General features: G+C 36.6%; 3 protein-coding genes across 3 annotated transcripts; 2 read left to right on the plus strand and 1 right to left on the minus strand.

The window, feature by feature from the left end:
* The first annotated feature begins 8,580 nt into the window (after positions 1-8,580).
* Positions 8,581-11,073, plus strand: LOC120088818 (embryo-specific protein ATS3A-like). Its single transcript, XM_039046260.2, has 2 exons — positions 8,581-8,810; positions 10,444-11,073. The coding sequence occupies exons 1-2, from the start codon at positions 8,712-8,714 to the stop codon at positions 10,888-10,890; spliced, it is 546 nt and encodes a 181-aa protein (XP_038902188.1). The 5' UTR covers positions 8,581-8,711; the 3' UTR covers positions 10,891-11,073.
* Positions 11,074-21,602: 10,529 nt separating this feature from the next.
* Positions 21,603-23,218, plus strand: LOC120089363 (uncharacterized). Its single transcript, XM_039046803.2, has 2 exons — positions 21,603-22,108; positions 22,743-23,218. Exons 1-2 carry the CDS (start codon positions 21,758-21,760, stop codon positions 22,947-22,949), a joined length of 558 nt encoding a protein of 185 aa, XP_038902731.1. The 5' UTR covers positions 21,603-21,757; the 3' UTR covers positions 22,950-23,218.
* A 617-nt stretch (positions 23,219-23,835) lies between these two features.
* LOC120088775 (putative respiratory burst oxidase homolog protein H) lies at positions 23,836-32,137 on the minus strand. Its single transcript, XM_039046212.2, has 13 exons — positions 31,738-32,137; positions 31,479-31,644; positions 30,171-30,333; positions 29,115-29,882; positions 28,682-28,777; positions 28,393-28,511; positions 28,210-28,312; positions 27,156-27,229; positions 26,898-27,063; positions 26,641-26,778; positions 26,024-26,149; positions 24,785-24,863; positions 23,836-24,670 (listed from the first exon to the last, which is right to left on the minus strand). Exons 1-13 carry the CDS (start codon positions 31,925-31,927, stop codon positions 24,567-24,569), a joined length of 2,292 nt encoding a protein of 763 aa, XP_038902140.1. The 5' UTR covers positions 31,928-32,137; the 3' UTR covers positions 23,836-24,566.
* Between the last annotated feature and the right edge of the window lie 39,952 nt (positions 32,138-72,089).

Here is a 72,089-nt window from a genome sequence, read left to right on the forward strand (position 1 = left end):
GAAGAAGTTGGTACGGAAAAACCTTCGGTATAAAGTTTGAAATGGTAGCTTGTTGGCTAAGTGGGGCGTCGGTGCTTTCCCCTCGTTGCAGGTTCGATCCATTTCGCTTGAGAGAGAATAGTAATTACAGCAAATAATGTTACGAGTTCAATATATTATAAAATACCTTTTTAAATTGTAATAAATAATATTTTCTAAAAAAACATGTAACAAAAAATAGCAACTTTAAGCAGCATCACGTTTTTCCCCTTTGAGTTACCTACTTCTAAATGGTTCCAAATTTCGAATAACAACCAACAACGATTAAAGTTATTTTGCATATTCGACATTAGATTTGAGTTACCCACTTCTTAATAGTTTCAAATTTCGAACAACCACCAACAAGGATTAAAGTTATTTTGCATGTTTATTTGATTCAAAGTTCCATTGGGCAAGGAAGAGGTTGAGCTTCTAGTTTCTAGAGTTTGTGATTAGAGGTAAGTAATCTTACTACTGGAACTGCCCACGGGCCAGACATTAGATGTATGCTAGCATGATAAATGAATGTTCTGGCAGGATGATAGCATGATAGACTGATAGTATAATATGATCAAAGTATATTTTGGTACGATATATGAATTATTTATTTATGTACATAGATACTTGAATGCTAGCATGAGATGGTATGTGATTCCATATAGTTGTATTTGATCTGTTGACGTTGAGGATTGTAAGACTAGTTACAAGGATAATTTTGACTGTTCTGAGATTTAATAGACTGTTTAGAAAAGATATATGAGCATGTGATAATATGACTGAAGCACGTTAATGAATGAGTATGATTTAGAATTTTATGAGTTAATGTATGAGTATGATTTAGAATTTTATGAAATAAATTAAAAGGACGATTGGGCATGACCCTAAATTATGATTTAAGCGACACCACTATGGAAACGTCTTAAAGTTAGGTAAAAGTTGGAGCATTTTGTTGATGTCCTTATTGATGTGATTTATTATGAAAGTACGTGAGTATATAATGTATTATGAAATTTCAAATGTTTGATTGTTACATGAGTTAGTGCGTGAAAGTGGTGTACTAGAGTGGATCCATTAATACTAGATTAATTACGTATGTTGAGGTTAACTAGCCTGACCTTGATCATGAGATTTTAGAGGATTCATGATTAGGTGAATGTTATATGTAATATGAAATTACATACAATCTCTTTTCCTTTCCAGACTATGTGACTGCATGAAAGTGATGCACGTCCAAAGGCACTAGTACATGAAAGAGATGTACTAGGGCTGGTGTGTATGAAAGTGATACATACCCAGAGGGTACTGGGGTGTACGAAAGAGGTACATACTCACTGGGTTATGTGTATACAAAAGAGGTGTATGCCTAACCATGTGTACGAAAGAGGTACTCATCCCTACCTTTATAGAGAGGATCTGGGGTGTACAAAAAAGGTACATACTCGGTGGGTTATGTGTATACGAAAGAGATGTACATACTCAGTGGGTTATGTGTATACGAAAGAGATGTATACATAACTAGATGTACGAAAGAGGTACATATTAAGTGGATTATGTGTATACAAAATAGGTGTATACGTAACCATGTGTACGAAAGAGGTACACATTAAGTGGGTTATGTATATACGAAAGAGGTGTATGCATAACCATGTGTATGTAAGAGATTGTGTTTCCTTTGGGATTCACTAGAGGTTGTAGGTCCTACGGGACTTAGAGGTAGTGGACATACTTAACTACAGTAGGATAGAAATAAGTTTTTCATGCATGTATGAGTCCCATGAGAACTAGAGCAGTTTATATGTGTTCACCAGAGGTGGGTATCTAGAGGACATAGATGCCCAGCCGGTTACTTACTGAGTATTTTATACTTATTTTTTCTCATGTTGTTATTTCAGGTAAGGGTAGAGATGCACCGGCGATGGACAAGCGGAATTCGTGATCGAGCCACTGGGACTAGTTTTTATGCTTTCGCATCATGAGATTTAGAGTTCTTTTCATGTTTCTCGTAATTTTTAGTTTTGATGTTTAAAACTTACATTTAAGAATCGTTTTTCAGACTTATTTATTATCCATTATGATTTACGGGTACCCTACTATTGATTTAGTATTTGAATTTAATGAAAGACTTTTGAACTTACACCATAACTGAGTGTCGTTTTGAGTTTTATGCATGCATGTATTTAGTAACGACCTAACTTAAATCCTAGGGGGTCGGGTCGTTACAAAAAGTGTAGTGTCTTAAGACTTATTTAGTTATATTTAAAAGTATAGGTATCTATACGAAGTTAAAATTTGAAAAACTAAGGCCTCATTTGGTAATCGCTTTATTTTTGTTTTTAAAAATTAAGCATGTGGACACTACTTCCACTTTCAAATTTTTTCATTTGTCATCTACCTTTTGTCAATAATTTAAAAAATCAAGCCAAAATTTAAGAACAATAAAAGTAGCTTTCAAAGTATTGTTTTTTGTTTTTAGAATTTAGCTAAGAATTCAATCATTATACTTAAGAAAAATGTAAATCATTATAAGAAATGTAGATGAAATAGGCTTAATTTTCAAAAACAAAATTTAAAAGTCAAATGGTTATCAAAGGAGGCCTACAAATTTTAATTCAATAATATCTAAATTAAAAACAAGATACTTTTATAAAATAGAAAATAAGAGCAAAAAATTGTACTAAAAAAATAATTCAAATTTTGGAATAGATTTTGAAGTACCGAAACATTTCGTAGCCTGTTGGCTAAGTGAGGCGTCAGTGCTATCATTCGTCACAGGTTCGATTCGTTTCGGTAGATAGAAGAAAGGGAATTAAGTTACGACCCAATATTTGAGGTATTTTAAAATACCTTTTTCTACAAAAATAATAATTAAAAAAAATGAAAGGTGCCAAATTTCAAACTTAAATTGTAATTAAAAAAATGTTTTTTTCTAGAAAAATGTAAGAAACAATAAATATACACTTCAATTTTAGAGTAAAAAAAAAAATGGAAAGTTAGTATTAAAGGAACATAGTTCAATTGAGTTACTATTTTGTACATACTATTAATTTCGAAATTGGATATTTGATTTTCATAATCTACATATTGTTAAAAAAAAAAAAAATCGAGAAGTCACACTAAATCAAGCCACTCAATTGGTTTCTTTTGATTTTTTAGTATAAAATCTGACATCTTAATTTCTTTTTGGAGATAACAAAAATTATTCGTTAAAATTAATTTTTTTTATAGAAGCAATCTAGTCAAACTCTAATCTCAACTCCCTTTTAATATTTTAACTATTATGGTGCATGCATGTTTGTTATTTAGAAAAAGATAAAATGAAAGAAGCAAAGATGTTTAATTTCAATGTGGACCAAGAACCAAATCGATATATTATTTAAATAATTTGTTAATTGAAATACCTCATAATTTTATAGATTTAGCAATTAGGGTATACCTGTCTGGTATTTTATTTATAAAAAATATGTAATTTTTCGTTTAGGCATTTATCAAAGAAAAACCCATTCGATCCTCTTCAAAAATACTATTTTGTTTTAGTCATTGGTTCAACTGCCTCTGGATTGAAATAAAACGTGTAGGCAATATTGTAAATATAGATGCATGATGGGCAAGTATATAATGTGACCCATTAATCGCGAATATGATTTATGATTCAAATCTCTACCCTCGTGGCTGAGTGTATAATGCTAAAAGAGTTATGAAGAAATCAAATGCTTCAATCCCGTAACGGAAATGATGGAATCTCATGATTTGGTTCTTAATAGAATTAAAAAAAGAAAAAAAGAAAAAGGGATAAGCATATCTAGAAATTGACATTTGTTGAACGGTTACCAACAATTTTTTATTCAATTGATGAGTCTCTTCCACAAGATCTTCCTCCCTATATCTCTGACAATGATCTTTCAGGAGCCTTCTTGAAAGAAAATAAAGAATTATAAAAGAAAAAAATTTAAGAGAACTATTCTCTATGTTTTTTAAGAGAGGTAGAGCAAAATACGTGAAAACACATTTAAGGGTTGGAATTGGATGGGGATCATTTTCAAATTAGTTTAAAGTAACAAAAGTCTGAAGTTTTATCTCAAAACTTAGTAAAATCGAAATACCAAATTATTAAAATAATAAAATAAATAAAATTATAAATTTAATCACATCTCTATTTTTTTAAAAGAAAAACAAATATTCTTCTACATTTTTTTTAGTTTATTTTAAATTTAACTATATTAAAATAATTAAGATAACAAGTTTAAACTAATCTAAAATCTAATCACCGATTAAATACATGAAAATATTTCACAAACTCCATATTTATAAATCTGCACTTCATTCTCAGATTTTCTAAGCTTGCACTTCAAACACGAGCTTCTTAAACTCAGACTTCCAGAACTTGCACTCCAAACACAGTTTTCTTAAACCTAGGCTACCTAAACCTCTTAGTCTAACCCCCAAACTTAATATTCTCAAACTTAAGATTCCAAACTTGTGCACCAAACATTCCTTCAGGGTTTTTCTTGGTCCTATTTATAGGACCTAATAAGGTTACTTTAATTAATCAATTTTAATATCTTATATTAAAATAATTAATTATTTGAATCATATTCAAACGCATTAATGCTCACATATTCTATAGTTTTAATTTGAATCTCATTCATATTAAATGGATAATGTATTTGAATCATGTTCAAATACATTAATTCTCTCATATTATATAATTTTAATTCAAATTTCATTCAAATTAACTATGTAATAATGTACCTAACTTCATTAATACTTATATTAATTGTTTCTAATAAAATTAAATATGTTTCCTTAATTTAATACATAAATTTGAACATTTCAAATTATTCTTTCAATACCTTTGATCCATGTTGGTCCGTTGTAAGTTATCAAGGGGACCTCGTAGACCTATGTATTATAAGCTCCACTAATAAGAATAATTAACTAAATTCTTTAATTTATTAATCTCCATTAATTAATTATAGGGCAAACCACTATAGACCTATAATTGCACTCTTATGCACTGTAAAACAAGTTGCACCCATGGATATAACTATCACAAATAAGTCGATCTTTCATGAGTTGTTCGTAAATACAGCTGGGTCAAAGTTTGTTTTACTCCTGTAATTGCCTATTTTTCCTTTAAGTACTACTGATCCTCTAATAAATATATTGTTTATGATCTAACCATAAACCAAGTCCCTCTCAGGCCAATGAGAGGGTGGGGTCACTCGTTCAAATCCTGAAATCCTCACTTAAGGAAACTATTCATCTATTTTCTCTATATGCAAATAAGTGAATTCTATCTTGTGAAATTACGTTTCCAGCTTCCTATTTGGTCAAGCCCCCGAGATGGTAGGCATATTGAGTCGATGACTCATACCACTCTTACTCATATAAATCAAAGGAAGAACCCTTACAGACAAGATTCTATAACTCCCTCAGGATTAAGATTGAGTCATATATGATCATCTTGTGAAATATTAATCTCTTCAATTAACGGATTTGCAAAGAAAGATTAAATACTTTTTTAGTCCAATCTTGTACAAACTCTTTAGGTAAGATACCCTCACTCACATGTCTCCACATGAAGGATTTGACAAACCATTTGTAACAATTACAAAGTGGGTCATATCTATAGTGTTATCAGAATAAGGTAGCCAACTTTGTCCATATACTATAGACCCTTTAGGTTATTACTTAAACATGATCAACATGTATGTCAATTACATACTATTCAAGATTACATTTAATAACCTTAGATTTTTACTGCAATAGATAATTTAATATTGCATATTTAATAATTAAATTAAATAATCATTAAATAACTACGAGGGTTTAGGGTATAAACCCAACAAACTATACTTATCTGGGCTTGTAGAACTATGTTTAATAGTTAGGCCAATGAATTTTAAAAATCATCTTTAATAAGTTGTGGAACTTCTAATTTTGTTTCCAAAGGTCAAATATAAAAAGTATTTGATATGCCTTTAAATATTCAATCTTGTATTTAATATACTATTGACATATTAAAATAATATCAATATTTACGAATGTATTAAATACATAAAATTAAAAAATTAGAGGCTTATTATACATAAAATTCAATTTAACAAATGAATACATTTTTAAAATTATCAAAACATTAAACACTTATGAGTAATGTTTTAGAATTTAAATACCTAAACCTATCCCAACCTAAAAGTTAAAAATTTACAACTTTATATTTATATTTTTTAGTACGTAAAACCTTTTTATTTAATGAACTATAAATCTTTAAAAAAAATAATAATTACAAAATTTAGATAAAATAATTTCATTGTAGGCTATGAAGCACCAAAACAAGTCGTAGCTTGTTGGCTTGGTGGAAAGCAGAGTTAGGCAGACTCAATGCCTTCCACAGGTCGCGAGTTCGATCTGTTTAGGTATGGAGAAGGGAAATGATGATGATAATAATAATAATAAATGGTGTCTAATCGTTAAGGTATTTCAAAATACCTTTTAGCAAATAAAATAAAATAAAAAATTAGAAAATAGAGCTCTCACATTTCAAATTAAAATGTAAACAAATAATAAATGTTGCAAATTTTACCATATGTCCAATTTTCGAAGAAGTCACCAAGCTCATTAATTTCTACCAATCAAATCAAATCAAGTATAACACAAAATATTGTTGGATTAACCACTTAAAAAGTTTCAATTTCATTAAATATAGGTTGACATAATTTATCAAAAGGTTAGAGGTAGAGGTTGTTACTCAATTCACCTAATTCAATCGGTATGGTAAATAAATTTTTTATATTAACATTTTATTTACTTTTAGAATAAAAATTTAAATAAATGATCTAGATCTCAATCCAAATATTTCATGATTAACTTAGGTTCATTATTTGATAAGGATTATTCATTTTAATTTGAAATATGGAAATTTTTCTTTCTTTTTTTAGCGTAACAAATACTTAGAGTAGGTTAAATTAGACATTAAGAGATTTAATAGTTTCTTAATCAATTCAAATATTCGGATTGATTTATTGAATATTAATAGTTGTTGTGGAAGAAAAATACATTATTGCAATTTCTAGAGAGTTAAGTTCAACTTCAACTTCTTTAAATTATTTAAACTCTTTATACGTTCTAAAAACTATAGTTTGACTCAAGCATGTGCTATATCTTAGATATTGTAAGAGCTGTAACAACACATTGATGTCTAAAATTTTTTAATTTGTCGGTCAATTTTTTCCTACTTCAATATATTTACGGTTGAACTATGTGCAAATCAAATAAATCTCTTCAAAATTGTCAACAATAGTAAGACTCAATTTGATTGTATTTTTATCTCAAGGTTTGAGATCCTTTATCTTTGTTGTAATACCTTTCCAAAAATAATAATTATTATTAAAATACCAAAAAAAAAAAAAAAGAAAAAAAGAAAAAACCTCCATTGCTATGAGGTTTCTATTCAAACGGCTGTCCGATGAATCATGAATTCATGTACTCTTCAATGGCAGAAAATGGGCCTAATATATTGGGCTTTGTTGAGGCCCATTGTCTACAATTAATATTGTTCTTGATAAACTAATTACAACATTATGATAAATAAATTATACACAATTACATTTTGATTTTGTTGAAAGACAATTTTGTGCTCTCAACTCTAAACTACTAAAACTTAAATTTGTAATATGTGATTTACAGCTTGATTGGATTACCGTGAAAAAAATGTTTCTAAAAGATGTGTTTTATCTTTTAAATACTTTTTATAAAATTGGTTGTTTTCTATATTATTTCGAGAAAAATACAATTACATTTTTTTCAAAAATATTTTTATATATAAATTTGTTCTGATTTGCTCTAAGAATGTAGCCAGTTCTTCGAGTTAGATTGTTTTGAGAGTCAAACCAAATATGAATCACTAAATGCATAAAGAAAAATTAAAAAAAAAAAAAAAAAAAAACTTAATCAAATCATCACATTTACATAACTGAACTTCTCAAAATGAAAACCAACAGTTCGGTTGAAAAGTTAGTCGCTTGATTAATGGGTCACTAGGTTGTATTGAACCGTTGGAGAGAACCACAATTATTACAATCTATATTAATTCAGAACTCATGATATAAAACATATATTTTAATATGAATATATACTAATGGTTGGTTCAGGTTTATTCAGCTTAGTATTTCTATATATATTCGATTTTTAGATACTTTAACTTGAGCCAGAAAGCCAATTTGATTTCAACTTGAGCCAACAAAAGTTTAAGTTGATTTAGTTGGATTTCTTTTTCATTTTCTTTTCTTGCACCCTAGAACTTTTCTCTATGTACATAAAATACTTCTACAAATATCAAACTATTATAAAAGACTACTAATAACTTCAAATTTGTATTTTCTTTTTTAATAAGGTAGTTGAAGAATTACATGTAGAATAGTAAGTGATTAAAAATAGTATTAATACATCCACCAATCTATTAAATAAGAATAAATCAGTAATTTAAGGTAATGAAAAGATGCTTTGCTGTAATAAAGAGAAATTTGGGATTGAAAAAGCATAAAATGGGGAATATCTCCACTTTTCTATGTTCCCAAGAAAAGAATGGCACCAATCTAGCTACTTCTCTCTTCTTTATCTAACAATATTACACAATTTAACCATAATCTATTTGCTTCTGCCTTCTCCCATTCCTAACATCAGAGAGCCTTCCCATGGCTGATTCCGGCGGAACATCGTCGACGTTTTACGTTCTTCTTCTTCTTCTATTTTCTTTATTGTCCACCACTCATTGTTTCGTTCCCGATGATAAGGTAATCGATTTTTTTAACAACTAAAATCAACTATTAAAATTGATACATGAATAACAATTTATTTCGTTTACGGAAGATTTTATAAATTTTATTAATATATACTATTGTTTAAAATGATATAATTAGTTTAATATTTTAATTATTAAAAATTTAAAATATGAATTGATGTTTTCTTTTTAAATTCTCATTTAGTTGGTTGCGTCATATTATAGATTTGGCTCCTATAATTTGAACATTCGTTTTTAACTTGATAGCTATAGTTTATAAGTTTTAATTTAGTCCAATTTCAATTTGGTTTTTCGAGTTTGGGCTTTAGTTTTAATTTGTTTTGACGTTTGGTTAAATGTTTCAAATTCTCTTCATTGTGTTGGATTGTCTTTGGACAAATTCGTTTCTTCCTTTAGCTCTCAATTCTAGTATTATCCATTAATGTAGTCAGTTAAAAATATTCATCTCATTTTTTTCTTTTGCTAAATTATTAAAAACATTGTTATGTTCAATTTGGTATACGAGTATGTTAGTAACCACAAATTATGTAGTCCAAATCTCCCTATTTCCAATTTTTTTTTTTCAAAAAATATATGTACGTAGATCAGTAGGCGCACCAAAATATCTGTTGACACATCCTAATACCCTCATCATATCTCATCCTATTCATTAAAATAATCAATAGATACAAGGGCAAAAGAAGCCAATATTAAGGGCAAAACAGACATGGTAGAAAGTTAGAGGAAAGCCCAAAGAGAAGAAACAAAAGCTGATAAATTGAGGGAAAAAGCGGAAAGGCTGTAGTCTTTGAAAAGCTTCGACTGTACTAAAGAAAATTATTAAAAATTGTTATTGATATATAATTAAATATATCTTTTACCCACAAGTTTAAGCATTTGTGTTAATTGATGATTTAAGATGATATTAGAGCAAGTTGGTTAAAGATGTCCTGATTTTTATTTGCTGGGCCTTCTTCATATTTCAAGTCCACAAGTGAAGGGAAATAATTGGTGATATATAATTAAATTTTTCTTTATCTACAAGTTTAAGCATTTGAGTCCGATGGTGAATTTAAGGAAAACATTCTTGATTAACTTTGAACTTGGTTTAAAAAAGTACTCTTATTCTTTCAAAATTTTTAAATTTTACTTTTGACATTTTATAAACATTTCAGCACTTTTTTTATAAGGATGGAAATCATTTTGAATTTTGGACCAAAAAAATTTGAGACCTAAGATTTTGTGATACTAACCTAGAATGAAAATATAAGTCGTTACGTTGTTTTAAGTCTCAATTTTTGTTTTAAATTTGGAATGATTTTTATTCTAAATGTAAAGTGAAAATTAATATCAAAACTTTTAGAGTTATCTCATTTTTTATATTTATTAATAATATAACTCTTTCATTTTTTTTTATTTTTGTCTATATACATGCGCACAACAAAGATGATGTGTGTAATTCAACTAAACTATAGGTATCTTAGACTATAGAGATGAAATTGAAACAAGATTAAAATCATAAAAATCAAATTAAAACTCTGACCTAAATTAATACTTCCAAAATTATGAAACTCCTTTTTTTAGCTCTAATTTTGGAACCATAATTGTAATTTGACCTTCTTTTCTTATAATAATTGAAAATACAGAAAAATTGTATGTACGCCGTCACCGTGGAAACAACTTGCACGAAAGGTGCCGACACATCGAACCACGTCAGCCTGAGATTCGGCGACACGAATTCGAACGATATTGTCGTAAGACGTTTGAATTCGAAGCAAGTGAGAAGGGTGGATCCTTTACAACCTCAAGTTCTGGACGACATGTCGAGAAAGCCGTTTCAAGCTTGTATGGTGGACCAGTTCCAAGTGACCGGAAAATGCGTGACGTCACCAATTTGTTATCTCTACCTTAAACTTGTCGGCGCCGACGACTGGCGGCCGGGATTCGTCCAAGTCCGGTCGCTGGAGGGCCCACATCTTAGCTCAAATTATTTCTATTTCCGACGGGTATTGCCTCGGCACGTTTGGCATGGATTTGACACGTGCCCGGGTGAAGTCACTCCTTTTGGCATCAAACGCAATAGAAAAGTTTAATTTACCATTGTTGAATAGATTTACCAATTTCTTACAATCTCCATATCCAACAATTTTATTTTAAATAAATAATGTACCTATTGGTTTTTTTTTTTTTTTAATCGACCCTCTAACTTCGAGATCACAAATACATTCTATTGATAAAGACAACTGAGTAAACCTTATGACTTTGTTTTGGAACAACTCCAAAATGGTATCATATAATTGCCATATAATTGCCATATATTTTTTTCATCTAACAATTCTCCTCTCAAACAAAATATAACATCGAATAATGAGTCTCCTCCCATCCATCCGCTCCTAACCCTCTTGAGAATTTGCTCTTATCAATGTCTAGAGCAAAGCTAGATATAGCACAACTATGAAATATTTTTGTGGAATATATTTGATGGTGTTGACCAACTTGTCGCACACTTAATCTCCTTCTATCAATCTACCCAACTCAATAGATCTACTATTCATCCAAATCCATCTGAATTGATAGAACTCTCTACTCAATTGTTGTATGGCCAATCACTTTTTGTCGATCTAGAGTTTTATCTACATGACTCATTACTTTTGTTATCAATATTGAGGATCTCAACCATACATCTATGTTTAGACCATAATTTTGATATCATTATCAATAGATAAAAATAACAAAACATTCTCTATCTTCCGTGATATAATATTATTCACTTTAAACGATTTGAGCTAGTACTAATCATGATTTCAGTTCCCTAATCTTTCATGTCTTCATCAATAAAACTTAATAAAATCAATAAATTTAAATGGGAAGTTGGGAACTTTTGAAAATAGCATCACAATAAATAGAAAACAGATGAGGGGGGAAATAATGGAAGTGGATGGGTATTTATTATCAACTTCAATTCAATGTAAGAAAACAAGGAAATGGTTTTTGTCAAAAACGAGAACAGAGAAAAACAGACAGACGATTACAGAGATTTGGTGAAACGATGATGGAAAGTTGCATTCAGAATATTTACTACTTTTGTTGTATTGGTACCTAGATGTGACTGATCATTAATTCCCTTTGTCTCCCTTATTTTCTGTCCATTTTAAAATAAAATTATACATATTTAAACCATATCAACTTTTAATTAAAATCAAACTTGTATTTGTTGGACGAGATTTTGGGAGAAATTTGATTGGTTGAACTTTAACTTTGTATTTATATTAATTTGTTGTATAAAAAAGTATCATCTATAGTATATTCTTTTGATATAATCTCGAATATTACAAGAATTTTAAGTCTTCTAAATTTTTTTGTAGCTTCAGTTTCGAAGTCTTTGGTGGGCAAAGTCTTAGTCTCCTAAATCTTCGATCTTCAGATCTTGAGAGCTTCAGAGTTTAGTTCTTTAGATTTTGAGTGTCTCTCGATCTTCAGTTCTTAGATATCGAAAGCTTCGACCTTCAAAATTTCAAAACTTAAGAGCTTCAGACTTTAGAACTTCAGAGTGAAAGAAAAAACTGCATACTGATGTGGTGCTTATGACATAGACTCTGGTACATAAGTCAATGAGTGAGATTGTGGAAGCTAGAGAGTTTGAAAGTATGACTCAAGTTATCTTATATGAAGTTATAATGATGTATTTATAGAGAAAGTTATAATGATGTTGGCCGAGGACAAGCATCTTACTTACATTATATTATGAGCCTAGAGTGATCTCTTGGACCGGGACATGTGAAAAGCATGTCCTATTGGGCATTTGGCAAGGTTTGGTCTCGGCCATGGTCGAGGTCCAGCACATTGGTTTGGACCTTCTTAAGCCTATTTTGGTCTTTAGTTGCCACTTTTAGTCCGTATTTTGTTTCTTCTTGATTTTTTTCGTTACTATTTATACCAAATGTCAATTACACTCTTCAATCCAAAATCGCCTTCAACACTCTAATTTAGCGCTTGGTATTAACACTATTGTAGTGTACTTTTGTAACTTTAATTTCATAATATCTTAATGGTCTATTTAGAGTCACTCAAGCTATTTAGTTCATATCATGCAATGTGAAATTAGTACAAGCTTTGAAATTTATGAGTGGATATGTTGAATTAATGTATGAAATTACAATGGATAAACTGATGCAATTAAATTAGGACATATTTAGATGGACTAGAGAAAAAAAATGTTTTTCAAAACGTTAATTTATATTTAAATATTTTTTATAAAAATTATTTAAAATGCACTTTAAAATCTATTTTAAATGGTTGTCAAATACTCAATTTTTTTTATCTAAAATAACTTATTTTTTAAATTAAATACTTAAAAATGTATTATAAACACACCCTCAAACCGCATGAGAAAAATTTAACCTTTTGTAAGATGTGTGTTTTTACAAGGTATTAATTATTGGATGAATTTCTTCTTGTTCTTTGGACATGTGCATGAGAGAGAAAAAACGCTGCGTCAGAAAAATTTAATCTCTCCTCTCCCAAACCCCTAACATTATTGATTAATATTTTAAATATTAAATAATTATTAATATTATTTCAAAAGTTTATATTTAATCATCTAATTTTAGTTTTTATGTACAAAATTAATCAACAAAAACAAACACGAACCTTTAACTTCCAGACATTAGTTATACTACACATTCAAATACAGACATTTATTATTTCAGATATTTAATATCCTTATTCATTGAACAATATCCGTGATCCAATCAATCCTAAGAATAATTGCAATGGAATATTTTAGAGTTATTAATTAAGTGTAGAGAACTATTTTTAAGGAATTTCAAATATAATAAAATCTATAATAATACATTCTATTGTTGATACACTCCTATTAGTGATAGATTTTATCATTCATGGACTCCTATTAGCAATATGGTTTATTATCGATAAGACTATGAGAGTTGGATCTAAATTTTGCTATATTTGTAAATTTTTTTTATGGTGTACTATATTTACTAATACTTTGAGTTTAATTGTTGTATTTACAACTTCTCCTATATTATTCTTAAAAATTGATTAATTGACCTGGAATATCGAGGACTTCTAATCTACCCAACTAATTTAATCTGCTTTACTTAAGATAAATTGTAATTCATTTCTTGACATTAAACTTGAACTTATAAAATGGGGGAAAAAAGTTAGCTTCTATTATACGAAAATTTTATAGTATTTTTGTGCTACCTACTCGTTATGTTCACCCAAAAGGAAAAAGAAAAAAGAAAACTTTCACAACCTCATTCTTCTTCACTAAATGCAAATGAAAGCAAGCCCTTTCATCCTAATCTCATCCACGGAAAAGAGGCCATGCGTAGTGCGTCCTTTTTTGGACCTATGTGTAGACTATTATATAGATGTATCATTAAACACGTTGCGAAGCGTGGAACTCCATCGACTTTGCAAGTAGATGACTTTCATAAAATTTCAACAATTTCTTGCCCTCCTCAAAGGCCCATAGGAATGGAGTTGATGCTCCCACATCCATAGCATGAGTAGTTAAAGCAAGTGAATGATTTGAAATTCGAGTTATTTCACGGAATAACAGTCATATATATTAAGCTCATAATGGTATCTTGCAATTCAAAAGTCTCTCTATAGCTGAAGAATGAGCGTGTTCTTGGACCGTCGTAGCAACATAGATAGGGTAAAACTATTCAATATTGTTAGATCTCACATAATATGACAATCAATTAAATGAAGAAATACCTAGTAGATAAAAATGGATTCCATCTCAAAATCATTGGCAATGAAACAATGAATAACTCATGTTGGAATGCATTGAATTTGTTATATGATGCTCCATACAACCTAAGTTGTATTCGTATATATGTTATTTACGTTACTTATGATTTTGGCCCTATAAATCATAGAAGTGCGCTATATAAGTTGTCTAAATCTAATGACGCATATGAATATGTAATCTGATATTTTCTCTCTAACATAAACTGCACTTCCTTCTATGCATGGATGTAATTAACACATTATTAGTGAACCACGTAAATCTGCATGTCGATTACTTTACTCTTTATGTTTTTTGTTTTCTTTGTTTATCGATTTCAATAACAACTCATATATCATACAAAGATTCTAAGAGAATCCCATAGTACATGACTTTATAGGAATTCGAGTTCTAAATCTCTTGCTTTAATATCATACTTATCTAATATAATATTAGAGTCTGTAAAACTCAAATGGAGATTTGACTAAAAGAAAAAATAAAAATAATAAACCCAAAGACACACATCTTAAAGAGATATGTTGAGAATTTAACATCTAAAAAGATGAAATCTCATGTATTCTTACAATCTTTAGAACAAGAGATCTTGAAAAGTATGAAGACTCCACAAACTTTAAGGGCCTGTTTGGTATAGAATTTGGATTTTGTTTTACATTTTCAAATGCACCGACTTCAACTAATATGTGTTTGACAGATAACCCAGATTCTGTTTCTAAAAACTACTTCAATCCAAATAATATCAATTCTGAAAACAACATTCTATCCAAATTTTTAATTTAAAATTTAAAATTATATTAGATACAGATAAAAATATTTAGAAATATAGTATGTCAGGTAATAAACGCAACTCATTTTTTTTTTAAAAAAATATAATATATAATATGCAATATTTTATAAATTATATAATATTATAAAATAATAATTATACGATTTTTTTTAAATATAAATAACATTCATAAATAAACTAATAACAGTTTACTGTCAACTAAATATTAATGAGTAACTTCAACTAATTTCATCGTTTATAAATATATAGTATTGTATTTACAATAATTATTTAAATGATAATTTAATTTCTAAATCTATTATCAACCACATATTTAAAAACATGAAATTCAACCATATCTATTTTTAAGATCTCTATCAAATAGGGTATAAATAATTTTTTTTTAAAGAGAATAAAGAAGTAATTGAATAAAAGTTGAATTTTATATAAGATATATATAAAAAACATAATTAGTTTATGTATCCTAAAGTAGGTGTGATTGAAGGTTTAGAGAGGTAGAGGCTAATGGTATAGGGAGCGGTAAGCATGGGTTTGGCATGACCGAAGTACGGCTCTGTTTGATTGATCTGACCCGCTTGTTTTTCCGTCCTGCCCAATCAATCACTCCTTGCATGCCCACCTCAACTTTATTGCTTTTTCATACTTTTTATTTCTTAATCCCATTTCTTTCTTCTTATTATTTTTCATTTTCAATTAATCAATTCCACACGTAGTATTCAATTTTCTTCGACACATCCATATATTAGGTGGATCGATATTTTTATTATATCGCATAAAAATCTACGAAATACGAAGAATAAGCATTATATATTATTATTATAAATATAATATCAACAATAAACATGTTAACTTGTTTGAAAACCATAAAATGATTATTTATTAATTTAATTTTTTATAGCTTTTTCAAAAATATCTATTGAAACCGACAATTTATTGATATTTTCATTGAATTTACTGTAAAATTAAGAACTTGATATTTTCATCGACGTTCACACATTAAACCTTGATTCTAGGGTATGAATATAAAGTCACATTGACTTTTTAAATAATAATGGATGTCTTATCAACTTAGTTATATTCCGATAGATTTTATATGTTAACTTTTTTACTATGCGTAATCTTGTTATTAAGTCTTCATTTGATAATTATTTAGTTTTTGAAATCTATGCTTGTTTTTTCTAAATTTCTTTCTCGCTGGTTTTATATTTTCTACGTAAATATTTGAATAATTAGATAATTTCCAAAGAAAAAATTAAAAGTTTCAAAAATATTTTTTTTTGTAGTTTTTAAATATTGGCTTTGATTTTTAAAACACTCCTAAAATATAGACAATAAAACGTCTAAACCCATGGATGCACCATTCAGACGTAAAAGCATTGAATTCTTGACCATTCAAACTTTTTAAAACATTGGTAAAAAAAAAAAAAAATACTAATCCAATGAATCTGGATGTGGAAGGGATGTTTATATGCTTAATTTTCAAAAAAAAAAAAAAAAAAAAAAAAACCAAAAATCAAATGGTGACCAACCGCAAAAAACCACTTAAGGTGATTGTGAACTTCTGAGAACAAATTAATTACCTACATCGTTATTGGTAATATCATATTAAGGATAAAATTTAAGGTGATCGTGTAAATTTTGAAATTTAGGGACCAAGATGAAACAAAATTCAAATATTAAGGATAAAATTATAACATTTTGAAACTTAAAAACGAAATTTAAACTAAACTCAAATCTTAATGACTTAATGTGTAACATTTTAAAAACTAAATAGAAATTAGACCCAAAATCTAGGAATTAAAAATAAAATATTCCCTATATTTTTTAATTTAGACATTGTGGTGAAGATAATATAAGCTACAAATTAGGTCACACATATTATTAACAAAATGTTGATCAGGTCTCTCTCTCTCTTGTTCTTCTCAATCTAACATGACATGACATGTTACGTAAATACTTTGTACGATATGTTGGTTTTAATTTCCCTCTTTGGATTTTTATTAATTTTATTCACCACACTGGAGAATTTATCAACGTGCACATTTTCAAACTTCATAACATATATTAATTTAATAAAAAAATATTTAATATTGGTAGTTTCTCAATTGGGTCAAATATATTATTATTTTCGATAAATATTAATTTATACTCTAAATTTTGGGATGTGTCGATTAAAACATTAAACTGATAATCATATTAATTTAAATTATGAATTTTTATAATTGTATCAATTTACAACCTCCTTTATATTAATATATGTGAAACTTATGATTCAAGTTAGCTAAACTCCTAAATTTTCATAAGCAATTCAATTAAGACGTTTTATTATAATTATCTTTGAAATTCATCAATGCTTGGATCTTAAAACGTGTGTAGACTTATTCAATTATCGATTTTACAAAATAGATGATCAGAGGAAATGTATTAACGATTATCAAATAAAGTTATGACTAAAAGTTTAAATTAATACATTTCTAAAAGTTTATGGGTTTAATGAATTCACTTATAATAAGTTTCACGAGGTTTCTCTCAAATGAGACAAAATGTAGGGTGTATATTAATACACTAAAACCATTTTTACACTAGTTAAAAAGTAATTCATTAATAGTAATATAAAAAGAGGGCCCTAGTTGATTACGTTCATTGTTGTTTACCCGCTTTCCATAATCGTAATGAGATGTGGGACTCTCCTTGGTATTTGTAATAAAATCGTGTAATATGATTAAGGAACAAAAAGTGTTAAATCAGATCGTGGTTGAAAATTTCCATGAGATCCAATATCTTTACCATTACAGTTATCGTTATCATCACAGATATTGTTACTGTAACAATATGAAAATTATCAATTTGTCACATTTATTGTTGTGACAAATTCATGATTTTAGATAAACGTGATAAAAATTAATCTAATTGTGTTTGTGATTCAAGCCTATTAAGATTCATTTATTAATGAAATCTCATTTCAACTATACTAATTTTTATTACCGTTTGATAAATATGGCATAGCAAAAGTACAAAGTTTAAATTGCTACATTCATTCGCTCAATTTTTTTTATTGGAATAATATAATTATAAATAAAAAAAGAATAGAAGACTATATAATTATGAAATGATGACGGTGTAGGGGGATTGGTAGTGGTCAGAAAGAGATGACCACAGCCTGATTGACATAAGGAACCGTCCAATCACGCAATTCAGTTCCATGCAAAACACACGACCCCCGCTTCATTTTGATTAGACCATACGTCGTCGTATTTTAATTCTTCATCTCTCTCTTAATCTTTTTTTTTCTTCATTAAATTAATTCTCATTTAGGAATCTATTTTTAAAATCCCTTTTAAACTGATGGTTAAATTCACTTATAATTGGGAGATTGGTGATTTTTTAGTAACTATAATCTTTGATTTATCATTAGAATTTTTTTTAATACTATGTTTATCATTGGAATTTAATTTCTACGATTCGATAAAATTCTCTTAAATAGTAGGAGCTATTATGAAAAAGTTTATCGAATGGTAAGGACCGCTAAATTTTAACTTTTAAACTTATAGGAATTAAATTTAACTTCTCTTTATTATAGGGACTAAAATTATAATTTAGGCCTATTTTATTAATACAAATGTCTGATTACTACTTTGGTTCTTATACCATAAATTTTATTCATTTTGGTTTCCACACTTTCAAAATGTTCATTTTAGTTATTGTACTTTTAACTCGTTGGGTTTTTTTTTTTATTAGAAATTCAGTTGTATCCTATCGAAAAATTTTAAAAAAAACAATATGCTCTAAGCATTATAAAAAAAGTCTATGTTTTTTATTTCAAATTTTACCAACTTAAGTATGTTAACTCTAGTTTTTTTTTTTTTTTTTTTTTTTTTTTGTATTCTTTAGTTGATAGTGGAAAAAAAATTTGTGAGTAGTCAAAAGTTTTCAAAGAGTAATTATGTAATTAGGGTTGATGAGAGATTTCTGTGTGATTGTAATTAATTTTTACATAGTGAAAAATTTTTGGTCTATGGTTTTTTTTCCCAAAAGTTTGGAGTTTCAATTTTTATGTTATTTTCATATTTATTTTTTAAAAGTACACAAAATTTTAAAATAAGATGGAAAAAATGAGGGAAAAAAAATATTTGAAAAAACCATATATATTTGAACTTCGAAAAAACACGCACATTTAATCCACCTTGTGAGACATACAAAAGGGTAGGTTTTGCGGGGCCCACGGAATCGGATGAGCGGGCCCGGGCCCGGACCCACGCAATTCGACCAGGATCATTGTCTAGAGTTCAGTAGAGTGAAATTACCGTTCTGCCCTAATTGATTTGAATTTCTGTCTTTGTCGTTTTCCAGAAGCCAGGCCGACCAATGTCTGTTTGAAAAAAGAAAATTAAAAAAAAAAAAAAAATCCGCAGTAAAAAGAAAAAAGAAAGAAAAAGGAAAAGAAGAAGAAGAAGAGAAAGATAATGTACTCTGCGATGTCGTTTTGCTTCTACTTCTTTTTGCAGTGTTCAAAAAATATTTACCGTCCTTTTATGGAGTTAAAAAAAAAAAGGGGCAGGCCACCACACAAATTTTAAGTTTGACGATCGTCGTGAAGTGGCGACAAACGGACGATTGAGATTATTCGACAGACAGAGATCGCTGTTTAACTGTTGACCCCCACCGCATTTATGAACTTTGCGATGCACCGCTTTATCCATATCTAATACGCGACGTTTTCCAGTGGGGAAAAAAATAAAATAAAAGATATGATGAGGTGGAATATGAATAAATGATGAATTGGCAAGGTATCTGAGTTGGCGTGTTTTGATTGGTGAAGAGGTTGAGTGATTGACAGTAGAGGAAAAGGGGGAAGTCCAAAGCGACTGACCGTCTTGTTGATTCCGTTTGAGAAAGTAGTAGTCGTCGTCGTGGTCATATTACGAGGTGATGATGACATAATCATCTTCTTACTCCCTCTTTGTTTTTCCTTTTTTTCACACCTCAAATACAAAGTTTCTAATTCCAATTTATTTATTTTAAAACTCAATTTAATATCCCAAATACTTCTTAAATTTTTATGAGTAAATCAATTTAAAATTGATAAATTATCTCAGTTTTTTATTTTTTATTTTTTAAAAACAGAGAAGTACGTACGTATAAATTAAAAAACAGCTCTAGTTTAATGAAGTTTTGTTAATTACTCTCTTTCTTCTCACAAATCTGTTTCGTGTATACTAATTCTTGCATTTTAAAAAAAGTCTTGTATGCATATAAAAATTATTAGTTAACATGAACCGATGTGTACGATTTTTTTAATTATATATATATATATATATATATATCGATCACAAGACACAAGTATAACATTTTCTCTCTATAGCTTTATATTACTTATATCTTTTCACTTTTTGCTCTTTATCCCTCCTTTCTCTCTCTATATATATTTTCCCTTCCCTTCTCTTAAAAAGGTGCTTAGGTGTAATCAAAGTTGTTTTGTGCAGTTCAATTCAAGTGTCCAATTACAAGTTGTTGTAGGTAAAACTTTTTTTTTGTAAAAAAATAATTTTATATAATTTTATAAAAGTTATGTATATGTGTAGTTGCACTTGAGTATTATACTTTCTAAAATGTATTTATCCAAATTTCTTCATCTTTTGTGAAGATTCTATTTGAAAAAAAAGTAAAGACACCTTATACTCCTTATAAGGTAAATAAGTTATTTTTTCCATACAAGATACTTAAATGAAAAACTGTATTAGGATTCTAAAATTACATTGTTAATTAGTTATGAGTTGAAACCTCAACTTTAATTAATATGGTATCAAAATTCATGACACTCATAAACGGTCATCTGGTCCAAAAAATTGAAATCCAAGTTTGAAAAAATGAACAAAAAAAGTTACTATAGATATAGATTGATGAATTGCCCATGCTAATACTAATTAGTTTGAGATAGAATTGCTTAGAAGAAACATAATCTATTTAGTTTTTATTGTTAGGCTGAAAAGAGTGAATGAGGAAAGATCCAAAAACTTAAAACGAGTAAATTTAATATTATATCAATATTTTTTTATGGAGTAATTTTATAAAAATAATATATTTGGCTTTTATAACGTCTGTTCTGTTGTATGTACGTAGGGGCTGAAATCTAGAGATGAATGCCCCTCCAAAGGAAACATAGCATGACACTCCTTCATCACTCCCTTTTTTCTTTTCCTCTAAAATTTATGACTTTTTAGCCCTTTCCTTTATATATATTTTTAAACTTTTATCATCATCCTTCCTCCTTGTCCCTCTCCCCCTCTTTTATCCATTGGATTTTTTTTTTGTCAACAAATCTTTCTATATATACACACACAAACTCCCAACCCATCCCCTCCAAATTCCACAAATAAAAAAAAAAAAAAAAATTATGTCCCCATCAGGTATTACTCCTTCAAGATGGTGTCCAACACCAGAACAAGTGATGATTTTGGAGGAAATTTATAGAAATGGGCTTAAAACTCCCAATGCCACTCAAATTCAGCATATTACTTCTCATCTTTCTTTCTATGGTAAAATCGAAGGCAAAAATGTGTTCTATTGGTTTCAAAATCACAAGGCTAGAGATCGCCAAAAGCTAAGAAGGAAGCTCTATAAACAGCTTCAACAACATCATTTTTTGATGAAACGTCACCGTTTTGATGAGCATACTCAGTTCTTTCACTACTTCCTTCCCCAGCATGTGCCGCAACTACTCCCGTTTCCATCTCCTTCTCATCAGGTACTTCCCTTTCCTATCTTATCCTGCATCCTAATTTCTTTCTTTTTCTTTTTTACTTTATCCAATATAAGCCTAATTATTGTAATTATACCTCATCTTTCTAAGGATTAATATTTTTTTTAATACAATAAATGTGAGTGGGAATGATTAGATTATACTTCCTATTTCTTTTACTCACACAAATTTTTTTAAAAAAAGTCATTTTTAAAAAATTATACACGTGATACAATCTCATTGAATATTGACCGAACTAGTTGATTTGTTCCATGTTACCAGTAGGGTGGAATAAAACTTCATTCCATAGACCATAATAAAGGGTAATACTGGAGTGAAGTCAAGTTGCACCCAATATTAAACAAATATTTATGTCTATATATATATATATATCTTTTTTTAAAATAAATTTTTCATTGAAATCTTGTGATTAAGTACGCAGCACCAAGTATTTTTCTAATACTAATATAAAATATAGTATAAATATGGGGTTTTTTTTTGGTTGGGTTTGAATTGTGCTATCTAAGGTAAAAATTCAAAATTTTGATGAGAATATATAAATATTTATTTATTGTATTTATTATGTGAATGCTATTTTTTTAGTTGGGTGTAGTGAATTAACGAGTTTTTGTTTAAGCAGAAGGAGGGTGAAGAGGAGCCGGCGACGGAGGTGGAGGGTGGTAGGACGACGTGGTTTGGTGGCGATGAGGGCACGACGGTGGCGGAAGAAGATGGAGAGACGACATGTCGTAATGGGACTTTAAGGACGTTGGAGCTGTTTCCGGTGAGAGCGAGTTGGATGAAGGAAGAAGAAGGCACGAGTGGAAACGGCGGATGGATGAATTAATGAAAAATAATAAATAAAATAAAAATTAAAGGGAAAAAATAGGGTAGGGCGTAGGCGTAGGGTAAGTAGTGAGTACGTAGGGTTTTAAAATTGGGTGTCATAATCAATATTGTAAAAATTATGGGAGAAAAAAAATCCGATTTGCCGTTTCACTTTTTCCATTTATTCACATTCTGCCCCCCGCCTTTTAACAAATTTCTGTATTTCTCTCTATGGTGTCTTTGTCATTTGTGTATGGTGTGGCCTTTTCTAAGGATTAAAATATAAATGCGCATAAATTGAAAATTTAATTTTATGAATATATGGATATTTTTATAAATCAAAGAATTTCTAAATTTTATTTAAATTAATAATAAAATTGTTTTTATTTCTAAGAGAGTTAAGGTATAAGTTTGATTTTGTATTTTCACCCATAAATTCCTCGAACAAAGGACCATCAAGGTTCCACTCAATTAATAAACTATCTATTACTTTTTGAGCAATCTCTTTAATCAAGTGAACGACTCTTCACTACTATACTTCTTTTAATCGATAAGTTCAAACACGAACCTCGATAATTGTGCATCGATGCACATTTTAAACAATCTTATGTTAATTTCAAATACAGTTGATCATTAGTACTTCTAAACCTAACAAAAGGCACTTTTTTAACTTTGGTTTAAAAAAACCATTCCACATAAAGTATACCTGTAATAAAATATATCATGTCAACCAAACTAACTAAACAACTTCATTGGGCAGTTAGAAAACCTTCAATATTTAGAAATTAATTAATAGCAAAAGAACCTTTTTTTTTCAGTCCGAACAAGAAAGATCCTCAACATAAATAAAAAAATATATATAAGAGCTGTGAAGAAGTGATTGAGTGAGATTTGAGAAAAGTGATAAATGAAGGGTGTAGAAAACAGCAACAGAGAGCTTAGCTAAGGCCTGTCTATGTCTATTGAAGTAGACTTAGAATCTTTCAGAGGGCTAAGCTTAAAGTCAATGTGTCTTTACAAATAAAAACATGCCTTCCATTTACAAATAATAACATGGCTTTACAAAAAGTAACTATTTTGGTCTCTTAAAACTGAAATTGAAGATGTTAGAATACTTTAAATATGATATCTAACGCTTCAAACAACCTAAGTTGCATTCGTATTTATCATATTTATATTGTTTGTAATTTTGACCCTACAGTTTAGAGAAACACGCTATATAAACTCTCTAACTTTAGAAGCGTCTCTGATTTATAATTTGAATTATCCTCTCCAATAATAAGCTGCTCTCTTCCTCTGTTCGTAGACGTAATTAACACACTGTCAATGAATTATATATATTTTTGTGTCGATTCTCTATTATTTACATTTTTCTACTAATGGTCACTTGGGAGAAGTTTAATTTAAAATATGATTCTCGTATTTACTTGTAGAAAATGATTGATTTTACGCGTACGGCCGCACAAGTCACTTAGAAAAAAGTTGTCTATATTCTATTTTATATACACACATACATGCATGCACACTTTTTATTATTAGTATTATTATTAATAAGTTGAAATTTGTTTTTATTGGGAGACATTGGATAATAATTTGATATATTTTTTTTTTTTTTTGGGTGAGAGAATTGAAGTTGCTAAATGTTTTCCTTGTGGAAGTGAAATTTTGTAGAACCATGGCTATATTTTCTGCAAATATTAGGTAATATGTTAAAAGAAGGTGGGCCACAGTAAAATACACCTGCAAAGCATCAAAGTAAAAAATTATATGTTATTTTGAATAATAATAAAATGAAGTTAATTTAATTTAATTTTATTTGAGTTTAGATTAGGTATTATTTTAATTAATTCTCACCTATGTTACAATTTTCGTGTTTAGTTTTCAAATCTGAGAAAACCTTTTCCCAGTCCGGTTTGCCATAGCGAGCCCTTATCTGTCACAAATAGTAATGAGTTTTAACTCAAATTAAAATGGTTAAATCCCAAGTTTAATTCTTAAATTCCTTCATTTAATAATAATTAATTTTTTTATTCCTATTACTTTGGAAAATTAATTATATTTATAATTACTTTTTCTAGTTATACTATTCTGACTAATTTAGGCATCGTTTGGTAACCATTTGATTTTTTGTTTTTATTTTTCTAAAATTAAGTCTATTTCATCCATATTTCTTACAACGATTTGCATCTTTAAGTATAATATTTGTATTTTTAGCCAAATTTCAAAAACAAAAACTAAAATTTGGCTTGATTTTTTAAACCATTTGGTAAAAAATAAATAATAAAAGAAGTTAATTAGAGGTGGAAATAGTGTCTATAGACTTAATTTTTAAAAACAAAAAACAAAAAACTAAATGGTTTCCAAAGGGGTACGTAGTTTTTAAAAGTCTTGTTTTTGTTTTTGGAAATTGGCTAATAATTCAAATATTTACCTAGAAAATTTAAAAACTATAAGTAAGAAATTATAAGAAAATAAACATAATTTTCAAAAATAAAAAACCAAATATTTACTAAACATGATAGTAATTTTTAGAAACTTAATTTGTTTTTTAAATTTGGCTTGTAATACAAATGTAATTTTAAGTAGGATGAAAAGTGTGCAAAATACTAGTAATAGTAAAATAAACAAGAACTAAGCATAATTTAAAAAGAAAAGGAAAAAGAAAAATTTTAAACAAAACGGTTATGACTTAATTTGTGTCAAATAAGTAACCAACTTCAAAAAGTGTAAGTTATAACTCTCTAAACTTTAAATTTTGTGTTTAATAAATCTTCCAACTTTCAATTTTTAAATTACATTTCTCAGAATTCACTAATTATAAATACATAATTCAATCTTAGATACGTTTGACTTTAAAAATACATTCAATATGAAAAAGAAAAAAAAACATGTTAACACAAAGTTGATAGTCTCAAGACCAATATTCAATGTTTTGCATGTTTAAGAATTTCTATTAAACATAAAATTGAAATTTCACGATGCATTATACATATTTTAAATTTTAGAAACCTATATTATGATACAAACATGACTAATAATCTTTATTTTTTATTTATTAAAAAGAAGAAAGAAAAGTTTGCAGTTGAAAATTACCCGGCTTCCAGAGATGATATCAGTTTCACTTTGTATATTTTGCAAAATGGTAAGGAAGATGGATCTTGCATCTCCTTCCTTTTGTATGCAACTTAAATGGTTGTGCATTTCAATCACTTTCTCTTTCTGAAAATGGTTAATATATATATATATATATATATATATATATATATCAGTTAAAATAGAAAATATAAAAATTCAGTGACATTTTTTTTTTCTTTTTTCTTCTTGGTTTGTTTATAGTGTGTTTGTGGAAAAGTTGTGTTAAAAAAAATAAAACAAAATCATCTCTTTTTATGTTAACAAAACTATCTTTGAAAAAATTAATAATTATTTTAGATTCTTTGTAAGCTATTCCAAACACCCTATTAATTAGGGTGTGTTTGGTTCAAGGAATTGGAAAGTAGGAGTAAGGATGCAAGATTTTGTGAACTCTACTCCTTGTTTGGCCTAAGGAGTTGGTAGATCCCACTATTAAAAACATCAATTTTATATCTTATCAATTTCTTAGTCTGTGGGTCTTAGGAGTTCACAACTCCGTAGATTTCATAACTTCTTACTCCTCACTATTCCACTCCTTATCCCAAACACCCTCTTAATGATGATCTCCAACGTACTCTATTATCGTATTCTGCCACGTCATTCATGACCCCTTTAAACCATTCAAATGATTCTTGTGTTTTTGTCACCCAATAGAAATATGCTTTCTTTGGGACCTTTGGAGCAGGGTTGGTATGTGGTGAATTCTTTCCTGCCTGCAAGATAAGTTTGAAATGACGTTCGAACCCAATATATATAAAACTTGTTAAAGCATATGAAAAAACTTCTCTAAAAAATGCTTTTATTGTTAATAGTAGGATCTGTTTCTGCCTACATTTTGAGGGGCATTTGTTTTGATGTGGTATAATACATCTTTCAAAATGCTGATCATTGGAGTAGCCCCAACTCCAAAGCCTATGAGCAAGAGAATGTCATACTTCTTGTAATTTTGTGATGGGGCTCCATATGGTCCTTTGATCAAAATTTGAGGATATTTATCACTGCAAATACAAAACCAGCCAATTTCATTACATTAAGCATTTATGGAATTTCGTTTCTCTTAGAACACACACATAGTTTTCTTTTTACTCACCTTGATCCCCAGACATTTTTGCTTACTTGTCTAATTATTCCACCTCTTTTTGTTTTCTCTTCATCTTCACATGCCTGCATTATTTCCACTGAATTTAGTGTGTACAAATGGATAGTAACCCAAAGGAGGAGATAAAAACATAAGACAGAGAACTTGTATTAAGAAAGTACAAAAAATAAACACTTTTAAGAGAAGACCCTTTAATCATTCTCTCAAAATCTCATTTACTTTTCTCATTTTTTGGTAGCTTTGTTCACGTGCCTCGTATGTCAATATAAAATATCCTTAACATTGTCATGGACAATAAATTTGTACCTATCTCCATAATGATATAATATTATCTCACTTTACTATCATGACTTTACTTTTGGTTTCATTCAAAAAAATCTTATCTTATCAAAAATAGTTGTCTTCACTTATTTACCATAAATATTCTAAAACTTCACTCGTATTCAAACAATCTTCCCCTCGAATGCAGGACTAGAAAAGTCTCTCCTCAAATAGTCATCCATATATGTTTACTTTTGAGCAAACATTTTTAACCAAGCCAGCTCCTCTTCACCAAAGCTCATTCCTATATGATTAGCTCCATCATGGATTACAGTGATTATGTCATCAAGGCACATCAACACGACTAAGTGTAAAGGGCATGGTTCTGATACCACTTGTCACAGACAATATACAAGTCTTTGTCTATACAATGGAATGATATTATTCACTCTGGTCATAAGCATTCATGATTTTGTTTTTTGTTTCACCCAAAATGTATCATATCATGGGAGATCGTTGTCCTTACTCATATACCATGAATCTTCCTCTTATCTAGCTAACGTGGAACTTAAAAAATACATACATTTAATATATCAGCAACTCCAAGATATTGCAAGAGAGTAAGTAATGTAGGATACATATTGCCTCCAAGAACCTTGTAGAAGAATTAGTGTTATACTGTCTATACCTCCAACTGGATAAAGCATTATATCCTCTTTTAACACACGCTAAGTCCGAATTTGGAATGTAATTGTTAACAAAGAAGAAATAAATGTAAATGTACCTTTTCAAATCTATTCACGAGCTCTTCTGTCCAATCTCCTGCTTTACGTATATGAAGACTTAAATAGTCATCTCCAGGGGCAGAAGTGATAGAAAACGGATGCCTGCACAGTATCATCCAGTGAAAAAAAAACATCCCAATTATTCAACTCAATCAAATTAAACTTCCAACTTATATTAGTACCATTCAAATTTTGATATATCCTTGCACTTCACATACACATAACTTCCACTTTCGTACTTGAATCCTTCAGGTTTTGTGAAATATAGTGCTACTAGAGCATTTCTACTATATACTACTGCCTGCACAATCCGAGAAAACACAAACGCAGGAAAAAAAAAGTCATATTTTTTAGGATCTTACATTGAAATGATACACAGGTTACTCTTCTCGTAGTCCATTGATTTTAAGATAGAGCCTCATATTATCTAATAGTTTCCAATGAACTTCTAAGAGAAGATTGTCTTCATACTTTTTTTACTTTGACTTCATGTTTTCGTTCGTTGCATATTGTATCAAGTCGCTCACTTGCATATAGAAGTATTGGAAATGCAATATACATCCACGTCTGCATACAAAGAGATTATAAAGTTTTGAGATTTATTAGATACTTTTTAATATTGAGAGACTTGGTTTAACACTTACGTGAAAGTATAGGAAATAAATGTGTAATTTAACAATTGTAATATTGAGCTCTTAAACAAGCCAAATTTAGAGTGATTTATATTATTTAGAACTTCGTCATTTAACCAACATATATGTCCATTTTAAATTTGTCAAAGTGTGCTTAACTCTATGGTACTTGACATATATTTCTTCTTTTGAGATCACTAAACTAAAAGAAATAAGATTTAATGAAGATATAATAAGTTTAGATTAAGAGGACGAGGGAGTGATATACATACCGTTCTGTTCAACCAGTCCCAAGCTAGGGATTTGAAGTAGCCATGAAGAATCAGTAAGACATAGACCAGAAAAAGCAAATGATGTGCATACCAAAAGGCATTGAAACCTATCAAATGGTGAAAGGATTTCTGTAAATCCTTCTTACTCTTCCTAAGTGAAGGAATTGCCAGTGTGAAGGAGTAGGTCATTATAATGACCATGAGGATTCCAGTAACACCAGGAACACTTAAAACCAAATCAAAATAACTTCCTTGCTTGGACTCAAAACTTGGCCCAAGAATTTCCTTGAGTTTGTAGCTTAGGCATGTGGACAATATTGGAAACCCACATCCTAAATGCATAATCATATGAATAAAAGTGGCCAATGAAATGGCTAATCCAACCACCATGTGAAAGAAAATATGATCATCAAAAGGGAATATTGAGCTGAGAAATGTGGATCTAAGTTTGGTTAAAGTGCCTCTGCAAACAAGAAGCAGAATCAGACCCATATTGAATTTCAGAGTCTCAGCTGATCCCTTTGCAGTACCAATGCAGTAACCCATCAGTTCAAATGCCTGTTTCTCCTTGTATTCCATGAATTTCCAAATAAACAGACCCAAATTTATGGCTAACCACAGTGTCAAAACCCAGATTTTGTTCCTGTTCTCTTTGATAATTTCTATTGTTTCTCTCACAAAAGTGCTGGCTGATGCATCTTGCCTCCGCAACATTTTGGCTTCTTCAGAATTCCACAGTTCTTTGACTAAAAGTTCCAAGTGCTCAATCTGTTGAAGGCATCAATTCTTTCGGATCAATTTATAAGTGAAAAATAAAAGTGTAGGCAATTGCAAAAACTATTCTTTAGTTGTAATTACACCTCAAATAATCAATTATAAAGATTAGCCTTCAAACTTCTACTAGTGTTAAAATTGAACTCTCAAATAAAAAAAATAGATAGGTTAAAACTTCAGAAACTAAAATGAAACAAATCTAAGAGTTTAGAAACAGTGAAACAAAAATGAAAGTTAACCGTTATTATTTCATTATTATTTTTACTATTTTCATTATAGTACCTCAATAAACCCATTGCCGTCTGGATCCAGCTCTTTTACGATCAGAGATGCGTAGTATTCAATTTGGTTTTCAATATTTTTCAAATTGTTTGCAGAAGCAGTCCACTTCAGTACGGTCTTCACCTCTTCCTTTGAGATCTTATTGTCATCATTCTTGTCACACCTTAAAACAAATTTGTTTTCGAGGACTTAAAATCTTCTCTAAATCCAAAAGCTAACATTTTTTTCTCATTTGGACTCAAATAAGTGTTTATCAAAAGAAATAGAAGAAGAAGGGAGTGACTTTGAAAGGATTAAAATCATTTTTATTATATTAAAAAATATCCCAAAACATGTTCTTAGTTATTCAAAATCAATTTTAGTTATATGAAAATAACGTTAAACCCGATCCTCCCTTTACCAAATCAATGTGGAACTTTTTTGCACCTAACAATCCTCCCCTCAAACAAAGTAGCACCTTAAATCCCCCCATCCGTCCACTCTCAACTGCCTACAATGACCGTTCTTATCAATGTCTAGAGCAAAATCAAATAGAGCCTCTGATCATTTTTGTGTTTGGTGTAGACCACCAGTCGCATCCTTAATCTCCTCCCCTTGAGAAAAGATATACTCTTACTAGTCTATCTGATATGATAAATCTATTCTCCATCCAAACCCACCTAATTTGAGAGAGCACTTGTTTGCCACATCTTAAACACTTTTTGTCTGATTTGAGAATTCATCCACAAGACTTACTACTTTTGTTTGAAATCGCTGAGGGTCTCATTCACCACTAGTTTTAGACCATGGCTTTGATATACTAATTGACCAGGGCAACAAAACTTCCACCCATCTCTACAATGGTTAGGGAAACGGAACTTCTATCTCATTTATGTATCATGGATCTCTAATTTTCCTAACCAATGTAAGACATAGTTTGCAACTAACAATCTTAGACATAGTAAAATTAATTTCAACCATTTTAAAATTCCTACTAAATTACATACCCCAAATGAAATTCCAAACACTTTAACACTCAAAAGTTTAATTGGATAGGAGTTGGAGATTAATTTCCAAATTACATCCCTGCCTTCAATTGGCAAGGATAGAGGAGGGAATGAGGAGTAATTAATTTCTCAAGATGGGATGGGGAATGCCCTCACAGCCCTGCCCCACCTCGCTACCAATCCTATCTTAAATATAGCAAAAAATATTTTAACTATTTTAAAATCACTCTCAAATTACAAATTTTCATACTATAATGACATTCAAAATATTATGGCCGATTTGGGGAGAATTCAAGAAAGATTTACATAAGAGAAAGCTTACAAGTCCAAGAAAATCTGAAGCCTGGTGTCCTGATCATCTTTTCTCAATTCTTCCCAAAACTCTTTCAATTGTTGCAGAGTAATTCCTTCCTCATGGTAAATCCTTTTTCTCTTTGACAATACATCAAACAATTCATCGGCAAAAAATTTGGAGTTCTCATCCAGGCCTAAAGAACAGAGACAACAAACAGAAAATTCTACAATATTGGTAAATAAATGGAGATTAATCAAAGAAAGAAATAAAGAATTTCATTTTTCACCAATGCAGGCTCCAAATTTGTCCTTAAAAAGTTTTCCATTGCCCGCTTGCTTGTGAAATTGCTTCTCAACTTCCTTCCATGATTTGGCAATGGAACCATTCAGAAAGCTCAAAATGTTAAAGTGTTTATGCTCTGTTTTATTCCCAACAATGGGTGGAGAAGGCTGTGCTACTGGATTTTCTTTCGCCATTTTGATATCAGGGCTTCAGTTTCAAAGTGTTGGAAGATGATGATGAATTGAAGCGTTAAATGTGAGCTTAAATCATAATAATTGTTATACCAAACTTGGATTGTTTTCTAGGAATATTGCTTACTTGCTTAGTTCTTGATTGATGAAATTATTAAAGGACAGCAAAATTTTAAGAGAAGAATGTATTCTTTTGGTTGTGAGCATTGTAACTTTTAGTTGTATGGGTAGCAGTTGCAACTAAGCAAAGCAACATTCCCCTTTGTATTCGATAAACACATTCTATCTCCATTCTTGTCGGTTTTTTGTTTGGGTTGTTGATTTTAAGAAACGAAGTAAAAGTAAAACAAAAATTGATATGGGATTTTGGTAACGAGATTAATGAGAGATAGTGTCAAAGAAATTATGTAAGAATTTTAATGGAAAAATAATGTTAGGAATTTGTGTAGATTAACCTAATTCTATCATAGACTTGATTGATTTCATGTAACTCATTTGTTCCATAGTCCATTAAAGCTAAGCCCTAATTAGCCAATTAACCTAAATTGGTCAATTAACCCTAATTTAGATCATAGATATTTCCTAAAGACATTCAACATCTCATTCCTAAATTGCATACACTTCTTGAGTTTTCTCAATATGACATTCTTACTACTATAGAGTCAATTCAAGATTGATTTATTTGAATTTTTCATTAGAGAGATTAATGGTACTTAAGAGTTAAACGTAACTATAGGGGTAAAATGGTATTTTTGACCGAGATGTACTTTGTGCAATTTATGAAGGGTCAATGCACTTTTGATTGGTTATTTCCAACGGATAGAATTATATCTATAGTGCGAAGAGTGCAACTTTTGATCTATAATGGAGTAATCAGTTGTTAATGAAGGTTGATTAATTTGATTAAAGAGTTTAATGAATTAATCAAGTATTATTGGAGCCATAATCTATAGATTCATAAGGTCTCTTTGTTAGCTTCAATCTATAGGTTCATAAGACCTAATTTTTATGCGCGAACTTTTCGGCAGGTGAAAACGCGAAAATGGACCCAGGGGTTAAGAACGATGAAAAACAGTCGTGCGTAAGACGGTTTTGCAAACGGAGCTCATTTGGTACCCCAAATGGCAACCGACCCCCATGGGACCGCCCTGGGCCCAATTTTTGTACACAAACTTTCCAGCGGGTGAAAACGCGAAAACGGACCCAAAGGTTAAGAATGATGAAAAAAAGCCGTGCGCTAGATGGTTTTGCGAACGGAGCTCATTTGGTGCCCAAAATGGCTACCGAGGCCCAATTTTTGTGCGCGAACTTTCCAGCAGGAAAAAACGCGAAAACGGATCCAGGGGTTGAGAACAATGAAAAAAAGCTGTGCGCCAGAACGGTTTTGCGAATCGGAGCTCATTTGGTACCTCAAATGGCTATCAGGCCCGGCGGGGCTGCCTTGGGGCCCAATTTTTGTGCGCGAACTTTCTAGCGGATGAAAATTCGAACACGGACCCAAGGGTTAAGAACGATGAAAAAAAGCTGGGCGCCAGACGATTTTGCGAATGGAGCTCATTTGGTGCCCCAAATGGCTATCAGGCCCAGCAGGGCTACCCCGGGGCCCAATTTTTGTGAGCGAACTTTCCGGCGGGCGAAAATGTGAAAATGGACCCAAGGGTTAAGAACGATGAAAAATAGTCATGCGCTAGACAGTTTTGCGAACGGAGCTCATTTGGTGCCATAAATAACTATCAGGCCCTACGGAGCTACCCCGAGGTCCAATTTTTGTGCGCGAACTTTCTGGCGAGCAAAAACGTGGAAACGGACCCAGAGGTTAAGAAAGATGAAAAAAACCGTGTGCCAGACGATTTTGCGAACGAAGCACATTTGGTGCACCAAATGGCTATCAGGCTTGGTGGGGCTGCCCCGGGATCTAATTTTTGTGCGCGAACTTTCTGGCGTGCGAAAATGCAAAAATGGACCCAATGTTAAGAACAATGAAAAAAAGTCGTGCTCCAGACGGTTTTACGAACGTAGCTCATTTGGTGCCTCAAATGGCTATCGGGCCCCGGCCCCAGGGCTCAATTTTTGTATGCGAACTTTCTGACGGGTGAAAACGTAAAAATGGAGTCAGGGGTTAAAAAAGATGAAAAAAAGCAGTGTGCCAGACGGTTTTGCGAACGGAGCAAATTTGGTGCCCTAAATGGTTATTGGGCCCAGTGGGGCTGCCTGAGGGCCCAATTCTTGTGCGCGAACTTTTCGGCGGGTAAAAATGCGAAAACGGACCCAGGGGTTAAGAATGACAAAAAAAGTCGTGCGCCAGACTATTTTACGAACGGAGCTCATTTGGTGCCACAAATGGCTATCGGGCCCGACAGGGATGCCCCGTGGCCTAATTTTTTTGCGCGAACTTTTCGACGGATGAAAACGAACCCAGGGGTTAAGAACGATGAAAAAAAGTCGTGCCCTAGACGGTTTTGCGAACAAAGCTCATTTGGTGCTCTAAATGGCTATCGGGCCTGGCGAGGCTACCCCGAGGCCCATTTTTTGTGCGCGAACTTTCTGGCGGGCAAAAACGCAAAAGTGGACCCAAGGGTTAAGAATGATGAAAAAAAAGCCTGCGCCAGACAGTTTTGTGAATGGAGATCATTTGGTTCCCCAAATGGCTATCGGACCCGGTGGGACTGCCCTAAGGCCCAATTTTTGTGCGCAAACTTTCCGGCGAGCGAAAACGTGAAAATGGTCTCAGGGGTTAAGGAAGATGAAAAAAAAATCGTCCACCAGATGGTTTTATGAACGGAGCTCATTTGGTGTCCCAAATGGCTATTGGGCTCGGAGGGGCTGCTTAGGGCCTAATTTTTGTGCGCGAACTTTCCGGCGAGCGAAAATGCGAAAGCAGACCCAGGGGTTAAGAACGATGAAAGAAAGTCGTGCACCACACGGTTTTGCGTACGGAAATCATTTGATGTCCCAAATGGCTATCGAGCCCGGTGGAGCTACCCCTGGAGCCCAATTTTTGTGAGCGAACTTTCCAGTTGGTGAAAACGCGAAAGCGGACCCAGGGTTAAGAACGATGACAAAAAGCTGTACGCCAAACAGTTTTGGGAATGAAGCTCATTTGGTGCCCCAAATGGCTATCGGGCCTGACAGGGCTGCCTCGGGGCCCAATGTGTGTGAACTTTCCAGCGGGCAAAAACGCGAAAACAGACCCAAGAGTTAAGAACGATGAAAAAAAGTCGTGTGCTAGACGGTTTTGCGAACATAGCTAAATTGGTGCCCCAAATGGCTATCAGGCCCAGCGGGGCTGCCCCGTGGCCCAATTTTTGTGTGAAAACTTTTTCGGCGGGCGAAAATGCAAAAAGGGACCCAGGGTTAAGAACGATGAAAAAAAGCCGTGCGCTAGACGGTTTTGCAAACGGAGCTCATTTGGTGCCCCAAATGGCTATCAGGCCCTACGGGGCTGCCTCGGGGGCCAATTTTTGTGCGCAAACTTTTCGGCGGGCGAAAACGCGAAAACGGACCCAGGGTTAAGAACGATGAAAAAAGTCGTGCGCTAGACGGTTTTGCGGATGGAGCTCATTTGGTGCCTCAAATGGCTATTGTTGGGATTGATGTCCTCATTCTCTCGAAGTCTCGTTGTTTTGTAAAAATACACATTGTTTATGAATAAAATATGTGTTATTTAATTCTAGCATTTACTCATATCCAATAAAACAAAGCTTCTTGGTTATCTTATATGAACTGAAGCATATATATGTGATATACAAGTTGATCATACCTTAAGTGATAACCTAAATAGGTCTGTAGTATAAGGATTAAGGTGGGATACCTGATTCTGGTGACACTACGGATACGACCCACTTTATAGAGATTCACAAGTGTTGTAAACTATTACAGATAGTAGATCTTGACCATTCATATGGAGACGTGCGAGCGGGGGTGTCCTACACAAAGAGTTTGTATAAGACCTGGACCACGAGATGACTAGACTCTGTATATAACGCCGTTGATACTAGAGACTTACATCTCACCTAAACGACCTTAGGTGACACGACCTCAATCTTGAGTGTTTTGGGAACTCTTGCCTTTGAGGGCAGTCCTTTGATTAGTATGGGTGAGAGTGGCCAGATTGCCAACTCAACATGCCTACCTTTTTGGGGACTTGTCTGATCTGGGAGCTGGGAACTCAATCCACAAGATGAAATTCACTCATTTTCCGAAGTAGGGATAAGTAGAGAGATTGCTCCCTTAAGGGATGATTCTGGGGCTTGAACATAGTGGCCACAACTTCTCTTTGGAAGAGAAGACTTAGTCATAGTAGACTATGACTTATGTTCATTAGAGGGATCGGTGGTACTTAAGGAGACAGATGTAACTATAGGGGCATAACTGTTATTGGCCCAGCTGTATTTACGAGAAATCTGTGAAGGGTTGTCGCACTACTGATTGGTTAAGATGGACACATAATATATCTGTGGTAAGGAGAGTTAGTTCTCGGTCTTTAGTGGAGTGCCTGGTAGTTAACAGATGGTGGATCTCGTGACTAAAAAGTTTATTCAATTATTCACGTACCGTTGGAGCTTTGAGCTACAGGTCCATGTGGTCCACTTGGTAGCTCAATGGATTCAGTTGAGGATCAGTTCTTGGTGTTGATTTGAAATGTTCAAATTGACAAGAGGTATTTTGATTATATATGATATAATCGGGATGATGTATGAGATACATCTAGTGGAGGATTGATGTAAATGAGATTTACATTAAATACCATGGAATAGAAAAAGAATTATGGTTTATATGTTTCATGAGATGAAATATTAAAATTATAGGTTATAAATATAGTAAGATAAGTTGGTTATCATTTATATTTATAATAATATTAATTATTGGATAATGAATTCATTTTTCTTTAATAACCAATTGAGTGGGTGGTTATTGGATTCATGGTAACTGTGAGTTTAAAAGGAAAGTTGTTTTCCTATTTTAAAAAGAAGGTTTTACAAACGATTGAAAAAGGTTTTTGAGTTTTCTCTCGCACACAAAAGAAACTCACGTAGTCGTCAAGTAAATACCGATTTACTAAACGACGACTGGACAAGCTAAACGATCGTGCACTGGCGAGCTAAACGATCGTGCAATATTTACTGAATGATCGCATAGTCTTACTAGACGAATTCTTGCCCCAAAGTAAACGATTGTGTAGAGTATGTAGGCGACAGACCGAGCTAAACGATCACAGAGCTTTTGCTAGACGATCGCTTAGCTTTATCTAAACGATTGGGCATCAACCTATACGATAGGTCTCCGCCATCTCCCACTTGCCCAGTCGTGTACACGATCGGTGTTTCCTCCTTCGTCTACCTCATACCAAGTCTGAATAGAGCCCACCCTTTGGATTTTCACACTATACCAAGGTAGCCTTGTTGGTGGTGTTATACTCAACTCGACATAGGAACAAGAGTTGTTCTGGTATTAATGACTGGTTGAGAACTTCTCAATTTAGAGGAGGGATAACTGACCTCCCTTCGACGGCTTTTGTCCTAAACATTTGAAGCGTCATTGCAAAACTAGATGTCACAAGGTGTTCATGTTAGTTTTGCTAAAACCTTATTGGATGTTGTTTTGTTTTACAATGGGTATTTGCTTAAAACCTAACGAGTTTCGTGTGAAACGAATTTCGTGGCAAACGATCTCCATCCTACTCCTCTCCAAAAGAGGAGACAAGATAGTAAATATGATTTATTGGTCTTGGAGACATGTCTGGTAGAGAATGATGATTCTGCCTGGATCCTCGATTCAGGTGCTACCAATCATGTCAGTTCCTCTTACCAAGGATTCAGTTCTTAGGCAACGTTGCCACAGGGTGAAATGACTCTTCGAGTTGGTACTGGTGAGGTTATTTCAGTTGTTGCTGTAGGCAGGTTGAAGTTATTTGTTAACAAGAAACGTTATCTGTTACTGGATAATGTTTTTGTAGTTCCTCATATTAAGAGGAACTTAATCTCGGATTCTTGTCTCATTGAACAAGGCTATACTGTCTCCTTTTCTGAGAATAAAGTGTTTATTTTCAAAAATGGAATGGAGATTGGTTATGGTTCAATGGAAAATAACTTATATGTACTAAGGTCGTTAGTCATAAAAGCCTTATTTAACACTGAAATGTTCAGTATGACAACAACAGCTAAAAGACCAAAGGTTTCTCCAAAGGAAAATGCCCATCTTTGGCATCTTAGGTTAGGTCACATCAACCTCAATAGGATTGAGAAGTTGGTGCAAAGTGAACTTCTAAAGAGGTTAGAAGAAAACTCCTTGTCGGTATGTGAATTATGCCTCGAAGGTAAGATGACCAAACGACCTTTTACTGGAAAAGGTTACAGACCCAAAGAAGCCTTGGAGCTTGTACATTCAGACCTCTGTGGTCCGATGAATGTTAGAGCTTGAGGAGGGTATGAATATTTCATCTCTTTCATAGATGATTGATTATTCAAGGTTTGGGTATCTCTTTCTAATGCAACGTAAGTCTGAAGTCCTTGACAAGTTCAAGGAGTATAAGGCTGAAGTTGAAAACTTTTAGGCAAGAAGATAAAAACACTATGATCTGATCGTTGTGGAGAGTATATGGACCTTCAATTCTAGAAATATATGATAGAACATGGGATTGCATCCCAACTCTCAGTCCCTAGTACACCTCAGCAGAATGGTGTATCAGAAAGGAGAAATAGGACCTTGTTGGACATGGTTCGGTCTATGATGAGTTATGCTCATCTTCCAGACTCATTTCAGGGTTATGTAGTGCAGATTGCATGTTATATCCTGAACAATGTTCCCTCAAAAAGTGTTTCTGAAACACCTTTTGAGTTATGCAGAGGTCGTAAAGGTAGTTTATGCCACTTTAGGATTTGGGGTATTTTGGAACATGTGCTAGCGACTAACCCAAAGAAGTTGGAACTGCGTTCGAAGGTTTGCCTATTTGTAGGCTACCACAAGGAAACAAGAGGAGGATACTTCTATGATTCGAGTGAGAACAAAGTGTTTGTTTCCACTAATGCTATCTTTTTGGTACAAGAGCAAATGAGGGATAATAAGCCATGAAGTAAGCTTGTTTTACATGAGATCTCTAGTGAGACTGAGACTGCTGAGGGTTCAACAAAAGTTGTTGAACAGGTCGACAGATCAACAAGAGTTGTTGAGGTCGGAACGTCTAGTCAACCAGCTCAGAGTTGAGATTGCCTCGATGTAGTTAGAGGGTTATGAACCCACTGGATCGCTACATGGGTTTGTTGACTGAAGCCCATAACGTCATTACCAATGATGGGATTGAGGATCTGTTGTATTTTAGCAAAGCAATGGAGGATGTTGACAAAGACGAATGGGTTAAGGCCATGAACCAAGAAATGAAGTCTATGTACTTCAATAACATCTGGGAGCTTGTTGATCCACCTGATGGGGGTAAGACCTATTGATTGTAAGTGGATTTATAACGAAAGAGAGGTATAGATGGAAAGGTGCAAACCTTTAAGGCTAGACTCGTGGCTATCGGCACGGCGGGGCTGCCCTGGGACCCAATTTTTGTGTGCGAACTTTTCGGCTGGCGAAAACGGACCCAAAGGTTAAGAGTGATGAAAAGAAGCCGCGTGCCAGACGGTTTTGCGAACGGAGCTCATTTGGTGCCCCAAATGGCTATCCGACCCGATAGGGCTGCCTTGTGCCCAATTTTTGTGCGCAAACTTTTTGAGAGCAAAAACACGAAAACGGACCTAGGGGTTAAGAATGATGAAAAAAGCCATGGGCTAGACGATTTTGCCAATGGAGCTCATTTGGTGCCCCAAATGGCTATCTAGCCCGGCGGGGCTGCCTTAGGGCCAAAGTTTTGTGCACGAACTTTTTGACAGACGAAAACGGACCGAAGGGCCAAGAACGATGAAAAAAAGTTGTAAACCAGACATTTTGTGAGTGAAGCTCATTTGGTGCTCCGAATGGCTATCGGGCCCAGCGAGGTTGCCCCGGGGCCTAATTTTAGTGCTCGAACTTTCCGAAGGGCGCGAAAACGGACCCAGGGGTTGAGAACGATGAAAAAAATCCGTGTGCTAGTTGGTTTTGCGAACGAAGCGCATTTGGTGCCCGAAATGCCTATCGTGCTCGGCAGGGCTGCCCTGGGGCCTAATTTTTTTGCGCGAACTTTTCGGCAGATGAAAACGGACCCAGTGGTTAAGAACGATGAATAAAACTCGTGTGCCAGTTGGTTTTGCGAATGGAGGTCATTTGGTGCCCCAAATGGCTATCAGCCCAGCGGGGGTGCCCTGGGGCCCAATTTTTGTTCGCGAACTTTCCGGAGGGCGAAAACGTGAAAATGAATTCAATGGTTAAAATTGATGAAAAAAAGCCGTGCGCCAGACGGTTTTACCAACGGAGCTCATTTGGTGCCCCAAATGGCTATCGGGTCTGACGGGGCTGCCCCGGGGCCCAATTTTTGTGCATTCACTTTTCGGCGGGCGAAAAGGCGAAAACGGACCTAGGGGTTAAGAACGATGAAAGAAAGTCGTGCGCCAGATGGTTTTGTGAATGATGCTCATTTGGTGCCCCAAATAGCTATCGGGCCCGGCGTTGGTGCCCTGAGGCCCAATTTTTGTGCGTGAACTTTCCGGCGGGCGAAAATGCGAAAATGGACCTAGGGGTTAAGAACGATAAAAAAAAGCCGTGCGCTAGACGATTTTGCGAACGAAGGTCATTTTGTGCCCCAAATGGCTATCGGGTCTGACGGGGTTGGCCCGAAGCTTGATTTTTTTGCACTCACTATCCGGTGTGCGAAAATACGAAACGGAGCTAGTGGTTAAGAACGATGAAAAAAAAGTCGTGCGCCAGACGGTTGTGCGAATGATGCTCATTTGGTGCTCTAAATGGCTATATGGCCTAGCGGGGCTGCCTCGAGGCCCAATTTTTGTGCGCGAACTTTCCAGCGGGCGAAAATGCGAAAACAGACCTAGGGTTAAGAACTATAAAAAAATGCCGTGCGTCAGAAGATTTTGCGAACGGAGCTCATTTAGTGCCCTAAATGGCTATCGGGCTTGGCGGGGCTATACTGGGGCCCGATTTTTGTGTGCGAACTTTCCGGCAGGCGAAAACGCGAAAACGGACTCAGGGTTTAAGAACGATGAAAAAAAGCCGTGCGCCAGACAATTTTTTTGGACGGAGCTCATTTGGTGCCTAAATGGCTATCGGGTCCAGCGGGGCTGCCTAGGGCGAAATTTTTGTGTGCGAATTTTCCGGCAGTCGAAAATGCGAAAACGAACCCAGGGGTTAAGAAAGATGAAAAAAAGTCATGCACCAGATGGTATTGTGAACGAAGTTCATTTTGTGCCCCAAATGGCTATCGGGCCCGGCGGGGCTGCCCCGGGGCCCAATTTTTGTGTGCGAAGTTTGCGGCGGGCGAAAACGCAAAAATAGACCAGGGAGATTAAAAAAAGCCGTGTATCAGACGATTTTGCGAACGGAGCTCATTTGGTGCCCCAAATGGCTATCGAACCTTGCGGGGCTGCCCCGGACCCTAATTTTTGTGCGCAAACTTTCCGGCGGGCGAAAACGTGAAAACGGACCCAAGGGTTAAGAACGTGAAAAAAGTTGTGTACCAGATGGTTTTGCGAACAAAGCTCATTTGGTGCCCAAAATGGCAATCGGGCTTGGCGGAGCTGCCCGAGGCCCAATTTTTGTGCGCAAACTTTCTGGCGGGCAAAAACGCGAAAACAGACCCAGGGGTTAAGAACGATTAAAAAAGCCGTGCGCCAGATAATTTTGCGAACGTATCTCATTTGTGCCCCAAATGGCTATCGAACCCAGTGGTGCTACCCTGAGGCCCAATTTTTGTACGCGAACTTTCCTGCAGTTAAAAATACAAAAATGGCCATGGGGTTAAGAATAATTAAAAACAGCCGTGCGCCAGACGTTTTTCCGAATGAAGCTTATTTGGTTCCCTAAATGGCTATCGGGCTCGGCGGGGCTGCCCGTGGCCTGATTTTTGTGTGCAAACTTTCCGGCGTGCGAAAATTTGAAAATGGACCCAGGGGTTCGGAACGATGCAAAAAAGCCGTGCAAAAACAGACCCATGGCTCCTTGATTGATTGCCATCTATTGAAGCATTGAGGTCACTGCAGCCATCTGTGCGGCCATTGTCGTCATTGTCTCCGCAGGGACAATGGTAGTGTCATTCTTTCTTCTTTTAGAGCCTCTGCCTCCATAACCCCAAATGGCTATCTGGCCCGACGAAGGTATCCCAGGCCCCAATTTTTATTCGCAAACTTTATGGTGGGCGAAAATGCGAAAATGCGAAAACGAATCCAGGGGATAAGAACGATGAAAAAAAGTCGTGTGTCAGACGGTTTTGCAAACAGGGCTCATTTGGTGCCCCAAATGGCTATCAGGCCTGGCGGGGCTACCCCGTGGCCCAATTTTTGTGCCTTAACTTTCCGGCGGGCTAAAACGTGAAAACAGACCCAGGGGTTAAGAATGATGAAAAAAAGTCGTGCGCTAGACAGTTTTGTGAACAGAGCTCATTTGGTGCCCCAAATGGCTATCGGACCCCGCGGGTCTGCCCCGGGGCCCAATTTTTGTACGCGAACTTTCCGGCGGGCAAAAATGTGAAAACAGACCCAGGGGGTTAAGAACGATGAAGAAAAGTTGTGCGCCAGACGGTTTTGCGAATGGAGTTCATTTGGTGCCTCAAATCGCTATCGGGCTCGATGGGGCTGCCCCGGGCCTAATTTATATACGAGAACTTTCTAACAAGCGAAAATGCAAAAACGAACGTAGGGGTTAAAACGATGAAAAAAAGCCTTGAGCTCAAATGGCAAACTTTCACGCGGGCGAAAACACAAAAACGGACACAGGGGTTAAGAATGATGAAAAAAATCCGAGGGCCAAATGGTTTTTCGAAGGGAGCTCATTTGGTGCCCCAAATGGCAATCGGGCCCAGTGGACCTACCCCAAGGCACAATTTTTGTGCACAAATTTTCCGGTGGCGAAAACGAGAAAACATACCCAGGGGTTAAGAACGATGAAAAAAAGCCGTGCGCCAGATGGTTTTGTGAACAAAGCTCATTTGGTGCCCCAAATGGCTATCGGGCCCGACGTGGCTGCCCCGTCGCCCAATTTTTGTGCACGAACTTTCCGACAGGCGAAAACACGAAAACGGACCCAGGGGTTAAAAACAATGAAAAAAAGCCGTGCGCTAAACAGTTTTGCGAATGAAGGTCAATAGGTGCCCCAAATGTCTATCAGGCTCGACGGGGCTGCTACAGGGCCTAATTTTTGTGCGCGAACTTTCCGGCAAGCGAAAATCAAAAAATGGGCCAAGCGGTTAAGAACGATGAAAAAGGTCGTGCGGCAGACGGTTTTGTGAACAAAGCTCATTTGGTGCCCCAAATGGCTATTGGGCCCGACGTGGCTGCCTCGGGGCTCAATTTTTGTGCGCGAATTTCCGACGGGCGAAAACAAATCTAGGGGTTAAGAACAATGAAAAAAATTCGTGCGCCAGACGGTTTTGCGAACGGAGCTCATTTGGTGCCCCAAATGGCTATTGGGCCTGGCGGGGCTGCCCTGGGCCTAATTTTTGTGCGCGAGCTTTCCTGCAGGCGAAATTGCGAAAACGGACCCAAAGGTTAAGAACGATAAAAAAAGCCGTACGCTAGACGGTTTTGAGAACGGAGGTTATTTGGTTATCAGGTTATCAGGTTATTTGGTACTCAAATGGCTATCAGGTTTGGCGGGGTTGCCCCAAGGCCCAATTTTGTACGCGAACTTTCCGATGGGCGAAAACGAGAAAACATACCCAGGGGTTAAGAACAATGAGAAAAAGTCGTGCACCAGATGGTTTTGCGAACGAAGCTTATTTGGTTCCCCAAATGGCTATCCGGCTCGGCGTGGCTGCCCCGTCGCCCAAAGTTTTGTGCACGAACTTTCCGGCGGGCGAAAACACGAAAACGAACTCAGGGGTTAAAAACAATGAAAAAAAGCCGTGCGCCAGACGATTTTGCGAACGAAGATCAATAGGTGCGTCAAATGGCTATCAGGCTCAGCGGGGCTGCCCCGAGGCCAAATTTTTGTGCGCGAACTTTCCGGCAGGCGACAACCTGAAAATGAACCTAGCGGGTAAGAACGACGAAAAAAGGTTGTGTGGAAGATAGTTTTGCGAACGAAGCTCATTTGGTGCCCCAAATGGCTATTCGGCTCGGCGGGGTTGTGCCGGGACCCAATTTTTGTTCACGAACTTTCCGGTGGGCGAAGACGCGAAAAAAGACCTAGGGGTTAAGAATGATGAAAAAAAGCTATGTGCCAGACGGTTTTGCGAACAGAGCTTATTTGGTGCTCCAAATGGCTATTGGGCCCGACGGGGTTGCCCTTGGCCTAATTTTTGTGCGCGAGCTTTCCGGCGGGCGAAATCACGAAAACGGACCCAAAGGTTAAGAACGGTGAAAAAAAGGCGTGCGCCGGACGGTTTTGAGAACGGAGGTCATTTGGTGTCTCAAATGGCTTTCAGGCTCGGCGGGGTTACCTTAGGGCCCAATTTTTGTGTGCGAACTTTTCAGCAGGCAAAAACCCGAAACGGACCTAGGGGTTAAAACGATGAAAAAAGGTCGTGCGCCAGATGGTTTTGGGAACGAAGCCCATTTGGTGCCCAAATGGCTATTGGGCCCGACGTGGCTACCTTGAGGCCCAATTTTTGTGCGCGAACTTTCCGGCGGGCGAAAATGCGAAAACGGACCTAAGGGTTAAGAACAATGAACAAAAGTTGTGCGCCAGACGGTTTTGCGAACGGAGCTCATTTGGTGCCTCAAATGGCTATCGGGCTCGGTGGGGCTGCCCCAAGTCCCAATTTTTGTGTGCGAACTTTCTGGCAGGAGAAAACCCAAAAACGGACCTAGGGGTTAAGAACGCTGAAAAAAGGCTGTGCGCCAGACGGTTTTGCGAACGGAGCTCTTTTGGTGCCCCAAATGACTAAAGGGCCCGGTGTGGCTGCCTTAGGGCTGAATTTTTGTGTGCGAACTTTACGGCGGGCGAAAACGCGAAAACGGACCCAGGGGATAAGAACGATGAAAAAAAGTCATGCGTTAGACGGTTTTTAGAACGAAGCGCATTTGGTGCCCCAAATGGCTACTGGGCTCGGCGTAGCTGCCTCGATGCCCAATTTTTGTGTGCGAACTTTCTGGCGGGTGAAAATGTGAAAACAGACCGAGGGAAAAGGAATGATAAAAAAAAACTGTGCGCCAGATGGTTTTTAGAATGGAGCTCATTTGGTTCCCCAAATGGCTATCGGTCAAAGCGGGGCTGCCTTGGGGCCCAATTTTTGTGTGCGAACTTTCTAGTGGGCGAAAACGCAAAAACGATCGCAGGGGTTAATAACAATGAAAAAAGCTGTGTGCAAGACGATTTTGCGAACGGAGCTCATTTTGTGCCCCAAATGGTGATCGGATGTGGTGGGGCTGCCCCGGACCCAATTTTTGTGCGCAATCTTTTTGGCGGGCAGAAACACGAAAACGGACCTAGGGGTTATGATCGATGAAAAAAAGTCATGTGCCAGACGGTTATGCGAACGGAGCTCATTTGGTACCACAAATGGTTATCGGGCTCGGTGGGGCTACCCTGGGCCTAATTTTTGTGTGCAAACTTTCTGGGGTGCAAAAATGCGAAAACGGACCCAAGGGTTAAGAACGATGAAAAAAAGTCATGCGCCAGACGGTTTTACGAACGGAGCTCATTTGGTGCCCCAAATTGCTATTGGGCTCGGTGTGGCTGCCGCGAGGCTTATTTTTTTTGCACGAACTTTCCGGCAGGCGAAAACTCGAAAACAAACCTAGGGGTTAAGAATGATGAAAAAGCCCTACACCAGACGGTTTTTCAAACGGAGCTCATTTGGTGCTCCAAATGGCTATTGGGTCCCGCGGGGCTGCCCTGAGGTCTAATTTTTGTGCGTGAATTTTCTGGCGGGCGAAATCGTGAAAACGGACACAGGGGTTAGGAATGATGAAAAAAGTCTATGCGCCAAACGATTTTGTGAACGGAGCTTATTTGGTGCCCCAAATGTCTATCAGGCCCGGCGGGGCTACCCAAGGGCCGAATTTTTGTGAGCGAACTTTCCGACGGGCGAAAAGGCGAAAACGGACCTAGGGGTTAGGCACAATGAAAAAAAATTGTGCCCCAGACAATTTTGCGAACGAAGTTCATTTGGTACCGCAAATGGCTATTGGGCCCCGCGTGGCTTCCTAGAGCCGAATTTTTGTGCGCGAACATTCCGACGGGCGAAAGCGCGAAAACGAACTCAGGGGTTAAGAATGAGGAAAAAAAGCCGTGCTCTAGATGGTTTTTCGACCAGAGCTCATTTGGTGCCCCAAATGGCTATCGGGCCCGGCGGGGCTGCCCCGGAGCCCGATTTTTGTGCGCAAACTTTCCAGCGGGCGAAAACACGAAAACGAACCCAAGGGTTTAGAACGATGAGAAAAATTCGTGCGCACAGACGGTTTTGCGAAGTTATCATTCGGTGTCCCAAATGGCTACAGGGCCCGACGGGGCTGCCCCGGGGCTCGATTTTTGTCCGCGAACTTTCCGGTGGGCTAAAATGAGAAAACTGACCCAGGGGTTCGAAACGACAAGAAAAAGACGTTCACGCAAACGGTTTTACGAACAGAGCTCATTTAGTGCCCCAAATGGCTATCGGGCTCTGCGGGGTTGCCCGGGGTTCGATTTTTGTGTGCGAACTTTTCGGCGAGCAAAAATGCGAAAATGGGCCCAGAGGTTTGGAACGATGAGAAAAAGTTGTGCGCACTGACAGTTTGCGAACGGAGCTCTTTTGGTGCCCCAAATGGCTATTGAGCCCGGCGAGGCTGCCCTAGGGCCCGATTTTTGTTCATGAACTTTTCGGTAGGCAAAAACGCGAAATTGGACCTAGGGGTTAAGAACGATGAAAAAAAGTCGTGCACCAGACGGTTTTGCGTACGGAGCTCATTTAGTGCTCCAAATGGCTATCGGGCTCAGCAGGGCTGCCGCAAGGCTTAATTCTTTTGCGCGAACTGTCCAGTATGCGAAAAGCCAAAAACAAACTTAGGGGTTAAGAACAATGAAAAAAAACCCTACGCCAGGCGGTTTTTCGAACGGAGCTCATTTTGTTCTCCAAATGGCTATCGGGTCTGGCGGGGCTGCCTTGGGGCCTAATTTTTGTGCGTGAACTTTCTGGCGGGCGAAATCATGAAAACAGACACAGGGGTTAAGAACGATGAAAAAACATCATGCGCAAGACAATTTTTCGAACGAAGCTTATTTGGTGGACCAAATGTCTATCAGGTTCGGCGGGGCTGCCTGGGGCCGAATTTTTGTGAGCGAACTTTCCGGCGGGCAAAATGGCGAAAACGGACCTAGGGGTTAGGAACAATGAAAAAAATCCGTGCGCGAGACGGTATTGCGAACAGAGCTCATTTAGTGCCACAAATGGCTCTTGGGCCCCGCGTGGCTGCCTAGTGCCAAATTTTTATGCGCGAACATTCCCGCGAGCGAAAATGCGAAAACGAACCCAGGGGTTAAGAACGATGAGAAAAAGTCGTGCGTGTAGACGGTTTTACGAACGGAGCTCATTTGGTGCCTCAAATGGCTATGGGCCTGGTGTGGGTGTCCCGGGGCCCTTTTTTTGCACGAATTTTCCGGCGGGCGAAATCCCGAAAACGGACCCAGAGGTTCAGAACGATGAGAAAAATTCGTGCAGGCAGACGGTTTTACGAACAGAGCTCATTTGGTGTCCCAAATGGTTATCGGGCCCGGCGGGGCTGCCCCGACTCCCGATTTTGTGCGTGCACTTTCCGGCAGGCGAAAATGCAAAAATGAACACAGGGGTTCCGAACGATGAGAAAAAGCTGTGCGCGTAGACGATTTTACGAAAGGAGCTCATTTGGTAACCCAAATGGCTATCGGGCCCGGCGGGGCTACCCCGTGGCCCGATTTTTATGCGCGAACTTTCCATCGGGCAAAAACGCGAAAACGAACCCAGCGGTTCAGAACGATGAGAAAAACTCGTGCGCATAGATGGTTTTACGAATGGAGCTCATTTGGTGCCCCAAATGGCTATTGGGCGCTGCGGGACTGCCCCGGGGCCCAATTTTTGTGCGCGAACTTTTTCGCTGGCGAAAACACGAAAATTGACCCAGGGTTTCGGAACGATGAGAAAAAGCCATGTGCACCGATGGTTTTGCGAACGGAGCTCATTTGGTGCCCCAAATGGCTATCGGGCCCGGCGGGGCTGTTCATGGCTTGATTTTTGTGGGCAAACTTTCTGGTGGGTAAAAATGCAAAAACAGACCCAGGGTTTCGGAGCGATGCGAAAAAGCCGTGTGAAAACAGACCCATGGCTCCTTGATTGATTGCCATCGTTTGAAGTATTGAGGTCACTGCGGCCATCTGTGTGGCCAGTGTCGTCATTGTCTCCGCAGGGACAATGGCAGTGTCATTCTTTCTTCTTTTAGAGCCTCTGTCTCCATAACCATTATCAATCCAATCATCCATGTTCCCCGATATGCGGTCAAGGATGATCTTGGGCTCTATATACGTCTTGTTCATAAAACCTCCTGCCGAGGAGGCATCAACCACAACTTGTATCGATCTATTCAGGTCATTGTAAAATGTCTCCATTAGGACACAATTGAGTATCCTAATATGTGTGCAGTTTTTCACCAAACTTCGAAATCGCACCTAGGCAGTTCTCAGGGTCTCATTGTCCATTTACTCAAAGTTCAGCACATCCTTTCGTCGCCTTGTATTGACGGTCGATGGGAAGAACTTCTTCATGAATCGCTCTACTAGCTGATCCCATGATGTAATGTCGTTCGGCTCTAGTTAGTGAGCCCACCTCTTGGCTTCGTCCCTCAAGGTGTAAGGGAAGAGATAAAGTCTTATACCCTCAGGGGTAACGCCAGGTAGCGATAAGTTGCCGCACATTTCGACGAAACTGATCAGGTGGGCATGCGGGTCTTCACCTTTTAGACCCCCAAATTGCCATGCGTTTTGGATCACTTGAAGCATGACCTATTTTATTTCGAACCTTGCGTTCTCCTCTATTGTAGGCCTCGAAATCCCAGGCAAAAAATCGTACAGGTTGGGCGCCGCGTAGTTCCTAATGGGAATGTTGTGATCAACGGCAAGGAAGTCTGGGTCCTGCGCTGGCCGTACCGCTCCTTGATTCCCTACGGGTACCGCATTTTCATTATTATCTGCCATATCAGATGCTCTCTTTTGCCTTGATCGATTCTGGTGTGCCCGTGCACGAAAGATACGCTCGATCTCTGGGTCAGCTTCAAATTCTGGTTCGACACTAGAGCTCATAACCAGTCAGACTGTTCTCTGCGTTGAACAGCCAGTACAAAGAGATCTGTCTTGCAAAATACCACAAACACACTCAAACAATAAACCATTAACAAATCCCCGGCAACGACACCATAAACTTGATGACATAATTTTAATCTAAGCTACAAGTCCATGCAAACTTGTAATGCAAATTTTATTCAATGATGCTATGATATGCGATACTACTTCTAGATATGCATTATTAATGAATGTTCTTGTAGTATGCTGTGCATTGTCACAAGTTTCCTTGCGTTGAAACCAAGTATAATTTCATCTCAATTTTCTCGGTGTGATCCGAGGTCGAACACAGGGATTGTTTTAGGTTAATTGCGTTATATTTGTGATATATGCGACCAGGGGTTTTTCAATTTGATAAAAAGGTTGTTTGTACAGGTATTTAAAAATGCGATAAAGTAAATTGTGATGAAAGTAAATTTAAGTGATAAAAATGCGGTAATAAAGTAAATTGCGGTAAAAGTAAATTGCAATAAAATAAACCTAAGCTATGATGATACAAGATACAGGTTTCATGATACAAGATACTGAGGGTGAGACTGACTGTGAAGATTATACAAAGATCGTGTTATGCGGTGGCAAGTCTTGTGTGTGAAACAGAAAGAGAAAAGATAATTAGTACAAACATCGCAAGTTCGTTTATTGCGTTAAAGGCATAAGTACAGTTCCGCTTTTCCTTTGGCGTACACCTCTCGGTGATCGACTGCGTTCCCACATCTCTGTGATGAAATAGAGACAAACGTAATAAATGCAAGATTGCTTCCATATCTGGAAGTACTTCTTGCTTTAGTTAACGCATTATTCTAACCTTCTCTTGATAGATCAGAATGACATCTTCACTTCTGCTCTCACAGGTGAAGATATCGTCTAGCATGCTTTAACTAAACATCTTTATTTCTTTTGCACAGATTAACTTACTTGTTTAATTCATATTAATCATCAAGGGATTAAGAAAACATCATGGAGTAAATGATTTATGGAGGAACGAAAATAAACAGAGAAATGGAAATGGAAATGATCGAGACATTCAATAATACTATTTAGCGTCTGATACATGGTTATGAATGAAGAGATTAAGAAGATGAAATACAATTGTTGAACGAGAGTTAAACAAATAAAAATGAGCACCAATGCCTTGGCACAGATCTGAAATGGAGAATTGCTTGCCGGCGTTGATGGAGTGAATGGAAGGATGAGCTTCCCTCTCAGACTTGCTCAACCGGCAGAAGGGATCTAAGTACAGAGCTTCTTGGCGAGGATTTAGCAGAATTGCACTGAGACTCACCTCTCGGCCTTGTCTCTTCTCTTCCTAGATTTCCTCCGATCAGCACTTAGATCAGCTCTCTCAATAGCCTCGTATCAATTATATCCCCCGTATCAAGTATATTTTTCAGTGAATTCTTTAAGGGTATTTATGGGCTGAAGGCTTTGACTCTCTGACTTGTGTGGCCTCACTTTATTGTTATGGAAAGTCCAAAAATGGTGGAATATCAGTCCGTCGAATATGCACAACGGTTAGTTGTACACGTGTCAAAATCCTCTGCGATTGCGATGCTCATTTACATCTTCGATCGTGTGCTCACATGCGGTGTTGTTTTTATTACCGCATGCGGTTGAAGTTCGGCTCTGGATCAACTGTCGCATTGCGTTGATCGTCTATTCATTCCTGAATGATGGGCGCAATGTGACGTAGATGCGTTAATCTTTCTCTCTTGAGCCATGAGCGCATACGATGACTTGGTTTCCTGGAAAACAGACTTGAAATATCCTTTTCTTCAAACTTGATGGTTTTAGTGGGTGTATTTGCGATAATTTATAATTTTTGCATTTCTTAGCTAATTTTCATACAATTGACGTAACTTTACTGTCTTTTGGCTGCAATATTTGAATAAGGCAGCATAAATAACTTGTATTTCTACTAGTTATCACACCCCCAAATTTAGATATATGCTTGTCCTCAAGTATATCTTCTACTAAGGCAAAAATGCTCAGTTCCTATCCTATATTTTGGATCGATTGGTTGCTTCGAATGTTCCATTTAGGCACATTATTTAACAATGCAATTTCCTTCTATCTCTTCTAATTCATATCAGAGCCCTACTTTATTCTTCTATATAACAAATTTCTGCTAAAAAAATGCTTTTCTAGTTTCTATAAATAAAATGTTTATCTCTTTTTCGTCAAAACAACTTGATGCATCTGTATGCGGTGGTCAAACTTTGCGTCATTTATTAAAGACTGTTGTTCATGGTTACACTCTTCGTTTTGGCTTGTTCCCACAGGTATCATGCGAACATCCAACTACAATTGTGTGCCAATTTCAACTTTAACTTATGAATTTTAGAGGAGTTGTCTCTTGCATTCTTTTATTTTCTTTTGCATTTTTTCTCTTTTCATATTGCGTTGTTCTTGGAAACGACCTTCATTTTAGTTTGCTCCCACGGGTGTCATGCGAACATCCAACTACGAACACGTTCCTTTCACAACTAACTCTTATTAGTTTGGGAATGTTTTTGAAGTTTTCTCTTGCGCTGATAGTGGAGTTCTGTATGAAAATTTATTGATTTTTTTTTTTTTGTAAAAAAATGAACGCATGTTCTTAATGACCACATATTCTTGATCTCATCTGCTCAGACCTTCCCCACCCCAAAATTTAGAGATGCGCAAGGTCCTCATTGCGTTGTTTGGACAAAATAGACAAACACTTAGAAAAAATTTGAAAAAGAAGGTTTGAGCAGAACTTTGAAAGATAAAAGGTAAAGTATTGCTAAGCTACGAATTAACTAAGTGTTAGTTAGAAAGTACAAAGTATGGGAAATGTTTCTAAGTGTAGGCATATTATACATCATGGCAGTGCAATGAATAACGCAAAAAGAAAGATTAAGAACATCGCAAAGTTGACAAAGGATGATAAAGAAAAAGGCACAAGCAAATAGAGAGAAATGCTACTTAGTTGTATTGAAGATTCACTAAGTATACAAAGAATTAAAAATTAACGCAATACAAAAATTGTTGGCCTGTATAAAGAATCAAAGAATTCCGTTAACTTAGAAAAATAATGAATTGAAATTATCTTTTGAATCTGATTCCAACGGGTGCACGATTAAAAGTTAACACCGCGCTTCCATTAACGCAAATACATTTTTGCTGAGGATGGGCAACAACGCATACATCCCTGCAACACACCCCTTAACTAAATGCATTTTTGGAGGATCGGGCGCACGGTATTGCTACTAGCACAACACTACCTCGACATAGTGCACTTTGCTAAGGACGGGCAAAGGACACACGCGCGTAACTCACCCCTCAACGCAATGTAGTTGAGTGTAATGGACGCAAGGTGTCTCTTGTTGTCCCACAATACACCCATCATTGCGTTACATACCAATTCTTTTTATTTTCTTTTTTTTCTGTTCAGTTCATCAATGACGCAAGTCGAAAAGACTTTGCGATGTTCAATGTTTCATCCAGTCATTCACAAAAGTTAAAAACAGCGCTACTAATGCATAAAAATTAAAGAAATTAAATATGAAATCTAAATACTCAACTAAATTAAATTGAAGGTAAATACAGAAAGCATTAAAAGCTAATTCTATGAAGCAGTAAATAACGTAATTTTGGAAGCAGTAAAAGAAAGCTGTAATGAAAGCAAGTAAAGATAGATAGGGATGCTAATTGAAAGAAGTTTTCAGAATTATCGCATTCACATCCCCTTGCAAGCGATTAATCCTACTTCCCAAGTCAATGGTATCCATGCGTCGATCTATGTTGCCTCCGTAGTAAGGCTTAATCTATTGCCCATTGACTTTAAATACGTTGTTGCCATCTAAAGTTGTTAGTTCCACTGTGCCGTGGGGAAAGATAGTCTTGATTTTGAACGGCTTAGAGCAGCGAGACTTCAATTTCCCTGGAAACAATCGCAAATGTGCGTTAAAGAGTAATACAGTTGACCTTCGATGAATGTCCGGTCATTTATGCGGTCATCATGCCACTTCTTTGTTTTCTCCTTATAGATTTTGGCATTTTCATAGGTGTCCCTTTGCCATTTGACTACCTGGTTCAGTTGCAGCTTCCGGATTTTCCTCACACCTGCTAAATCAAACTTCAGCTTCTTGAATGCCCACATTGCCTTATGTTCCAACTTGAGCGGCAGATGGCAAGCTTTTCCAAAGACCAGGGCATACGAAGACATGCCAATTGGTATTTTATAGGCAGTCTTATATGCCCACAGTGCTTCATCAAGCTTGGGTGACCAATCCTTCCTGGAGGTATTGACTACCTTCTCCAAGATAGTTTTGATCTCTCGGTTAGAAATCTCTGCCTACCCATTAGTCTGTGGGTGATAAGCAGTTGCAACTTGATGGCTGACGTTAAGTTTAGTCAACAGGTTGGTAATTATGCGGTTGATGAAGTGAGAGCTCTCATCGCTGATTAAGGCCCGTAACATCCCATATCGAGTAAAAATATTCTTCTTAAGAAACTTCGCCACTGTGGCTACATCATTCTTGGCACATGCGATGGCCTCAACCCCTTTTGATATGTAGTCAACTGTGACCAGGATATAGTGATGACCTTCTGATGGTGGAAATGGGCCCATGAAGTCAATTCCCCAAACATCAAATAATTGAACCTCTAAGATTGACGTCAACGACATTTCATTTCTTTTAGAAATATTCCCTGTTCTCTGACATCTGTCGCATTGCACAGTGTGGGCATGGGCATCCTTAAACAGTGTTTGCCAGAAATAGCCACACTATAAAACCTTTGCAGCAGTCCACTGCCCCCCAAAATGTCCTCCGTAAGGAGACTTATGACTTCGTGCTCAGGAACGCATCGACGTAAAATGTGATCAGGTCCAAGTCGATATAAGAATGGGTGGTCCCAGAAATAAAATTTTACGTCATGTCTTAGCTTCTTCTTCTGCTGGTAAGTATTGTTATCTGGTATTTGGCTGCAAACAATGAAGTTTACAATGTCTGCATACCAGGGAACATTAATTTCTACTGACATTTGTAGCTCATCGGAGAATCTTTCCTCAATATCTTTTTCTTTCCTTTGAACCACACAATTCTCCATTCTTGACAAATGATCAACGACTTGGTTCTCGGTGCCCTTCCAGTCTATGATCTCTAGGTCAAACTCTTACAGGAGCAACACCCACCGTATAATCCTTAGTTTTGCATCCTTCTTTTTCATTAGATATTTGATCGTAGAGTGATCGGTATAGACTACAACGTTTGTTCCGATCAAGTACTGTCGGACTTTCTCTAGTGCAAACACTACTGCGAGAATTTCCTTCTCCGTTGTTGTATAGTTCTCCTGCACATAATTCAATGTTTTGCTCGCATAATAGATAGGATACAATACCTTGTCCTTACGCCGACTCAACATTGCGCCCACTGCATAACTGCTCACATCACATATCAACGAAAATGGTTGCGTCCAATCCGGTGCAATCAAAATGGGTGCGATGATGAGCACATCTTTCAATGTGTTGAATGCTTCAGTGCACGCCTCATCAAAATTATATTCTCGATCAGCTTCAAGGAGTGCACTTAGGGGCCTTGAAATTTGGGAAAAGTTGTGAATAAATCTTCGATAGAAGCCAACATGTCCCAAAAATCTTCTAAATGTTTTTACGTTCACTTGTGGGGGTAGCTTGGAAATTGCGTCGATTTTCGCCTGATCAACTTCCAATCCTGCTTTTGAGATTTTATGACCCAGAACAATTCCTTCTTCAACCATAAAGTGGCATTTTCCCCAATTTAGAATAAGATTCATTGCCACACATCTCTTCAAGACTTTCTCGAGGTTAGCTAAACAAGAGTCATATTTATTGCCGAAAACTGAAAAAATCATCCATGAATACCTCGACTGACTCCTCCAAGTAATCTGAAAAGATTGCCATCATACAGCATTGGAACGTTTCTGGCGCGTTGCAGAGTCCAAATGGCATGCGTCGGAATGCAAACGTACAAAATGGGCACGTGAAGATTGTCTTCTCTTAATCCTCCGGCGCAATTGCTATTTGGTTGTACCCTGAATAGCTGTCTTAAAAACAAAAGAATTCATTCTCAGCAAGTCTGTCTAACATCTAATCAATGAATGAAAGTGGGAAGTGGTCCTTTTTAATGGCCAAATTTAACTTGCGGTAATCCATGCAAATTCTCCACCTCGTAGTCGTTCTTGTGGGATTTAATTCATTCTTGTCATTAGTGACGACTGTCATCCCCCCTTTCATCGGAACACACTACACTGGGCTCACCCAGCTGCTATCAGATATTGGGTAAATGACACCTGCGTCCAGCCACTTCACTATTTCCTTCTTTACTATCTCCCTCATAGCAGGGTTCAAGCGTCGTTGCCTTTCTATCGATCCTGTCTTTCCTTCTTCCAGACGAATCTTGTGTATGTAGTACGAGGGACTGATTCCTTGAATGTCTGCCAAGGTCCATCCTAAAGCCTTTGCATTATTTCTCAGGATCTGTATAAGTGTGTCTTGTTTCTCTTTACTCAGCGAAGTAGAAATGATAACTGGTAACGTGTTGTTACCTTCTAAGTAAGCATACTTGAGGTGCACAGGCAACTGTTTCAACTCTAGCACGGGTGGTTCTTCCAACAATGGCTTAGTGCATTGTGAAGTTCGTTCAGATAACTTGAGTGGTTCAAAATTTGATTCAACTTGAATTGCAGTGAAATCCTCTTCCCAAATTTCACCGATTCCAAATTCTTCTTCCTCAAATTCTGCCAGGGGCTAGTGCCAAGGTTCTTCTCATAGTTCTTCAATATACTGGGAATTCTCCATATCATTTGGGTACTTCAACGCATTGAAAACGTTGAACTTCACTTCCTGATCGTCAACTCTGATGATGAGTTCTCCTTTTTGCACATCGATCAGCACTCGCCCTGTTGCGAAAAATGGGCGACCCAAGATGATAGGTACTTTTCTGCCAGCTTAGTCCGCTGGGAAGATAGACTTGTCCACTTGCACGAGTACATCCTCTATCTATCCCTTAGGATGCATTATCGATCTATCAGCCAACTGTAGTGTGATCGTGGTTGGTCTTGCATTGTCGATATCCGGCTTCTTAAAGATCGATAACGACATTAAATTTATGCTCGCCCCTAAATCGCACAACGCGTTTCCGACCTTCTTCCCTCCTATTGAGTAGGGCAATGTAAAACTCCCAGGGTCCTTCATTTTGGAAGGGATATTGTTTTGAAACAATGCACTACATTCATATGTTAACGCAACTGTTTCATTCTCTCCGATCTTTCTTTTGTCAGCAAGTATATCCTTGAGAAATTTTACATAGCTCGACATCTGTTCCAGAGCTTCTATTAAGGGAATATTGATGTGTTGCTGTGGAGAACGTCCAAGAACCTCTGTAATTTCTTGCTATCATCTTTCTTCTTCAGCTTGGACATGAAAGGTGGAGGATCCCACTTTACTTCCTGTTTAGTTGGCTGTTTGTTGTGGTCCTGTTCTTGCTGTGTTTTGTTAGCTGAAGGTTTCTTGATTCAGATTTCAAGTCTTGAAGAGTTTCATCTTTTGTAGGTATACTTACTCCTGAACTGATAATTTTTCCACTACTGATTGATTGGTCATCATTGACAGTTAGATCTACTGGCCTTGTTGTTGGATCTGGTACTGGTAGTGTAGGGGCTGTTGTTTTACCACTCCTCAATGTCACTGCATGACATTGCTCTTTACCTCGTGGCCCCGATGCTCTTGAACTGCTAGTCAGTGTACTAGGCGCTTTATTTTTCAACTCAATTGCAAGCTGTTCAATCTGCTCTTCCAAACCTCTAAGGGAATCAACTTGCGATTGTCTAATTGCCTCGCTCTTTTCGATATAATGCTTCAGTGAAGTCTCCAGAGACAAGGTACTACAAAAGGTATCATATAAGAACGGTTGGTCATAGGGTGGTATACTTTGAGAGTGACCTGGAATAGAATACGGATTAATGAAGACCGGAGGGTTGCCTCGATCGCCTTGATAACTGTTCTGATGGAAACTATGGCTCCCCTGGTTGTGATTCCCGTCCCAACTTACGGTTGGGTGATCCAACCAACCAGGGTTTTAGATGTTGCCAAATGACTCATTATAGATAGAATATACGGCCTGTTAATTCCATGGGCAGACTTCTACTGGATGTTCCTTTCCACATTGAACGTAGTTCATTGCGGCCACGTGCGTCAATGCATTAACTTGCGGTGAACCTTGGGAGAGATTTCTCTGTTGATTAGCCATCGTCTGAAGGAACGAGGTCATTGTGGTCATTTGATCTATTAGTGTGCTCATTGTATTTGTTGACACATCGGCACTTTCCACTCTTTCTTGCTTCAAACCACTTTCCTTAAACCCGGTATCAATCCACTCATCAGAATATCGCGAGATGAGATCTAATATGCTCTTGGCTTCCATATATGATCTGTCCATTAATCCTCTTATTGCGGAGGCATCGACAACTTCTTGTGTTGATTGATCTAAACCATTGTAAAACGTCTCCATCAGAATGCTGTCGGGAATCCCGATATGCGGACAAATCTTCACTAATTGTTTGAAACACACCCAGGCGGTGCTCAAAGTTTCATAACCCTTTTGACAAAATTCAACACATCCCTCCGTCTCCTTGCGTTGACGTCTGGAGGGAAGAATCTGTTCATGAATCTGTCAACCAACTGTTCCCACTCGTTAATCTCATCTGGCGTTATCGACTGAGCCTACCTCTTTGCTTCATCTCGCAGTGTGTACGGGAAAAGATATAACCTAAGTCTTTCTTGAGTCACACCAGGCATGGAGAATGCGCTGCACAGGTCTACAAAATTTGTCAAATGCGCATGTGGGTCTTCTCCTTGTAATCCTCCAAATTGACCCACATTTTGAATCATCTGCAGCATAATCGGTCTTATTTCAAAGCTTACATTCTCCTCAACCATTGGCCTTGAGATTCCTGGTGAGAAGTTATAGAAATCCGGCGCCGCATAGTCTCTCATTGGGATGTTGCGGTCAGAAGAAAGAAATATGAAATCTTGTGCTGGCCAATTTTCCTTTCGATTCCCTACTGGTGCCTCGTTATTATTAACCATGTTTCTTCAGCAATTAATTCGGCCCTGATGTGCTTCTGCATGAATAATACACCTGATCTCTGGGTTCGTTTAGAATATCTGGATCACACCAGAGCTCATACGTCGTCAGACAGCTCTTCGCGATAAACAGCCAGTACAAAGAGATCTGTCCTGCAGAATACAACAAACATATTCAACAATAACCATTAACCAATCCCCGACAACGACGTCATAAACTTGTTGACATAAATTTGTAATCTAAGCTGCAAGTCCATGTTCCCGTTATCAGTTCCCCGGCAACGGCACCATAAACTTGTTGACATAGAAATTTAATATGAACAATCTTATGTCATACAATGCATGGATGATTGCGATGATATGCGATACTACTTCTAGATATGCATTATTAATGAATGTTCTTGTAGTATGCTGTGCGTTGTCACAAGTTTCCTTGCATTGAAACCAAGTATTATTTCACCGCACGTTTCTTAGTGTGATCTGAGGATGAACATAAGGATTGTTTTAGGTTAATTGCATTATATTTGTGATATATGCGACCAAGGATTTTTCAATTTAATAATAGTGTTGTTTGTACATGCGATAAAGTAAATTGTGCAGTAAAGTAAAGATAAATGATAAAAATGCGATAATAAAGTAAATTGCGATAAAAGTAAAGTGCAATAAAATAAACCTAAGCTATGATGATACAAGATATAGGTTACATGATACAAGATATCGAGGATGAGACTGACTGTGAAGAATATACAAAGATGGTGTTATGCGGTGACAAGGCTTATGTGCGAAACAGAAAGAGAAAGGATAATTAATATAAACAGTGCAAGTTTCTCAATTGCGTTAAAGATATAAGTATGGTTCTGCTTTCTTTTGGCGTACACCTCTCGGTGATCGGCAATGTTTCCCATATTTCTGTGGTGAAATAGGGACGAACATAGTGAACGCAAGGTTGCTTCCATCTCTGGAAGCACTTCTTGCTTTAGTTAACAGATTCTTCTAATCTTCTCTCGACAGATCAGAATGGCATCTTCACTTCTGCTCTTACAGGTGAAGACGCCGTCTAGCATGCTTTAGCTAAACATCTTATTTATTTAACCCAAAATAAGTTACTTGTTTAATTCATATTAATCACCAAGGAATTAAGAAAACATCGTGGAGAAAGCAATTAATGGAGGAACGAAAATAAACAGAGATGTGGAAATGAAAGTGATCATGACATTTAATTATGAAATCAAGCGTCTGATACATGGTTGTGATGAATTAGACTAAGAAGATGAAATACAATTGATGAATAAGAGTTAGAAACAGATAAAGAAGAGTGTCAATGCCTTGACACCGATTTGGATGGAGAGATTGCTTGCCGGCGTAGATGGAGTAAATGGAAGGATGAGCTTCCCTCTTAGGCTTGCTCAACCGGTAGAGTTAATTTAAGTACAGAGCTTCACAGCGGGGATTTGGAACAATTCGCCCTGAGACTCACCTCTCGGCCTTGTCTCTTTTCTTCTTGGATCTTCTCCAATCAGCACTCAGATCAGCCTCTCTCTCAATAGCCTCATATTAATTATCTCGTGTATCAAGTATATTTTTTCAGTGAATTCTTTGGGGGTATTTATAGATGAAAGCTTTGACTCTCTGACTTGTGGTTCCCACTGTATTGTTATGGAAATTTCGAGAATGGTGGAATAAATATTTCTTATGTTATGCAATCAGTCCGTTGAAAATGCACAACGGTTAGTTGTACACGTGTCAAAATCCTCTGTGATTGCACTGCTCATCTGCATCTTCGATCGTGTGCCCGCATGTGGTGTTGTTTTTATTATCGCATGCCGTTGAAGTTCAGCTTTCGATAGATTGTCGCATGTGCCGTCATTGCGTTGATTGTCTATTCATTCCTGACTGATGGGCGCAATGCGACGTAGATGCGTTAATCTCTCTCTTGAGCCATGAACACATACGGTAACTGGATTTCCTGTAAAACAGACTTGAAATATTCTTTTCTACCATTGCAATGGTGTTAGTGGGTATATTGATGACAATTTATAATTATTGTATTTCTTAGCTAATTTCCACACAATTGACGTAAATTTCCTCTCTTTTGGCTGCAATATCTAAATAAAGCAGTATAAATAACTTGTATTTCTACAAGTTATCACAGGGCTGCACTGGGCCTAATTTTTTTGCGCGAACTTTCTGGTGGGTGAAATCACGAAAATGAACCCTAAGGTTAAAAACGATGAAAAAAAGCCACGCGCCAGACAGTTTTAAGAACAGAGGTCATTTGGTGCCTCATAGGGCTATCGGGCTCGGTGAGGCTGCCCCGGGGCCCAATTTTTGTGCACAAACTTTTCGGTAGGCAAAAACCCAAAAACGGACCTAGGGGTTAAGAACGATGAAAAAAAGTCGTGTGATAGGCAGTTTTGCGAACGGAGCTCATTTTGTGCCCCAAATGGCTATCGGGCCCAACGTGGATACCTTGAGATTCAATTTTTGTGCGCGAACTTTCTAGCGGGCGAAAACGCGAAAACGGACCTAGGGATTAAGAGTGATGAAAAAAAGTCGTGCACCAGGAGGTTTTTCGAACGGAGCTCGTTTGGTGCCTCAAATGGCTATCGGGCTAGATGGGGCTGCCCCAGGGCCTAATTTTTGTGTGCGAACTTTCCGGCAGGCGAAAACTCGAAAACGGACCTAGGGGTTAAGAACGATAAAAAAAGGCCGTGCACTAAACGGTTTTGTGAACGGAGCTCTTTTACTGCTCCAAATGGCTATTGGGCCCAGCGTGGCTACCTTAGGGCCCAATTTTTATGCACGAAAACGTAACACCCCTACCTAGAAACTTACCTGGAAAGGTGAGTTAGATAGATTTGATGCATGCATGCAAGTTAAGGACAATCCATTAAAGTGTTGAAATGTGACTACTTGAACATGTTCATATTTCATAGACAAACGTTGTTTATGAGCATAGTTTAAAAAGACGACTTAGACTAAAATCAGTAGCCGGATTGTCTAGGTTAATGAACCCTAGGTAGAACATTTAGTGGGAGGTACTTGGGGCATAAGATACTTCACTTAAACCTTTCATGTTTCTTCTAAATAGTCCACATCGTGAGATCTAATGTGAAACCTGGATTTCTATTTTCCTTACATAAGCAAGTGATAAAAGGTATTAACTAAGTGAAAGTTAAATCCTATGTTAAAGGGAAGGAAATTTTGATAAAATGAATTAACTAAGTGAAAGTTAAATCCTATGTTGTTGAGCTTTAATTGGTAAAATTGTAATGAAATTTGTATAATAAATAGGTTGACGAGGAAGTTAGTATGAAATGGTGAAAAAGGAATGGGGATTTGAAAAGAAAAATATGGAAATTTAGTTTGGGGAAATTTGGAAAAAATTGGCTAAGTATGGAAAATTTATGTGAAATGCGTGTTGTGTACAAAGCACTGGAAGGCAATTGACTAGTGTCAAAATCGTGTAGAAATTGCACGGAGACAAACAATGTTCGCAGTAGCTAAGAGCAAGATCGTTGAGAGCGAGATCATTGAGATCGAGACCAGCGAGATCATTGAGAGCAAGATTTTGAGCGAGAAAGTGGGAGAGAGCGAGATTGCAGAGAGCAAGACTAGCGAGAAAGTGGGAGAGAGCGAGAGTAGAGAGAGCGAGAAAGAGGGAGAGAGCGAGATTGGACAGAGCAAGACCAGCGAGAAAGTGGGAGAGAGTGAGGGTGGAGAGAGCGAGAGCAGCCTGTGCATGTAGCAACACCTCGTCCGGTGCTATTTTCGAATGCCTTGCCCGGCAAACGTCGAAGGGCCTCACCTATGCATCGAACGGTCGGGCTAGCATCTATGCGTTGAATTTGGCTGCGTTATTGTGGATTATGCGTTGAAAACCCTAAGTTGAACACATATGGAGGGTGAGGTCACAAGGGCAAACGTCAGCCAAACCATGTGTCTTCTTGGAAAAAATTCTTAAGGGCTAAGGAATTATGGTGGACGCATATGAAGAAAACACCTTGGGCCAAGATGATGCAAGCTTGCATTGATGAGGGGAGAAGTAAACACTTGGCCATGTAGCCAAGTAGGTGGTGTCAACACCAGGGGACGTTTGGATGCCTATAAATAGAGCCTTTGGAACTTCATTCTCAAATCACAAAATCAGTAATTACGTAAAAAGAGAGGGAGAGTAGAGCGCATTGGACCATGAGGGTTGAAGAGAACGCATCAAATTTAGACGAGGAGATCTCCCAATCTATTCGTTCGTTTAGAGTGATTCTAAAGCCATCTGAAAGCTCTGGAAGTCTAGTTTTTAGAGTAGGGCATCTAGAGGGAAAAACTCAAAGGAACCGGGCTGAAGATTGAAAAGAAGGCAGAAGGGTCAGACTGTCGTATCAGTCTGGGCCAGTCTTGAAGATTCTGTGATTTCGGCAAAATCCCGAGGAGTTCTGAGCTGAAAGTTTACGGTAAGCTTCCTGAGCCATTTTACAATAAGTTTTTAGAGGGAAGTATTTCAAAATAATTTTCAGAACTATGAGTAATCTAAGTTGAAAGTTGAATCTGGATTCTAGAGGTGAAAAGGAGCCCGAGGAGCCACTAGAATGAAAAACTCCTAAGAAATCAAGGTGAGTAGCTAAAATGTTTTGACTAAAACATTTTGCTTAAACTGTTTGATTAGAACGTGTTATAGCAAGCATGTTTTCAAGAATATTCTCATGCCTACTAGTTTTATGAAGTGATTTCCAAGCAAGTTATGAATTATGTTTTGAACGCATGCTTGTGTGAGAAATTGTTGAAAAACTATTTATATGTGTTGATTTGATCCAGCATGCGTTAACATCTTTAAAGTCATGTTTTATATGTGTTATACTTTACATGCTTTAAAGAGAAAAGTCCTTTATGACTAGTTTTACTAAAATGCGATATCGAAGGACATTTGAGAAAGTATCCACCCAACTAGATACTGAAGGACATTTGAGAAGGTATCTATTGGTACTGTAGGACGTTTGAGAATGTACCAACCGAACGGGATATTGAAGGACTTTTGAGAAGGTATCCTTGTAGCTGGATACTGAAGGACATGGAGAAGGTATCTGAGCAGAAGTACCTAATGTGTGAGGGTACTTAGTGTGGCCACAGGTGAATAGAGTCAGAGATTGAGCAAAAGGGTTCTCTCTGGACTAGTAGTTGGTGTTGGTATTGTTTTACCCACAGTAGGGTACGTTGGATTGAGAAATAATTTTACTGTTTTATGATTAAAATAGCTTTATATGTTTTATGCTTGGAAAATGTTTATGTTGCAATACAAGTACTGTAAAAGTTTATGTTTCAGTTAAAAACTCATTATTGAAATCATGCATGAGAATTTACTATGTTTTCTCGGTCACTCACTGGGCGTAAGCTCACCCCATTTTCAAATGTTTTTTTTTACCCCCCACAAGTAGCAGTCAAATCCTCTGAAGATAGCTCTACGTCTACTCTGCCACTAAAGGACCAAAAGACTTGTAACCGTTTACTAGGTGGTTATTGTTAATATTGTACACATGTTACTATTGTTCATATAGGACTAGGGTTTGTGGGTTTTGGGATTGGTAAATCTAGTGTTGTAATGACTCTAAACATATTATGTTTCTAAGTTAATAAATTGTGGGCCTAAAGACGTCCCGTTGCATATGAATTATAATTGGTATCAGAGTTATTCCGCAAGAGTTATTAGGTAGTAAGTGTCAGTCTAAGGGTTGGGAACTGCTGCAGTCACGTCTTTCTCTAGGCTAAGAAGGTGGTCTGGGGTGGGGTGTGACAACTTGGTATCAGAGCAAAGGTTTACGTAAAACTTGGGAGAAGTTTGAGTATAAAGTTTAAGTTGATACCAAGTTTGGTATCAGAGCATAAGTTTTTGGGACAATTGATGAATTAGTTTATACCAGCTTAGTATCCCGTATAAGTTTTTGGGAAGGTTAAAGAGTTAGCTGATACCAGCTTGGTATCAGAGCAAAGGTTTATGTAAAACCTGGGGAAAGATTAAGTATAAAGTGTAAGTTGATACTAGCTTGGTATCAGAGTAAAGGTATACGTAAACTTGGGAAAGGTTTGAACTAGCTTAGTATTAAAGCATAAGGTTTTGGGTGAAAGAGAGAGTTCATGCATTAGATTAAGTCCCATAGATAAGTCCCTAACTTGTGTACCTAATAATTAGGCAAAGATGCTGAGAAGAAGTGGCAAGCGGAGCAAGCAGACTGAGAAGAGGAATGTTGACCCTACCAGTGGAGGTACTGAAGTTAGACGGGACCCAAATCCGAAGGGGAAAAGAGTTAGAGACTCAGTAGAGTAGGAAGCAACTTCTGCAAATGAGTCGAGTACACCAAGGGTAGATGTAGAACCCTAGATGGAGGATCGAGTATTTGATAGAATCACTCAAAGATTCACTTAAGGGGGAAGTAATGTGAAACCTGGATTTCTATTTTCCTTACTTTAGAAAGTGATAAAAGGAATTAACTAAGTGAAAGTTAAATCCTATGTTAAAGGGAAGGAAATTTCTATGTGTTAAGTAGATTTTCCTTGAATAGTTTAAGTTGAGCTTTAATTGGTAAAATTGTAATGAAATTTGTATAATAAATAGGTTGACGAGGAAGTTAGTATGGAATGGTGAAGAAGGAATGGGGATTTGAAAAGAAAAATATGGAAATTGAGGTTGGGGAAATTTGGAAAAAATTGGCTAAGTATGGAAAATTTATGTGAAATGTGTGTTGTGCACAAAGCACTGGAAGGCAATTGACTAGTGGCACAATCGTGTAGAAATTGCACGGAGACAAACAATATTTGCAGTAGCTTAGAACGAGATCGTTGAGAGTGAGATCAGTGAGATCAGCGAGATCATTGCGATCGAGACTAGCGAGATCATTGAGAGCAAGATTTTGAGCGAGAAAGTGGGAGAGCGAGATTTTGAGCGAGAAAGTTGGAGAGAGCGAGACCAGCAAGAAAGTGGGAGAGAGCGAGAGCAGCCTGTGCATGCAGCAATGCCTCGTTCGGTGCTATTTTCAAACGCCTTGCCCACGCAAACGTCGAAGGGCCTCGCTTATGCATCGAACGATCGGGAAAGAATCTATCTGTTGAATTTGGCTGCGTATTGGATTATGCGTTGAAAACCCTGAGTTGAACACATATGGAGGTTGAGGTCACAAGGGCAAACGTCAGCCAAACCATGTGTCTTCTTGGGAAAAATTCTTAAAGGCTAAGGAATTATGGTGGATGCATATGAAGAAAACACCTTTAGCCAAGATGATGCAAGCTTGCATTAATGAGGGGATAAGTAAACACATGGCCATGCAGCCAAGTAGGTGATGTCAACACCAGGGGAAGTTAGACGCCTATAAATAGAGCCTTTAGAACTTCATTCTCAAATCACAAAATCAGAAATTACGTAAAAAGGTAGGGAGAGTAAAGCTCATTGGATAGTGAGGATTGAGGAGAACGTATCCACTTGAGACGAGAAGATCTGCCAATCTACTCGTGCGTTTGGAGTGATTTCAAAGCCATCTGAAAGCTCTGAAAGTCTAGATTTTAGAGTGGGGCTGCCGGAGGGAAAACCTCAAAGGAACTTGCTGAAGAATGAAAAGAAGGTAGAAGGGTCAGACTGTCGGATCAGTCTGGGCCAGTCTTGAAGATTCTGTGATTCCGGCCAAACCACGAGGAGTTTTGAGCTGAAATTTTAGGGTAAGCTTCTTGAGACATTGAATAATATTGTAGAAGTAATTATTTCAAAATAAGGTGGTTGAGAATGTCTCATCCCACTGAAGGGTTGAGAATGTCTCATCCCAGCGAAGGGGCAACTGATCACCCCACCGGTGACGTTTGTCCTGCCTCACTGGGGCATCATTGTAAAATAGAAGTCTATATCTTAGGGTACTTGAAATTGTTTTGCAAAACTGATTGGTTTAAAAGTGTTTAGCAAAATCTAATAAAGTTTTGTTCGTATTTTCAGCAACTTTTTCAAAATGGCAATAACCACGTTAGAATTGTTAAGCACCGAAAAACTTATTGGCGATAATTTCGCAACATGAAAACATATGATCACGACGATCCTGATCATCGAGGATCTCATGTTCGCTCTCGTAGGCTTGTCCTCCTATTCTAACTCCTAATGTTGCTTGAAATATTTGGGAGGCATACGAGCATTGGACAAGGGCGGATGAGAAGGCCCGAGCCTACATCTTGGCAAGTATTTCTGAAGTCTTGGCCAAGAAACATGAGGACAAGCCAATTTTAGAGGAAATTAGATATAAATATGATATATATCAAGTAGATGAGAAAATACTATAGTAGATATGTGATACCAAACTATAGGATAAAAATATAATATGATTATATTTATTATTAACTAATTGGTTAATTATATAATAATTAAGCCAATTTTCACATTCGAACGTGGGTTAGTAGGGCAGCGTCGGTTATTGTAACCGATGAAATAAAAATGAAATTGTTTCATTTTGAATCGTTTGTCAGCCATCCAAAAAGAAAAAGGGATCGCGCTAGTGAAAAGTAATCGATCACTTAAGTATATTGAGAGCCTATACGATAGTCCCTCTTTGCCTAAACGATCGTCCATCTCGCGCCTAAACGATCGCACACTAGATCCTATACGATCGTATAGCTTCCCTAAACGATCGTAGTGTGTGCCGAGTTTGCTAAACAATCGTAAACCATTTCCTAAACGATCGTTCAGTAAAACCTACACAATCGTTTAGTTTCTCCTAAACGATATGCATCGTGCTATACAATAGCACCTTTTTCCCTCCTTCTTGCTTATTGATGCGTTATTTTATTGAATGGAAAGATAGATTATATGCGATGATGGAATTACGTTGTGCACTCAAGTTTCCCCAGCGGAATCCAAGTGTAAATTCCTCTGAGTTTCCTGGTAAGTCCAGGGTCGATCACAGGGACTTGTGAAAATGGTTTGCATTGATAATTTTCTTATGAAAACTTTGCAGTAACCGGTAAATAAATATGGTGGTTAGTTTGTTGGTGCGTTAATGAAAATAATAATAAATGCGACAGAGTTCGAAAAGAGTTGGCAATGGGAAAAACGATGAATATGCGGTGAACGAGTTGAGAAAGGTTTCGGCTAACACTCTCTAGGTTGTGTTCAAGCCTTGCAATCATGTAACATGCATACAATAGTAAACCAATTCTCGGCGTGAATGCCACAGCTTCTAAGGCTAGAACGCATGCGATAAATATGCGATAAGTCTACAGGGTTTTACACATAAACCTTTTTTTTCTATTTATGCGATGATAACATGACATTCACACAAATATGCGACCGCATAATATCATTCCTATTCCTAGGATGCCTGCGATGCAAGTTGACAAATAGAGCTTATCTCTAAGTTCCCATTTCTGTTTTATGCGGGCCTAATCTTGCTTTTTCAAGTCAGATTCTAACCTAGCTCTCTTGAGACATTAGGTTCTTTCTTTAGATTCTCTCTCGAGCAACTCTAAAGGGATGTTTCGCACAGCATAAGACAAGACAATCGCAAGCAATGAACTTCCTAGATCTTGTTAGCTTAGTTCCTCTCAACCCGTTCGACTAGTTTAGCTACTCATCCGTATTAAGAGAGTGAGCAGATGTAGAAATATAACTTCCATTAAACAGATAAAAGATGAGTACAGAATAACAAAACAAGTATAGTAAAGAGCTTGGAGCAATTTCTTACCACCAGGTGTACACTGTTCTACTCGTGCTCTAAAGATATTCTCGCTTTCGCGAGAGTCAACCTACTCTCTGCTCTTATGCCCTAAAGTCCTATTTCGAGCTGCCTTGGACGATCTCCGACGTCACCACTCTTCTCTATCTCCATCGTGAAATGGAAAAGAAAACTATGAACAGAGGTGTGAACTTGTAAGGTGATTAAGTAATCGACTGCTTAACCCCTTCTCTGAAGAATGCACTTGGTATTTATAGGTCATCGAAGGTGAAAGGCAGCTTCTCTCTTCTGGTTGTATAGATGGGACTGCTTTAATTCCTTACTGATGCGTCGGATAATTGTCACCGATAAAGCTGGTTGTACTTTGTGACTGTTATCGGCTGTCAACTTAATTTGGATCCGACTGCTGTTAGCTTTCTGTCCCAACGATCTTATTTGTCCTCTCATTTGGATGCGCCCACCTTGTTGTGCTGATTCTTCTTGGGTGAATATTTGCGAGCGCGATCAACGTAAAGTCTTGTGGTGAAGTTACGCTCGACCGATGAATTCCTATGATCGCAATCTCTGCAATGCGTTAACGCATATTCTGCACAAAAAATACAAAAATCAATAGTTCCAATGCGCTGACGCACGCAGTTGCAATATTATAGATTTTATGCTTAATGAACGCAATTTATCATTTTTTCATCAACGTAATCCAATAGTTTTTTAATAACTTAGCACTATGATAACATGCATTTCTGCCCATTATCACTTATCACCTACACGATCCGTGCTTCCTCCTTCCTCTACCAAATTCTCCAAAGACCACGCTTTGATTTCTCACTTCGAGAATACCCGGGGCTCTTTTTTGGTGGTGTCGTCCCCGTTGTGGTCTTGAGTTGTTGGTTGTGCGTGCTGCTACGTTGACGATTGGGTGGAGGTTTCCACTGCATTGAGTTCCGAAGTTTGAAGACTGTCTTGAACTGGTATGGCACTCTTTCCTTTGTTATATCTTGTTCATAGCATGCTGATAATTACTATGTGTTTGCATAACTATACATTTGAATGTATATTGTTGTATTTCGATCACTGTGAGATCGGAGCGATTCGAATGCGCTCATGGAACTCTTCGGTAAGAGATCCTTCAGGGTGACCTCCTTGGAATTTTTCTAGGATGCATGTGAGTGTGGATAAAGTATGTTGAGAGGACCCGTGTTGGTTTGTGGGGACAAATTTCACTTCTAAAAAAAGCATTCAAGGTAAGGAAGGATGACATAACAAGGTCGCCGGGGAATGCCGAGGCCATCAGGGGCCAAATCCGGATTCCAAATCATCATTTATTTGGTACTTCCGAAGGAGAAGGAACCACCATTCTAACCCTTCTCGGGGGATTCCATCCGCATACGCAAAGTTTATGGCTGACTGATATGGCTCATCATCATTTAGCTATTGTATTTATTTTTCTTGTTGCTGGTCATATGTATAGAACTAACTTCGGGATTGGACACAGTATAAAATATCTTTTAGAAGCACAAGTTTTGTATCACTAGGGCAAGTGGGAGAATTTGTGGGTATTGTAATGCCCTTCTTTATTGTATTTGTACATTTTATTCTCTCCATGTAAACTCAACATTGTATATATTTATATATATTGATCCACTGGAGTTTTAGTCCAAGTAGGAGTATTGTTGGGTTTTATGTCCTAAAAACTCGCAATTTGTAAAATAATAAACATCTTCTATAATCAATATACTTATTATTGATTTCATAAATTGTATGAAAGTCTAAATCCAATAAATTAAGATCCATGACTATTGTATGAGTACTTGAACTTTATGTGGAGACATAAGAGTGGATCGGGTTCGAGTAAATAGTCAAAATGATCTATGGTACATGAATGAGATTGGGTACCTTATTCTGGTAACACCATTGGATGCGGCCTACTCTGTAGTTGTTACAAAAAGTTATAAAGTGCTAAATACGATGTGATCCTAATTCGTACATGTTATGACATGAGGAGTGGGGGCGTCCTATGAAATGTGTTTGCATAAGATCAAGACCAAGAAATAAGTCACTCTTACTTTATAATGCTATTTACTTTATAAGACTGACTATTTCACCTAGATGACCTTGGTAACTTGATCTTAATCCTGAGCTAACTATGAACTCCTATTTATTTGGGATTGCCCTTAGATTTGCATAGTTGAGGGTTGGCTCAATAGCGTCGGTTCAATAAGACTCCTATTTCAGGGGTAAGACTGGATAGATAGCTGGGGACATAGGGTGCAAGACAAAGTTCACTGCTACCCCATTTAGGTGTAGGAGAAAGGTTGTTCTCTCAAGTACTGAATCTAGGTCTTGAACAAGAGGCCCCATCCTCTCACTAGGTTGAGAGAGTTTGGTTTAGTGATTGGATCACAAACCAGTTGTTCATTAGAGGATCAATAGGGACTTGAGATATAAGACATAAACTCGGGGGTATAATAGATATTTGACGCAACCATTATTATGAACAACCTGTGAAGGGTCGACTTGTTGATTATGGTTAAATCATGTGAACATAATATATCTACAGTGAGGGGAGTGTAACTATGGGTTTTAGTGAAGTGACCCATTAGTTAATGAATGAAGATCAATTTCGTCTAATGAGTTTAGCCAATTAATCTCAGATCATTGGAGCCCATGATCTGTAAGTCAGCGAGTTCTCTATACTAGCTCCTAACGGACTAGCTCTAGAATAGTTGATAAGTTAATTTGAAACGTTCAAATTAGAATAAAGGGAATTAGTAATTATATGAGATATAATTACATGTTTAAAATTAAACGGAATAGAAGAATGTATATATTTAAATATTTAAATATGATTTAAATATATAAAGATGGATATGTGTTAAAATTAATTTAATATCTGATATTAAATTAATTAAGTTTTATTTAATAATTAATTTATGAAATTAATTAAAATTTTCATTTTTTAAAATCAAAATAGATTTTATAAAATAATTTTTGATTTTATGATAAAATTGAAAAAGTAAAAACCAGAACACAAAAATGGAAAAAGTTGTTTTTCCATTATCTATTTCCTTAGTTGTTCACACATGAAACATTTTCTTTGCCTTATCTTCTCCAAGTATGAGCTGAAACTCATGCAAGTCTCTCATTTGCATGTTGCTATGCAATATAACGAAGAGATTGGAATGACAATCGGGCATGCAATCAATAGAGAATTTCAGTGAAAATTCGAGTTGAAGAAAGAGTTCTTCAACAAGATTACTGCAGTGAGCATTTCTCCTTCATCTTTTGATTCAAGCTTGTTTTGAGTCCCACAGCTCAATCTAGAGCATCAAGAGAATAGTGGGGAATATCTTGAGGTGGTCTACAACAAGATTTGGAGAAGATAGCAGTTAGAGAAGAAGCTTTGAAGAAGTACTACAATAGGTATGTAGATGACTTTGAATGTTTTTCTGCAAGAGCATGCTTAATATTTGCCAAAATTAGTGACTTTGAATGTTTAGATGATCCTTGTGCTTCCACTGTTGCTGATACAATTCTACATTTGGTATCAGAGAATCAAATAAGCATTTAATTCGGTTTAATTTTGGTTTGGTGGGTGTTTTATATGAGAAATATGAAACTGATGCACTGATATGGTTTTCTGAGTTTTGGCTGTTTAATTCTCTTTAATTTTTCATTTAAATTTGTAATTGGCTCTTGTTTGATGAGCTTTTATGTGTTAGCAAGAGTATGTAATTTATTTGGACTCATTAGAGTCGAAATTAAGATGTAATTGAAGAAACAAGTGAAAGAGGCCGAGCTGTTGTTCCAGTTTTTTTAACTTCTGCTCAAAATCATTGTTGAGGTTTAGTTGCTAAGCGATCGTCTAGCTCCAGGCGCTACACGATGTAAAGAAAGGCTAGACGATCTTATAGCAATGGGCGCTGGTCATTGTGATGTTGAACGCTAGACGATCGTGTACCTACAGAAGCTAAACGATGCGTTCAATTTGCTATACGATAGCACCGAGAGATTGTTT

Source organism: Benincasa hispida, chromosome 10 (genome assembly GCF_027475165.1).
Source record: "Benincasa hispida cultivar pf3 chromosome 10, pf3_genome.v1.1, whole genome shotgun sequence".
NCBI lineage: Eukaryota > Viridiplantae > Streptophyta > Magnoliopsida > Cucurbitales > Cucurbitaceae > Benincasa > Benincasa hispida.

Excerpts from the sequence above, each read along its gene's own strand:
- LOC120088818 (XM_039046260.2), top strand. The coding sequence starts at position 8,712 with ATGGCTGATTCCGGCGGAACATCGTCGACGTTTTACGTTCTTCTTCTT. Across the intron at positions 8,811-10,443 it reads GTTTCGTTCCCGATGATAAG|AAAAATTGTATGTACGCCGT; the intron begins GTAATCGATTTT and ends TTGAAAATACAG.
- LOC120088775 (XM_039046212.2), bottom strand. The coding sequence starts at position 31,927 with ATGGCGAAAGAAAATCCAGTAGCACAGCCTTCTCCACCCATTGTTGGG. Across the intron at positions 31,645-31,737 it reads CAAATTTGGAGCCTGCATTG|GCCTGGATGAGAACTCCAAA; the intron begins GTGAAAAATGAA and ends TCTGTTCTTTAG. Across the intron at positions 27,230-28,209 it reads TCGTGAATAGATTTGAAAAG|GCATGTGAAGATGAAGAGAA; the intron begins GTACATTTACAT and ends GAAATAATGCAG.
- LOC120089363 (XM_039046803.2), top strand. The coding sequence starts at position 21,758 with ATGTCCCCATCAGGTATTACTCCTTCAAGATGGTGTCCAACACCAGAA. Across the intron at positions 22,109-22,742 it reads TTCCATCTCCTTCTCATCAG|AAGGAGGGTGAAGAGGAGCC; the intron begins GTACTTCCCTTT and ends TTGTTTAAGCAG.